At 43.9% G+C, this 72,089-nt stretch overlaps 1 protein-coding gene across 2 annotated transcripts; it reads right to left on the minus strand.

Annotated features, from left to right (window-relative positions):
* Window positions 1-6,993: 6,993 nt before the first annotated feature.
* ARHGAP36 (Rho GTPase activating protein 36) lies at window positions 6,994-36,529 on the minus strand. Of its 2 annotated transcripts, XM_012458717.2 has the most exons (12): window positions 36,472-36,529; window positions 13,341-13,499; window positions 12,028-12,093; window positions 11,304-11,539; window positions 10,870-11,062; window positions 10,598-10,653; window positions 10,220-10,370; window positions 9,555-9,703; window positions 9,207-9,383; window positions 8,869-8,966; window positions 8,630-8,736; window positions 6,994-7,151 (listed from the first exon to the last, which is right to left on the minus strand). In XM_012458717.2, exons 1-12 carry the CDS (start codon window positions 36,527-36,529, stop codon window positions 6,994-6,996), a joined length of 1,608 nt encoding a protein of 535 aa, XP_012314140.2. The 2 variants fall into 2 exon arrangements, with proteins under 2 accessions (XP_012314140.2, XP_012314139.2); XM_012458716.2 differs by lacking the exon at window positions 36,472-36,529 and having other exon boundaries at window positions 13,341-13,593.
* Window positions 36,530-72,089: the final 35,560 nt, after the last annotated feature.

Raw genomic sequence — 72,089 nt, forward strand, 5'->3', positions numbered from 1 at the left:
CAAAATCAATAATAGACATCAAGCCGCATACCCTGGAAGTTCAGGTGACACCACGCAATATAAATACCCAAATGTCATACTTAAGCATATCATATTCAAGCTGAAGAAAACCAAAGGTAATGAGAAAATCATGAAAGAAGCCAGAGGGGAAAATACTTCGCCTATAAAGAAACAAGAATAAGAATTACAGTCGACTTCTCACCAAAAATCATGCAAGGAGTGGCACAAAAGCGATTCAATGGAGAACAAATAGTCTTTTCGACAATTGATGCCAGAGCAATTCGATGTCCACATGAACAGACATTTCACTGAAGACTATGCAGATGGCAAATAAACACATAAAAAGATGTTCAATGTCATTAAGCATCAGAGAAATACTAATTTAAACCACAATGAGATATCACTACACAATTATCACGATGGGCAAGATAAAACAAGATAAAAGGAAATAGTGACAAGACCAAATGCTAGCAAGCACACAGAGTAACTGGATCGCTCATACGCTGCTGCTGTGAATACAAAGTTGTATAACTACTCTGGAAAGTGGTTTGTCAGTTTCTTGTACGACCTAGTAATTGCACAACTGGGCACTCAACCAGAAAACTGAAAACATATGTCCTCTCAAATTCTGTACTCAGATGTTCATGGTGGTCTTATTTATAATAGTCTCAAACTGGAGAAACAGTCAAAATGTCCTTCAGTAGGTGAGTGGTTAAACAAACTATAATACATGTATACCATGAATATTCAGCTATAAAACGAGGTGAAGTACTGCTACACACAACTTGGATGAATCTCAGAGTAGTTATGTTGAATGAACAAAAGCCAATCCCAAAAGCTCACGTATGTATGATTCCATTTATATAATATTCTTGACATGATAAAATTAGGGAAATGGATAACAGATTAGTTGCCAGGCGTTAGGAAGAGGGGGTGGTGGGGATGAAAGGTAGATTTGTCTATTTTGCTATAAAAGGGCAACAGGAGGGATTTTCATGGTGATGGAACTTTGCTTATCTGGACTGTATCAATGTCAGTATCTTAGTTGTGATATTGTACTGTAGCTTTACAAGACAGTACAACTGGAGAAACTGGGTAGAGGATACATAGGACCTCTGTATTGTTTCTTAAAACTGCATGTGAATCTACAATTACCTCAAATAAAAATGTTTAATTTTTAAAATATCAGGAGATGGTGGTGTCACTGAGACTGAGGAAAATAAGTACACCATCAATGTATATTTAATGTAATAATAGGTTATTGGTGGTGAATTTTATTAGAGTAGTGGGAATAGAAGCCTGATTGGTATGGGCTGAAGAATAAAAGGCAAGTGAGAAGGAAGATACAGACCAGGCACAGTGGCTCACGCCTGTAATACCAGCACTTTGGGAGGCCAAGGTGGGTGAATAGCTTGAGCTCAGGAGTTCAAGATCAGCCTGGTCAACATAGCAAAACCCCATCTTTCCAAAAAGTAAAAAAAAAAAAATTAGCCGGGCTTGGAGACATACGCCTGTAGTCCAAACCACTTGGGAGGCTGAGGCAGGAGGATCACATGAGCCCAGGAGGTGGAGGTTGCATTGAGTCACAATTGTGCCACTGCACTTCAGCCTGGGCAACTGAGATGAGACCCTGTCTCAAAAAAAAAAAAAAAAAAGGAAGATACAGAATAGGATAGATTCTCCTTTCAATGAGCTTAGCAAAAAAGTAATATAGCAATTGTTACAGGGTGATGACGGATCAAGGAATTATTTCTAAGGATGGGAGACACTTGATCATGAGAATATCCTGAAGTAAGGGAACTAGTAAAGAAGGAGAGATCTAAAAATCGGGCAAGAGAACTGAGATAATAGTGTAAGCAAGGTTGTAGGGGCGGGGAAAATGGAGAAGGAAAGCAGAGGACAGAGCAAGGGAAAAGAAACTAGAGTAGGAACATGTAAGCTGCAGGAGTGCTATATAATATGAAGCAGTGCGTGCGATATGAAGTGAGAGCTCATGAAGCCAAAAAGACCTTTGTAGGTGTGGGGGTAAAAAGCTGAAGTTAGCCTCAATCTCCTTTATGAAGTAGGAGTCTGAGCCATTGTATGAAGTGTGGTAATGGTAGAATGTAAGGGGCTGTTATTTGAGAGGAGTAATGAAAAGACTTGGGGTACAGATGAGAGGAAAATCGGAGAAAGAGATGACCTGGGGCGTGTGAAAGAATTGCAGAGTGGCCAGAAGGGTCAGCTGAGGGTGGAAATTCTGATTGTTAGGGGCACCAATAGTTGGGGTGCTGCTCCTTTCTCCCACAGTGGTTACTATGGGATCGGAGAAAGCATTTGTTTGGAGAGACCCAAAACTGGGGCTAAATAGTGCAGACATGGTATTTGGAGGGCAAGGGGATGAAGAGGGAGTTAATACTAAATTAATATGCCCCAAGATTTTGGCTGGACAGACAAAAAAGTGAAGAGAAAAGGAAGATCTTGGGCACTGGACCCTTCAGTGAAGCCAAAGAGCAAATGGCATGGACCCAACCTTTATTAGAAGATTTGCTTCTCAGTGGGATATTGGAGTTGAAGCCGTGCCCAGTGATGGCAAGTGACTGGGAGTGGTTGAGGTACTAAGTTAAAGGTCAGAGAGGTGTGAGGCCAGGGTGTACGTGGTAAGACTTCCATGTGTGGATTGTTGGTGGCATCCAGAATAAGGACAGGACTTGCAGTGTCAGGAAGCCTCTGAGCTGGTGCTTACAGTGTGGAGGACAGCAAGGATAATGCCCACATCTATGAACACTCTCAGGCCCAGTCCCTGGTCTAGTTAGGCGTTGGCCCTGGGAAGAAATGTAAGATTAGGAGAAAACTTGGTTTCAGGGAAGGCCAGAAAGTGAAGGGAATGTTTTCAAATAATTTATTTTCCTCTTTGTTATCTGGTTTATTTGTTTGTTTTGAAGCTGAATTGTGAAAGCACACATAAAGTTTTCATGGGACACATTTTACTTTTTTGACCCCATAAAGTCCTGGAATGCAGTCAGAAGGTCTGTCTGAATCTTACTCCCAGATCTCTGAGCTTTCCCAAGTCTGAGCCCTAGTATGACCATACATACAATAACAAGAAGGTTGGAATGGATGAGCTCCTACATTTTCTTCTGCCTCTGGTATCTGTAAGCCCAGGGTATAACTGCTAGAATCTCCCTGAAATATTATAGTTATTGTCTAATAGCCTGTCCTTTCTGGAGAGAAAGGATCTATAAGGAAGAAACCTGAAACTTGCTTGTTGAAAGTCCAAACCCCAATTTTTCAAAATTGCTGCAGACATCACAATGCGTCTTTTTGTCTGAGGCAAAATCCCAAGATGAATGGGCCAGTATAATCTAGTGTTTAAACAAGTTAGCTTTATTTTTCCACTAACCAACTGTGTAATTTGGGCAGGTTATTTAACCTCTCTGTACCTCATTTTCTTCAAGAATAAATTGAAGATGTTAGTAGCACATATCCCAGTGTTGTGAATATTAAATTAAACCATGAACATAAAGTTTTTAACACAGTGTCAGATACTTTGGAAGACCTCGATATGTGTTATCTATCATGATTATTATTATTCAAAAAATATATTAGTATAGGAGGGGACAACACTACATGTTCACAATCTGTAAAGCTCCATGCAAGGAATTATCCTAAAGCGAAGTGTGTAGAAATAAATAACACAACCCATTCCACTTTCTAAGGCCCTGTATGTAACATGGAAAACTTCCAAGTATGTCATGAAGCCGTATGTTTTCAAGAAAAGTTGGAAGTCCCATCAGTCAGACAGCAGTATGTTCTTCCTCTGACCCTTGGAAGTCATGTGTCTGCTCATGTTTCTCAGATTTTATTTTTCACTGATTCAGGGGGAATTTCTCAGTTGAAAATATCCATTGGTCTCCTCATTTATTCCCCTCCCTTCCCCCTTATAGAATCTCTTCTTAAGCTTCCTTCGCTTCCCTTACTTCTCCTTCATCTCCCCTTAACCTTTTCTACTTTAATATTAATAATTACACCCCATTTATTCCATTATAGCCCTTCCCCTTTATTCTATTTTACTTCCCTTTATTCCACCTCAACCCCCATTTACTCCACATCACCCCTCCCCTTTATTCCACATCACCCCTCCCCTTTATTCCACATCATCCCTCCCCTTTATTCCACATCACCCCTCCCCTTTATTCCACATCACCCCTCTCCTTTATTCCACATCACCCCTCCCCTTTATTCCACATCACCCCTCTCCTTTATTCCACATCACCCCTCTCCTTTATTCCACATCACCCCTCCCCTTTATTCCACATCGCCCCTCCCCTTTATTCCACATCACCCCTCCCCTTTATTCCACATCGCCCCTCCCCTTTATTCCATATCACCTCCTCCCCTTTATTCCATATCACCTCCTCCCCTTTATTCTATATCACCTCCTCCTCTTTATTCCATAACATCCCCTCCCCTTTATTCCACATCACTCCTCCCCTTTATTCCATATCACCTCCTCCCCTTTATTCCACATCACCCCTCCCCTTTATTCCATATCACCTCCTCCCCTTTATTCCATATCACCTCCTCCCCTTTATTCCATATCACCTCCTCCCCTTTATTCCATATCACCTCCTCCCCTTTATTCCGTATCACCCCTCCCCTTTATTCCACATCACCCCTCTCCTTTATTCCACATCACCCCTCCCCTTTATTCCACATCACCCCTCCCCTTTATTCCACATCACCCCTCCCCTTTATTCCACATCACTCCTCCCCTTTATTCCATATCACCTCCTCCCCTTTATTCCATATCACCTCCTCCCCTTTATTCCGTATCACCCCTCCCCTTTATTCCACATCACCCCTCCCCTTTATTCCACATCACCCCTCCCCTTTATTCCACATCACTCCTCCCCTTTATTCCATATCACCTCCTCCCCTTTATTCCATATCACCTCCTCCCCTTTATTCCGTATCACCCCTCCCCTTTATTTCACATCACCCCTCCCCTTTATTCCACATCACCTCCTCCCCTTTATTCCACATCACCTCCTCCCCTTTATTCCACATCGCCCCTCCCCTTTATTCCACATCACCCCTCCCCTTTATTCCACATCACCCCTCCCCTTTATTCCACATCACCCCTCTCCTTTATTCCACATCACCCCTCTCCTTTATTCCACATCACCCCTCCCCTTTATTCCACATCGCCCCTCCCCTTTATTCCACATCACCCCTCCCCTTTATTCCACATCGCCCCTCCCCTTTATTCCACATCACCTCCTCCCCTTTATTCCATATCACCTCCTCCTCTTTATTCCATAACACCCCCTCCCCTTTATTCCACATCACCCCTCTCCTTTATTCCACTTCACTCCATTCGTTTATTCCATGTCACCCCCTTCCCTTTATCCCATGTCATTCCCTCTCTATTCCATTTCTCCCCCTCCCATTTATTCCACTCTATTCACTCCCCCTTTATCCCACATCACTGTATCCCCCTTTTTTAACCTCACTCCCTCTCCTTTGTTCCACCTCATTCCATCCTCATTCCTTATCACCCCCTTCCCTTTATCCCAAGTAATTCCTTCTTTATTCCATGTCTTCCCTCCCATTTATTAAACTCTATTCCCTCCCCTTTACCCCATATCACTCTATCCCCCTTTTTTCCACCTCACTCCCTCCCCTTTGTTCCACCTCACTCCACCCCCTCATTCCAAGTCACTCCCTTCCCTTTATCCCATGTCATCCTCTTCTCTTTATTTTATATCACCCTGTCCTGTTTATTTCTGTTCACCTCTCCTTTTCCCCTTCAGCTGTCTAGTCAGAGCTTCCCAGCTCACTCCCCAAGTTAAAAAAAAAAAACAAAACAAAAAACAGTAAGCCATGAATATGCTGCTGTCACAATACAGATGTTTATTAATGATTAAATGCCAGAGAAGTTTTAAGCCAGAGAAGTTTTATGCCAGGGAAGTTTTAACAATCACAAATCTTCGAGTTCAGTGGTTGTTACCCATTATATGATCAATTTCTATCCCTCAGTACAATACATTCTTCATTCTATGGACCTTAGCAGTTGTTACCCATAATATCAGTTGTAATTTTGGATGTCATACATAACCCATATCTGTGTGTTACCAGAGCATGTCCCGAAATTTTGTACTGCCCTGTGTAAAGGAATTACAGAGATGATCGTTAAGAACATTTGTAATCAGATGACTTTAGCTACTTGGAACTATGTGTCCTTACCTAACTAGCTGTTTTGCTGAAAACAGGGTGTGAACACCAATTGTCTCTAAAACAGATCCAGGTAATAAAATCTAATTTTTCCTCTAACTTTGGATATCAGAAATACTAATTAGATCTACACTTGAGGTTTCCCCATTGGTGTGACCTGAGCAAAGCTGCACAGAAATTTGGGAGAGGCCATTTGATGAGCCATTGATCTGAATAATTTGGGGGGCAAAATCCCAAGGGTGGAATTACTGCGGTGACACAGCTATAAGTTGGTGTCACATTATTTCTCATTAATTGTCAGCTGTCAGTAGGATGACCTAACATTCTAGCATGCCTCTTGAGGGCATTCCCAATTGAGCTCTCAGGAGGAGGGTAGGAAAGTCAGGAAAATCATGCAATCCCATTTGGGGGAGGGAAAGCACCTCGAGATTTGTGAGCTTCCCCGGGGGAGGTGTTTACCACAAGTGTCACATCAGTTAAAGGATAGTCTGTAGAGAGAGAAACTCAAGATCAGGGGTAAAAGAGAAAGGCAAGCTAGCACTGGAAGCTTGGGCGCGACACAGAAACGTCTCTGCTTTTACCAGCTGAAAAGACCAAGCATCCCCAGTGAAGGGGCTGGCAATGTGTTTGGAATTCTCATCCTGACCCGAGCATCAGGTGGAACTCCTTCTTGCCTTCAGATCTTTACCCTCCACTCTCTCCTTAACACTAACTGTGACATTCCAGGTCTATCCCCACCCTTTTCCCCTGTCCGGCACCTTATAGAAGGAAAACCACCTAAGGAAAGAAGTAGCCAATGTCAGTTTTGCCCTCCTTCTCCCGGGGCACACGGAGCAATGGGCGGTCTTGCTCTGGAATGGGGAGGTTACCCGCTCCTTCCTCATCGTCATGGGAACCGACAGTGCCGGAAGGCACAGCTGGCTCCTCAGAGGAACCTGGAAAATAGTAACAATGTTAATTCCGTGTATTTCTAGACCTTATACTTTGCACAGCACTCAAGGCACTAAGACCTAATTTTGAGTTTTAAATACAGTATGAGGCAAGAAAGTAGGACAGGAATGATTATCTCCATCTGACATGTAAGAATATTACAGCCTGACAGCAGAATACAGATCTCCAAATCTAGGACCACTGTGGAAACTGGAAGAAGAGCTGAGTTAGGAAAGAGAAAGAGTAAGACAGATACCCTGTGTTCAGAGGGAATGGACAATACCACCAGAGAGACTGGTAAAAGGACGACCTCCTAATAACCACCACCACCCTACGAGTAACCTGACTAATTTTACCAAGCAGATGAGTAACAAAGCTGGAGCCGAAAGCTTGCAGCACTGCATGGAAGAGAGAAAGCAGGTGTTGCTCTTCAACACCTCTGGGGAGGACTTGTCGTCCATGACTTGGCCAGGCTGAGACTTGTGTTTAAGGAGAGTGGTATCTACAGGGAATGCAAGATCTGCATCTTTATGAAACTGAATTGCCTTTGGATTCTGAACTTCGTTAGAGTCAGAATCTTTAGGCATTGGGACTTCTTCCACATTCATGACTTCTTCAAGATTGACAGCCAGGTCTTGTGGAGGGTCTGGAATTGTATTGAGAATGGATACATCTTCAGTTTCTGGAGCCGTAGTGGTTAACTTCTTCTTCCAATGCATTGCTTTGGTCTTTCTGATAATCTTGAATTTTGTTGTGAATTTGGGCATCCTTGGGCTCATGGCTTGGGACCACATGAAGAGCTGGGACTGAAATTCCATTTACCTCTGGGGCTTCATAGTCTGGGATTTCTTCAGCATTTGAGGCTTCATCATTTGGGACTTCGTCAACAACTGGGACCTCTTCAAGACTGGGGTCTTCTTCAGATTCCTGGGTTTCATCATTATCTGAAGCATCTGCATGGTCTGCGATTTCATTGTTTGGGATTACATCAAGATAGGGAATTCGTGCAAGGTTAAGATTTTGGTGGTCCTCAAAATCCGGCCCTTCTTCTAGGTCATGGTTTGGGTTTTCTCCAGGGTTTGGGGTTTCTTGCACATCTGAGGCTCCTTCAGGGTCTGGGACCATATCTACATATGGTATTTCTTCAAAGTCTGGGATCGCAATGAGTTCTGGAATTGCATAATCTGGTTCTAGAGTATCTCCAAGGGGAGGAAGATCATCAAAATTTAAAGTATCATCATCATCATCATCTTCCTCATCAAGCTCTGGTATTCCTTCAAGATGCAGGCCCTGAATCTCAAGGTTATTTGGGATTTCTAGACCTAGAGCTTCCCCAAAGACTACTCCTTAAGATATTCAAATACTAGCTTTTCGTCTTCCTCAGAGGACTCATCTTCCTCGAGGGGCTCATCTTGAGCAAGGACCTGGCCTTCAAGAAGGGCCTGACCTTCAGCAAGGGTCTGACCTGCAGCGGGGAACTGACCTTCATCAAAAGGCTTGCTTTGAGCAAGGACAGCAGCCTGGGCCTCAGCAGAGGTTTCCACTGGATCAGAAAGTAGTGCATCCTCTTCCATCTTTATGCGTGCACTCCTGAATGGGAAGGGTTTTGAAAAAGTCAGTTTGTGTATTTGCATTACTTAATATAAAGATGGGCTGGAGTTGGAAAACCCCATAGAAGAAGGTGCTTCAGGCTAAGCACAAACAAACCCAAAAAACACTCACTGGATCTTCCTCAGGTTCCTGCGTCTGATAAAATCAAGCGCTTCTGGGCTGGACTTCCACACACGCTTTGCAACCTGCTTCTGAATATTGGGAGGCACCTGAGGGTAGAATTAGCAACATTGGCCATTATTACACAGCACCTTTTCACTTATACTCATCTCTTTCAGGTTCCCAGGACTGAAGGTACCAAGGCCAGCTAATGTGGGAGAAATTTCTAGACTGGAAGATTTTGTGGCTGCCTGTTTTGGCTACCCTCAAAGATACAAGGTACAACTGTGCCTTGCCTTGTGAACAGGAGAGGGATGTGTAAAATAAGTCCATCCAAAACTTGCACCTACCTGGAAGAGGACATCCCAGTTATCAATCATGGCACGGACCACATTGACAGAAGCAACATACTGATCAATCCCCAGCTTTGTTTTCCTGGCCTCTCTCTTGCCCAACTTTCCCTTTTTCAGGAGAGCAGATCCAAATACCAAGGCCAAATTGGTAGAAGTCATACGGTTGCCTGGGACCTAGGTAATGGAAGACAGAAAGTGATTGACGTAGTACCGGGAGTTGTACAAATGGATATGTCTCTTTTTATTCTTGTTCCTCTCTCCCCTCTCCATCCACCCTCTTGCTGGTATACTCCCACATATGTCCCCTACTACAGTTCTCACTACTCTTTCCCAGATTTTTTTTACCAGCTGTCCATCAATGCCAATTGAATCCTCGCAGTTCTCAGTGATTTTATGCAGGGCCTTCAGCAGACGTTCCAGGGTATCACTGTGGCAGGGTGGCATCAGGTAGACCAGCAACTGCAGGGCAGAAAGCTGATCCTGGGGCTTTAAAGCTAGAGGAAGGAAAACAGGGGCTGTCTCAGGGGGACAGTCTTGGCAGCAGACTGATACCAGTAGGGGTGGGATTCTGCTTGAAATTTGCTGGCAGTTATGGAAAAAGTACCCAGGCATCCTGCCTTTGCTCATTTCCAAAGCATTTGAGCTCAGGAACCCTGAAAGCAAGAAGTGCTCCCATCAAAATCAGACCTCTTCTACAGAACCCGGGTTCTTTTTTGACCTGAGAGGGAACACACAGCTTCAAGAAGCTCTAGAGAAATTTCCAAACAACAAACTTATAATGGAACATTAAGAGATACAAAGAAAGTAACTCAGAGAAGTTTTTATTAATATTTTATTTTTAATTGACAAATAATAACTGTATGTATTCTGGAGAGGTTTTTTTCTTCATCTTCTTATGTTCATTCTGCCTTAGTTCTTCAAAGTCCTCCAGCCTGACCTCTGTCCCTAGAACTCCTAGACTCCAGTAATATTTCCTTTCCTTGCCCTACTAAGGAGGTCAGTAGACTCACTTGCTGTCAGGAGGAATGACAGATACAGATCATCTGGCAGCAGAGAGTCCTTCATGTCACGGAAAAACTCCTTGAGGAGTGCAGCCACATCATGCACATTCTGATTGTCATCCAGCACTACATCCAGGCCTTGATCAAATGCTTCACGGAGCTAGGAAAAGGAGAAGACATAGATTGTCTACCCCGCCCACCACAGGCTCCATCTTATTCCTTCAATAAGTTTCAGGCTTCAGTGGAGGTAGCTGGCAACATGGTGGGCCTGGGGGCTACAAAGAAGACCTTGCTCCTCCCCCCACCAGGTAGTCAGGTCTATGGGGGAGCCCCACCTCCTCCTACTCTTTCTCCGGAGGAACAAACATGTAAACATAGCCAATTCACCTTACGCACTCTATGCGCCGAGTATTCAAGAGTAAAAATCCCCACTGCGCTTAAGCCTGAAAGAAAAGACCGGAGGGTGGTCAGCATCTCTGAACCCCTTTTCTATGGCATTTCCCTTCTCCTCCCCCACTGCATCCTGACCTCCACTGGTGTCAGGGGAATGTTATCCAAGCCCTTCATTCCCGACCTCCTTTCCCCCCCCATTTCTAGAACATCCCTCCTTTCCCGTTAGTTGCCTCCTTCCTTGATTTACCCATTTGGAGCTCACTTACCATGTTTTTCAATGAATTGGCAGCAAGTCTCAACAACCTGGGGGACTTGTTTCACAATCGGATTGAGGCTCATCTTCCTTTTGGATCCCAGAAGTCTCTGGCCAATTGGAAAGGAAACTTTTGAAAGCTGCAGGGTCTGCAGCAGCAGGTCCCCGCCTTCCAGCTCAGCCAGACTATCCATACACACTGCACCCTGTGGAGAAATCCAGATTCTCTTAAAATGGGAAATAAAGAGAGTCTATTAGGACCTTCCTGAGTACTGTATGACATTCAGACTAAGATACATTCTCTCTGTGGCAAGCCAAGGACATCATTTCAACATACTGTGTTCAGCTCCCCACTCCCTCTGAGGACGCAGGCCTTGACCCTCCGACCTTACATTCCTACATACCTCAGGAAAGACCCTTGCCTAAAACCTGGAGGGTTTAACTCACTCGACGACCACGGCGAGTGAACTCCCGGGGCAAGGTGGGCTCATTCCTCCTGCGACTGAAAAAGCGCCTGATGCGGCCAAACATCCTTTGCACCACATTTCCCCGACGACGGCCCGAACCCTGACGGCTGGCTTCTTCAACCGGCATCGCGGCTGTCAGTTCCAGTTGCTTGCGGCGGGTAAGCTCGTTCACTAGGACCTCTTCCAGGCGAATGCCAAATGTCTTGAGTGATACAACTGGAGAGCCACAGAGAGAAAGAATGACAGACGTCAAAGCCTCGCGGCGCTCAAATCAGGAGGAACTGCAGGGTCTGTAACACTCCTTCCAGCAACCACCCACGGCAAACCCCACCTCTCCAGACCCGCAGCGCCCCTCCCTGGGGAGCTAGCCAAAAAAGACCCCGCGGTGATTTCAGCTCTACTCAACCACCCCGAAGAGGCTCGAAGTCCCTGCCTTAAATTTTCCCTGGGGGTGACTACCTTGAAGCAATGAGGGCGATTTCTTTGGGTTGATCTGTGTGGGGTGAGTCCACCAGGAAGGTCTGAGAGGACTGCCTCAAGCACCTACAGCTACTGCGCCATTTCCTGATATCACCCGCTGTGGGGTTTGGGGGCGGAGGAGAGTGTCTCCCGGGACAGTGGACGCCACCCAGTCTCCAGGGCCACACCACGCAGGGGGCTAGCATTCTATTTTTTTTCTAAAGAAAATACAAGAGCCCCCTCACCCCTCTCTGGTCCTCTCAAAATCACGAACAACTTCTCCAAGGTGTTCGGACGGTCAATAGGCAGAGCTACGGGAAGAGAAAAAGAAAAGATACACTCACAAATAGGACTTGAAAAGTGACTAAAACACCCCAATACACTGATCGGCAGCAGCGGGAGGGGATGGTAGAGACGCGAGCTCTGTCCAGCCTGCAAAAAGTGATTTGCTTTCTCTAAGCCTCAGTTTCCCCACCTGACAACAAGACCAAGCCTCTCATATCAGACTCCAAGAATTTAACCAAGCCAAACAATCTAATGCGCCGCGTGCGCACCGCGCATCTTGCAACGCACCGGTAGTTGCTCAATACACCACTTAAAACAGAAATTCCGGGGCTCCGAAGCACGGATCGCGCAACAGGAGAGGGGAGGGAGGGGCTCTCCTGCAGCGCCACCTCGGGTGAGGGTCGCAAGTTACTGCGGGAGCGCTCGTACCCGGTTGCCGTCCGCCCCCTGAGCTGCCGTAGGAGAGGCGGTGACACCTGGCTGTCCCCGCACTCCGAATCGGGCGTCAGTGGCTGCCAGCGGGGGCTCCTCGCCCTTTGCTTCACCCTATTCTATCTGCGCTCGCCGCGCGCGCAAAGCGAACCTGCCACCCCCAGCACTTTCCAATCCCTATGGGGCGCCCCCGGGTCCGCGCTACCCGCTCCTTCCTCTCCTGGGCTCCCCTGCCAAATCCGCGCGCGTACCCTGAGATTCCCCGGTGCGCTCGAACCTCGTCCCGCGCCGCGTCCTGCTCGCTCCCCGGCAGCAAGCAGAGGTGGGCAGCGCTCGCCGCGCACCTCCCGCCGCCTCCCCCGCGCCCGCACAGCCCTCCCGCTCACCGCCCGGCTTGGAGCATCTCTCTCTCACACACTGTCTCGCTATCTCCCTCTACTCTCTGTCTCTCGATCGCGCTGTCTCTGTCTGTCCCAGGTCTCTCCCAGAGCGTCCCTCTGCGCCCCCGTCTCGCTCTGCCTTATTCTCGCACCGCACTTGGTGCGTCGGTCTCTTCACTGGCTCTCTGTCCACCTGTCTGTCCCTGACATCTGCCCGTCTGTTTTATTGTCCCTCAACCCCCAGGCTTCGTCCAAACTCAACTAATTTTTACCTCTTCCGCAATTCAACAAACAGCCTTCAACTTCGGCTTCTTCAGTTCCCCAGACGCCAAGAGAACTAACCTGGTCCGAGACCAGGCGTGGGCCCCTCCCACCCTTCTAGACCCCCTAATCCGCCCCGTACTGCCCGGAGGGTCCACTCTCCCGAAGGCGAGGATGCCACACTCCGGGGTACAGCTTACCTCTTTCAGGTTTGAATTCGGAGAGGAAATGTCTGGCCACGAGTTCGCGGTAAGCAGTCTCCTGCAGCTTCAGACGCTCCAGCTCGGAGAGGCTGTGTATAGATACCATCTTCGTCCTGCGCTCCTGGTTGTGTACTGGGGCTCCTCCCAAGACACTCACTAAAAAAATGAAGGCGGACAACAACAACAAAAGGGGCATGATTCTGGGGCACAATGCCCTTGCTGCCTTCAGAAAAGGAATGCAGCCACCCATTCTGGAATGGAATGATTATCAAGGCTGCATCATCCAATTGTCACTGGACCTGGTGGACAGAACTATGGGGGTGGGGGCAAAAGGGGAGGGAAAACTGGGAGGCGGCTTCACCCTCAAGCAGAACAGCCTCTGATTGCTTTTGTTAAAAAAGAAAAAAAAAATCCAACTTCAAAAAAATCAGCCCTTAACAGACATCAGCCCTGAACAGACAGTCCAGAAAAGAGAAAACGCAATTAGAAAAAAAGTACAAAGAGAAAAAACAAGAAGAACAAAAATAAAAGACAAAAACATTTTTTAACAAAAACACTTTGAAACAAAAATAAGATAATATTTTCCATTAATTAATTAGAACATTTTTAGTTTTTTTTTTTTTTTCATGATGATACTCAGTGCTGCCCAGGTTGAATAAAAGGGGGACTTTTATCTAAGCTAGGAGAGCTGCAAATTCATACAAGTCTTCCAGAAAGCAAACTGAACACATGGGTCTGGAGCCAAAAATCGTCCCCAGGCCCTTTGACCTAGTAACTCCCCTTCTAGGAATCTATCCTAATAAAATCATCTTACAGACAGGAAAAAGCATATGCACATAAACCAAAATAGTAACAAAAAAAGGGGGAAGAAGAGCTAGCCCAGCAATGATATTAGTTGCATAAACTTTGTAATGGCCACAGTATGGAAAAACTATGCAATCATTAAAGTGATATTTACAAAGAGTTTTTTTGACAACAAAAACAAAACACAGAATTGTATTAATTTCGATTGCAACTACATGAAGAAAAGCATGCATAAAAATAAAAGACTGAAGGAAATGCACTCAGATGCTAACAGCATTTGCATTAACTGGTCAGATTTTGTTTGCCTGTTGCCTTTTCTCTATATACCAAACATTGTACCACTTGATTATATTACTTTTTAAAAAAAATTCATTTGTACCAAAACCAACAAACATCATTTCCAGACCACTTCTAGTAAGACTCCTTAAACAGAATTGGTGATCAAAGTGAAGTTTATCTTAGTGCAACGGTAAAACCTATTTTATATGTGCCTTCTCCATGGTGCCCACTATCTTATAGTACTTCCAGACTACACAGCATCCCCCGCTGGGTATGCCCCTGCGCCTCACACAGCATCCTTTCCAGCACATTCTCTATTATTACTCATTTGTTCATTCATTAAAGAAAAGAAATCCTGTATTAATTGCCTACTTTGTGCCAGGCACTAAAGATTCAAAAGATGAACAAGATAATACTATTTCTTTCTTTAAAGACTTAACAGTGTCGTGAGGGAGATACACAGGTTAGCAACAATTTACAAAATCTTGTGATGTCAGACGTCCAAGATAAAAACAAAGTACTGTGAAAGCAGAAAGGAGAAAACATCTAAGTCTGCCGGGGGCGGGGGGGGCGGGGGGGCAGCGGGGGGCAGCGTCCAGAGAGAGAGAGAGAACAGCTTGTGCAAAGACAAAGAGATGGGAGAGAGGTTGTCATATTCTTGAAACTGCATAAAGGGATTTGAAGGAGATAAAACTGGATGGGCAGGGATGAGATCATGGATGGCCCTATAAGCCAGCTTAAAGAGTTGAACTTCTTCCTGAAGGCAATAGGGAAGTACTGCAGGGTTTTAGTCAGGGAGTGAAAGAGTCAGAGCTGCACCTTTGAAAAACCAAAGAAAGCCACGAAAAAACCCTGTTTTGGGTAGAGAGTGAAAGTAGGTACATCAGCCAAGAGGCAAAGGATATTGGCACAAGTCAGTGTCACTAGGGCTGGAGTAGGGGATGAGTCTCATGGATAAAACTGACGGGATTTAGGGGAAATTTTTAATTGCAATGGAAAGAAAACAATTTATGATAGCTCCCGAGTTTACGGTTTGGGTAAATATGGCTGGTTCCTGATAGAGGAGATAATTCAGGACATAGGAAACTAAACCTTTTGTCAAGAAAGGAAGTAGTTATATACCACTTTTCTGAACTTCTGTTTCCCATGGAGTCTACAGCAACATTCTATATATGATTTGGGGGGTGGGGAGCTTAAATTTCAAAGATCAGGCAATGCAGCTTTGGCAGAGAAAAATTAAGTAAGGGTTTATCATGCAATAATCTAAATAGATGAGCTATCCTCTGTCCAAAAAAACAAACAAATAAACCATACCTTGAATTTTTTCTCCAAAACTCTTTTGCCCACTTTCCTTAATAGCCAGGATCACAGATGTCAGAAATAAGTGCAGTACGAGAAAAGATAAGGAGTCTTCCTATGGCTTTTGAACTAAGCCAAGAGGAAAACACCTAGCATAGATATTAAAGATCCAACTGCAAAGCTCCATGTCCTGGACCCAAAGTGAACACCTTAGTCCAACCACCAAATTGCAACTTGCAAAGTGATCATTTTAACCAAAGGCACATGCATTTAACCTCAGTCCCAGACTAAGCCTCTAGCAACCCCCCATTCAAAATAGCAGGTCCAGAGCCTATTAATCTAGGGTCTCATCCTGAGACACACAGCCTAGCTCTGGCTTAATTTCTCTAACATCATTCCCCTCTCCCCTTTTCCCAATCCAGACATATTTTGTACCTGTTTTGGAGTTTCAGTTATTTCTTCTTATTGAAGCTTACCAGATCTGATCATCCAAAGAGCAGAGCTGATTCTTTCACCCAAAAATAAGATGAAAATCAATGACTTCTCTCCCTCAAATATAAGGTAAGAACAAACAGTAAAATCCCCAATCAACAACAGCCCCAAAAGGAGAGAGACAGAGAGAGAGAAAAGCCTTTGAGAGATGAGTCAGCCTAGATGCTTACAATTCCGAAGGAAATCAAAGGCCTTAGAATAAACCGTTTGTCATTGCCTCCCTGCTCCAGCACACAGGGCTAAACTTAAGAGCAGTTATATGCTGCAGTTCTACCAGAAAAATTGGCATTGCCTTACTTGCCTTCAACCTTCTCGAGGTGCCAGTAGCCTACAATACTGAAGCAGAGTTAGGAAGACCAATGTCCCCCGACAAGAAGCAGATGGGTGGGGTGGGGAGGGGAAATGAGTAGGCAGGCTTTAACACTGTGAGAGAGGCGCATAACAGGTTCTTGAGATTTGAATACTCATTCTCAGGCCTGACATTCCAAGCTGAACAGGAAAGGAGGCTCCCTACAGGAAAGAGGTGCCAAGAGACCTCTCTCGCTGCAGAGTGTTTCCCCTTACCCCTTCAGTATACTATGGCACTAGCCTGAAATGACCATGAGATTCAAAAGAAACTCAAGTAGGAAGATGAAGGTAAACCAATTCAGTTTCAGTCTAGAATTCAAAACATTTGCAGAAACACTATCTTTAGACAAATATCTGTACTGGTGTTACAGCCAAATAGAACTGAGTTCAAATTCAAGCTCTATGATTTCTTAGCTGTGTGATCTTAAGAAAGTCAGTTGAATTATCTGAGCCTCAGTGGCCTTCTCTATAAAATGGTGAAATGACACAGTATCCATTTCAGTGGTTTTCTCAAAGTTCAATGAATAATATTATGTGTGATATTTAGCATTGGCTTTTAATAAACATTATTGAAGGTTCTTTGCAGAGGGCCGGAGTTTACCAAAAAAATCAGGTTTCAAAAGTAATTACATCAAATTAGAATTTGTATCAATGCATCGAACAGTCTACTCTGTTCAGTCTCCAGGAAATCTGAATTATGTAAAGAGATCTTAGACTTTGGGAAATAGATACTTCTTCTTCATTCTCCAATTTCACAGGCTCAAGTATTTAAAAAATCATCTCATAAAATTTAGAAAAACTAACTGCATAGGTTAATATTTTAAATGTTATTATTCGGATTAATAAAGTGCCTGTATATCCCAAAATTTGTTCTCTTTCAAACCATCCAATTCTACATTGTCACTAGCAAAAAAATAAATAAATAAATAAAAATATGATTTTATTTGGATCAGTGAAGGGGCTAGAATATTAGCAGATACCAAGAGGGAGAATTTGAACAAAGAGCAGAGAGGCACAAATCAAGTCCCCATCAATACAAAAAAGGGAAACACACTTGAATGGCAAAAGCCTGTTCCTCACGTCCTCCCAAAATACATGGCACAGATGGAGAAACAAATTAACATCAGAAAGGTCAACCACTTAAACATTGTGAGGACTGAAATGATTTCAGCTAGGCATAAATCCACAGCCTTCATGATTTGGAGGAGTAATTTACTCCATTGCCCCCATCAAATAGGAATGGTGCAGTGCTTACTAGTAAACACCTATGGAAAAAAAAGGGACTGCACTGATGCCATGGTTTAAAACCTTATAAATTAGGTACTTTATGGCATCACGAGAATTTTGTTCCCAGCCTCTGAGAACACCTCAGAGTTTGGGAAATTGATACTGAATGGGGCTGGGTGCCCAGAAGGTATTGCATCTACATTATTCAAATATCTACAGGCGGTGGCAATGGATAAAGACATTCCCATTAATATATCACAATATGGGAAAGAGATATGGGTTTCTATATGAAAACATTTGGGCACCAATTTGGTCTGCTGACACATTAGCTTATTCATTCTGGAGCATTAATGAGTTAGCCTTAAAGTTGTTATCCCATAACCTCCATTTCAGCAAAGGCTGCTGATGCAATGAACAAAATGGCTCATTTTATACAATGTGGTCATGATGCTCCAAGATAATTAAATCTGGGGATAGTGTTCATCAATACACTGAGTCAGCCCATCACGTTATAACAGAAGCTCGTAAACTAGGGGTAGTATTACTTTTAAAATATGTGGAGAAAAGCCCTGGCTTCAAAAAAATAAGAAAGTTTCAGGAACATTAGAATATTAGAATGTTTCAGAAATAGGACCTTAGCCATCCCCTGGTCTCAAATCTCCATTCTACAGGTCAGAAAACGGAGGCTTAGAGAGGGACAGGGGTTTTCCAAAGACCACACAGCTATTTCACAGCAGAGCTTGGACAAGAACCCAGTTCTCTTCAGTTTCAGAGCTCTTGGCATTGACGCACCAATGTTTGCTCTCACTAGCTGCAAGATTCTGCATTGCTAAATAAAGAAATCAAAAGAATACACACATAATCAAAGCCTGATTCCATAAGCCAGGGGAGGTCATATCTGAAGGCGGGCAGCTACCACATATTACAGTATCTTTGTAAAATAAGTACAGTCGTCATTCTATGGAGTCCTGTTTTGAAATTTTATTGACTAAAGAAACAACTCAAGCTCAGGATGCTGAAAGGCCATTTTTATGCTACAGACATCCCAAACAATAGTGTAAACAAGGCACCATGACATAAAATACACCAAGATATAGATATTCTCACTATTATCTGCAATACGTATGAGGGTGCATAATAGTGTCACCATCACAAGCTGTGTCATGTATATCATTTTTTTCCCTTTTGGTTGCGGCTTCTATTAAACTGTGGGGGAAGATGTAAAAAATAAGATGTTCTATCAATAGAAGGTAAAAGTTTTTAATGCCTAATTTGTCTTCTGCTTTTCATTTTCTTAAAAGCTTTCCATACGTCCATTATCTCCAGACCCCAGCACATAGTAGGTGTTCAATAAATGTTTGTCAGGTGAATCATCATAGGATTATAAACTCTTGAGAGTCTTGTGATTAAAACAGCTATTCGTGATTCATGAATAAATGAATCATGCCACTTTATTCTTACAACAGCCCCTAGGATATAGGTAGGTTGGATATTTCCTCCCATTTTACAATAACAACAAACCGGGGCTTTGGAAAAGTTGTGACTTACCTAAAGTAGCACAAAAATGCCATGGAGGAATATGATCTGGGAACCAGCTGTTCCTTCTTATCTCCAGCCCAAGTCTTGCCCTTTCCAACAAACCATAGCAGCTCTTGGTATTCATCACCAACATCTGCTGCCTGGAACTGGGAACGTCTAAACCAAGACTACCTACTTTCCTAAGGATGTGGCTAGATTTTTGAGGTATTATTTTTATACATTGTTCTTTGCCATTTCTTAGGAAGATAGACACATGGATATATATATATACAGGAAGAATGTGTGTGTGTGTGTGTGTGTGTGTGTGTGTGTGTGTGTGTGTGTGAAAAAGACTATTATGAAAGGTAGAGGAGAGGAATGCACAGAGGAGAAAGGCACCAAAAGCCCTACGTATTCATCTCACTATACTTCTCACCCCAGCCCACCTCCAACCTCACAGCAGGGTATCCTGGCAAGGTCCTGAGCTGTAGATGGGAACTTAGCTTCAAATCCCAGCCTCACTCCATGTAAGTTTACACACTCACTAACTATGTGACAGCAAATTATCTTGCTTTTCTGCACCTCAGATCTAAGACCTTACAAAATAAGAATCATGGTATCTATTAAGTGTGGCTGTGAAGATAAAATAAAAGATAGGGTAGAATGAAAGTATTCTCCAAAGGGTACATTGCTATGCCAAGTAAGCAAGCAACATGAGGAATTGCCCTTCAAAATACCTGGGAGCCAAACTTGAGAGGAAGACTTAGCAGAAGTGCTGCTATCTGGAATGAGGCAGATAGTGGCCCCTGCTGAAGAATTGCCTCTGCATCATCCTTTGAAGATGAAAATGGGTACTCACCCACTGTCAGCAGGAAGCACACTTCTAGATGGGATAAGATGAATTGTATCTTCACTGGGTCTTTCATGATCAGAGATGCAAGGCAGCTCACTGTGTGACGTGTGGAGATTAGTCTAGTCTATGAAATGTACAAAAAAGGTAACTGGCCTACAGAAGGGATTTTAGTCCTGAACTTTGGCTTCCTTGGCACAGTGTGGAAGCCGCCATGCTAGGGATGCTGGAGGGAAGAGGAGAGAGCCATCTGCAGTAGAAAGCCCTCATTCCTGGCCTGGTATCTTACAGGCTAGTCGAAGGTCACATTCAGTGTCTGAAGACTGTCAAGAAAGGCCCATGGGTCTAACATCATCCTTCTCTGCACTAATTTAAATATGTTTCCTTTCCTTTGTTCTTTTAAGGACTATTAAGGATTGACTTTTTCTCCAGGCCCACCAGCACTGGACAGATTCCTACTCAGCTATAAGTTTTTAGTTTGCACTCAGTAAATTATGATTTATTTTTTTCATCTTCTCATCTCCCCTGCCTCTCAAACCTTCCCTCTTTGAGACACACTCCCTTTCAGACAGACAAATACACATTCCCACTCAGACATCCATGTACACACACACACATGCACACACACACACAATTCCCTTCTCCAATGTAACCACTATAGGAGAGGGAAAAAGGGAAATGAGACTTAATTAAAAGAAGGATCATCAACATTTGCCTCTCCAGACCACATCTGTGGCTTCTACAGAGTGGGCATAAGAAATAAAGGACTGATTGGGACACTCCCGGAAACCATCTGAACAGAGGCCACATCAAAGCAACCTTCAGAATAAGGAAGTTACCAGAATCGGTGCTGAGAGCTTCTCCTCCATCTTTGTTCCCCTACTCCCACCCTCCCCCCCATTCTCCTTTGATTGTATCTTCCCCAACAAGCATCCAATTATCTGTCAGTTTTCTTTTTCAAAATCCTGTCTGAGTGGCTGTCATAGCGAGCTGGGGCTGTGGGAGATGTTTTTCCCTGTAGTTTTCATCGCAGGAATGGTATTTTAAAACTACATTCAAATAAGCATGTATTTTTAAAAATCAATATCTATCTGTCTATCCATCCATCCATCTATCTATCCCCATTCAAAATTGGACCACTCTCATGACTATGACGCAATGAGAAAAAGCTTTAGACCAGGAGTCAGGAGGCCTCCTCAGTTACTAAGCAGCTGGGTGGCCTTGGGCAAGTCAGAGAGCGTTTCCAAGCCTGAAACATAACTGGCATAATTTATTATCATTCTGTTTATCTAAGGACACTGTAGAGATACAACTTTCACGTCTGCAAAGTCCTTGATTGTTCCACTGGACTTAGCTAACTCCGGGACACAGGGCCACGCGGCTGCTATTGGCAGTTGAAGAGACAGCCCCCCCTCCCAGCCCCTCCGAGGGCCTTGGGCGCCAGAGTGCAGGGGACTGAGCCTGTCTCCACCCCGACCCTCCACCCTAGTACCCATCCCGCTACGTGCCCTTGGCTCTGAGCTAGGGACAGAGGTGAGGGTAGGAGGCTACAGGACTGTGCGCCCTCTGCCTCTCGGGGTTGCCCTGGGTCTCTGGCTACCACTGCGTTGCAGAGCAAGGCCTTTAGGTTGGGTTGGGGACCGGACCGCTGCACGCGTCCTGTCCCTGGGTAGCTCCAGGCAGCGCAGAACCCGTAAAGTTAAACAAAGCCCCGCGGCGCACAGAAACCACTCTGCTGCCTGCCCCGCTGAGAATTCGAAAAATTAAATATTTCTTGCACGCTCTTAGGTTGGCGACTATGAACGCAAAAGCCTGGGCAACTTGGTCCGCACTCTCAGGTCTCCTCTCCCTCCCTCAAGTCGGGCCTTCCAAGTCTGAGTGCCCTCACCTCCCTCTCTCACCCCGCAGTGGGCTGCGCTCAGGCCACTGGTGCCCTGCCCCTGCACTACCTCTTGGCGAGCCTCTTGGTCCTGCCAGGGAATAAAAGGCTGCGTGACCTGCTCGGCAGTCCGGCGGGCGGCCGCGGTTAGTGCTGAGAGGAGCTGCAAGCACTGCTAGCGCTAGGCTCTGCCGCTCAGATTCCCCGACTCTCTGGAAATCTTGGCGCGGTGGGGAGGGGGCTGATTCATAGCAATTTTCTACCCAGCAGCCAGCTCAGTGCCTTACGCATACCTGTTTGCTGAATTCCCTGGGCTACTCCCACTGGTTCTCACTGTACCCCACAATCTTCTCTCCCCTATTCACAGCAGAGCTCTCCTTCAAGATTCAGCCCAAGGGTCCCTTCCCTGTGAGAGCTTTGAATCTTCCCTCCCCTGGCCATGCCACACAACCTCAAAGTACAAGTGAAGGAAGTGCAGAAATGGAGGTTCAGATGGTTAAGAAAGTTACCCAAGGACACAGCTAATTGGTGGCAGAGCCAACATGAATCCAGAACTCCTGGGTCCCAGCTCAGCACACAATTTGCCACAGTACATTGCTTCCCTGCTGCCCTGAGGGGCAGGGGACATTCTTTTTTGGCCCTTTGAACACTCTTTCTGCTCCTTGTTTCCCCTTCTTATCTAGGGCCTCTGGTCTTTCAAACTCAGAGATAGAAAGGTCATTTTGTTCCAAGTTCAGTGATCAGCAAGAGCAAAACAGAAGCTGACTTCACAAAGTCCTCCACAGACCTGGATGGCAATGGTCTCCCAACCCTCTCTCCACTACTATGGTATGGGGGGTGGGAGACCATTGCCATCCAGGTCGGTGGATGTAAAATGTACTGTCTTCTTTGCACATTTAGGCACTAGGAGAAGTCAGAAGGCCATTCACACCTGCCCAAATCATCTTACCTTTTAATACCTCTTCTAAACTGCAGCCCACCAATCATATATACAAATCACCATTCAACCAAGCAAAAATATGTAATTTACAAGAGCCAAATAGTCTTGTCTGATGCAACAAGGGCAATATGGGGTTATAAACACAAGCTCTTAAGAGGGAGAATTTCAAATACACAATTACACCCCCACCCCAGTTGAATTACCTCCTGTCTTGGGGTCTTGAGCCAAGTAAATGCACAAGGGGAGTGTTGTCAACAAAGAGGGACAGAAATGGAGAAGAAAGGGAAGCATCAAGAATATAAGAGACTGTGGGTGAGCCCAGCAAGAGGGACAAAGGGGGAAGCAGGGCCTGGGCAAAGGAGAGAAGGAAGAAAAAGGAGGGGAAAGGATAGAGCAGAGCTGCTGTGGAAGCCCAGGCACACATGGACGCATTCTCCAAAGGCTCAGAGATATGGATCTTAGATGCCTGGATTGGAAATGAGATCCAGAAGCCCAGTGTCAAGTTTCACTTATCCTCCAGTAAAGAGAGAGAGCTTCTGGCTTTAGCAGCAGCACTGGTGGCGCTCTTTTCAATGTAAGTGCCACCTCACTATCATTGCTACCATGATGAGGCCCTCACCCTCCCCCAGAATTAAATAAATCTTACCCAACACAGGAGTACCATTTGAATACTCAGGACAATTTGCCCTTTCATTGAAGGAGAGGAGAGGATCTCTCCCTCTCCTGTTGTAAATGGACTGGGTGCTGCTCCTTTATACATTCTAGAGCACCAGATCAATAGAGGGCGAGAAAGAGAGGGAGCAGCAGTTTGAGGTTGGTCCAATTTGTCCCTGGCATACCCCCCTCTCTGTCTCTGTCCCTCCCTCTGTCTCTCCGTCTCCTCTCTCTCCTTGGATTTTTCTGCAGCCCCTCCTTCTGGCCCTGGCAGCTCTGCTCCCCTTCCTCGCTGCAGCATCCTGCAACCAGCACCCTCCATGATAAAACACAAAACATTGGGGTACTTCTTTCTGGTGACACTCGTTTTTTAATGTGATATTTTAGACCTATATGCCAGGAAAAAAAACTTGAGTTGAGGTGGTGGGAGAGGGTGTCGCAGGAGAGGAAAGGAAAACCTACCCAGGTAGTTAGCAAGATGGGTTGGTATTGGGGGACAGATGGGAGACATTATTTGAACCTGAGTGCATAGGGATCCAATTTAAGCAGAGGACTGGCATACTAGAAGAGGCTTGAATTACAGCGATTGCCTGGTAACATATATACACAAAGACCACATGATATAGAGAGAAGGTAGATAACTGAATATCACTCAGCCTCAGTTTTCTCAACTGCAAAATAGGGAAATCAGTGCTCCATAATACTATGGAGAAGAATGTGTGAAATTATGTAGGTAAAGTACTTAGAACTTACCTTGCCACTGAAGCCCAGAGAGAGGAAAATAACTTGCCAGAGATCACGTAGTAACTAGCAGAGTCAGGATTGGAACCCAGGTCTCTCATACATTCCCCTCCCCAGTAGAGTGCCAGTGCTATCCTTGGAGACCTGGTTATGGAAGTGGGGAGGCAGAATAGGAGCTGACTTTATGCATCTGAATATAGATACTCTATCACTCAGTCCCAGCCTCAAGGGTTCAGGCTTCTGCCTCATTCCCCCTTCTCATCATCACTCAGGTAATCTCATGCCATCTTGGACTGATTTATTGCCACTTTAGCGCCACCTCTGCTACCTAACTGAGGTGATGACTCACCCTGTCGCTGGCCAGGGCCTCTGCCCTCCAGGAAAGAGGTTTTCTTCTTAATTGACTGCAGAAGCCTCAACCACAGTGAAGCAATGCTCTTCCAGGCAGGCTTAGAGGTGGAGGGCTTTGAGGAGGAATGGAATAACTCTTTATCCAAAGCCACTGCCCTCCATCCCTGCAGTGCCTGGGGTCCTCTCTTTAGGTTCCTTATGATAACTCCTCATGTTCCCTCAAGTCCCAATGTTTCCTAGGGATTTCACCCAGGACATCTCTTGCTGACTGTATAGAGCTTGCACTGTGTGTCTGGCACAGTGGTAGATGCTGGAGGGACATAAGGTAACAGGAGACACTCCTGGCACCCAAAGAGTGCTCACAAGAAGTTTAAAAATATTAATATGGCATCTTGGTAAGAAGGAAAAGAATACAAGTGCGGGTGAGTTAGGAAGTCCTTTTAAGGAGGGGAGGTGATAGGCAGAAGGGCCTCATCACAACCCCAAGGATTGGAGTTGTGACCTGGACTCTTTTGCGGACAGTGAATGGCATCACTGACTCATTGGTGCAGGGTTTTCTGTTAAACACAGCATATTGCAAGTTAAGTGAACTTCTGCCCATCCTCTGCATTTCTGGCCTCGTTTGGGGGCATCAGCTGGTGGCCGTGTCCCCCCGCCAGACTCGAATCCCCTTTCTTTTAAACTCCCATATCTTTATATTTTTGAAGAGGGTGGGGGAAAGAGGGAGGGAATGGACATTCTCTGTATGTTAAGTGAAAGAAGTACTTCCCATATGTTACTTCCTCTAAGCCTCACAACTACCTCGCGACCTAAGTCAGCGACTTGCCACGTGAGTTCAATAAGAAGTGGCAGAGCTGGGACTCGAACCTATAAAGAACTGTCAAGCCTGGGCATTTTTGCATGACACTTTAAATAATGAGCCACGGGAAAGTGGGAGGGCGAAGTCCATCTCCCTTTCCCCTGTAGTCCGTCTCCACAGAAAAGAAGCAAGCGGAGGACAGGAGCCAGAAAGTCATCTGGCTGCGGAGCATTCCGGAGGGCTCCCCACCTCCCGCCGTCATCACTCGCGTAGTCCGCTTATGGCGGGAGGGCACCCCAGAGATTCTCACGGGGATTGTGCAACCAGAACCAGAAGGGCAAAGCACCTTTAGCGACTCTATCGCCCCCTGTCGCCGGTGGCGCCCAGTCCGAGGCTGGTGTTCTCAGGAGGGCTAGTGGGCTAAGAAAAAAGCTCCCCGACTGACTGCCCAACAGCTGTCGCTCGCCAGTGCTAGGCTGCAGACAGCTTTGCCAAATTTGTTGACATGAGCGGGAAGGAGGAACATTTATAGCGCCCTACTATGTGTCCAGCGCGGGGTCAGCGATGTCTAATAGCCATTGTCCTTTACGTAACAAACGTGATTCTTTGAGAAAGAGTGAGCTCTCCATTACGGAAAGTCTTCAAGCTAGATTAGAACAGGTTTCGCAAAAAGCTTGTCTGTCAGTCTTAACTCCTTACTTCTTGAAAGCAATAAAGCTGTCCACCCGTAACAGTCGCCAGTTCTCTTCAGTGGAGGGGGGAGTAGTCGGGGGAGAGAGAAGCACGTGGCGTGACTGAGGTGGGGGGGTTGCGGAGGGGGGCAGAGGTCAAGGCAGTGACAGGGCAAGGGGGAGGGTGCGGGGAGGAGGAGCCTCCGGCGGGGTCGACAGTGCGCTGAGTCAGGGTCTCCGTGGAGCCCTCGCGCCCGCTCGATGATTCCCCAGACCTTCTCCTTTTCCTGGGTTCCGCATGGATTTTCCCTGGACCCAACTCACTCACTCCCCTTGCTTGGTAATGGGGAACACGGGGACCACACCCCACGTTAAAAGGAAAAGAGCTTCTGTGCCCCTCCCAGCCTCGCTCGCTCATCCCCCCTCCTTTTTCCCCTCCTCTCCTCCTCGCCCCCTTCTCTTCCGCCCAAAGGGAAGGCGGGGGCGGGCTGTGTGTGTATGTATGTATGCATGTAAGCGTGTGTGCGCGCGCGCCGGTGCAGTAGATCTGTGTGTGCATTCGTTGTGTGGCCGGGTGTGGGGGGTGTGTGCGCGGAGCATGTTTTAGCTGGAGTGCTTGGTGTGGTGTGTATTTGGTTTGCGCTTTGACATAAACCATGTGTTTGTGTGTGCACGCTTATAGGTTGTATGTTTCTGCACGATTATAGCGGGATTATGTGGGTGCGGTTTGAAGGTGGGTGTGTGCTGTTCCTCCCGGGGTTTGTGGTCGTGCTGTGGTGAGCGTATATGTGTGTGTAGTGTGTGGATGTGTGTGCCCATTGAAGCTTGCATGCATATATGTGGTGTGTGTTTATGCATAGATGCGGTGTGTCAATGTGGGTTTACAGGTGGTGTTTGTTGAAGTGTGTAGTGTGTGAATTTGTTCGTGAGCAAGATTCCTCTGTAACTCAGTCTACTTGAGCTGTGTGTTCAAAGGTTTATGCATGTGAGGGTGCGGTGTGTGTCTTTTGGTGTGATGTTCTCATGTGTGGTGTGGACGCATGTGGTCAGCTTATGTGCTTGGATGAAGGGGTTGTGTGTGTTTTGAAGGGAGATTGCCGCGTTAGTGTATGGGTGCGGTGTGTGAGAGTACAGGGTTCCTAAAAGAACCCCAGTGACCGTGTGTGTGGTTGGGGGCGGGGGCGGGAGGGACGTTGGGTTGGGACTGAGAGGAGAAAGGAAGTAGTGGCGGAGACCCCATCAGGGGTGCCCGCTGGTCTGATTTTCACCGTGGGGGTTCGCCTGCCCGCCCACCTTTGTGTCTGCAAGGCCCGCTGGGGCAGGGTGTGAATTTACCTGGCTGCTTAGAGGAAAGAAGAGGAGGGCGCCGCACGTGATTGGCCAGGTAGGGCGCCTAGGGCGCGACACAGGGGCTGGTGGGGGTAAGCTGGAAAGATTATTGGTCTCTGACCTGACACCCCTCCCCCGCCCAGGAGATCCCAGTTGGTGCCCAGCTAAGCCCAACTATTTGCTCAGGGCCTGTCTGTTTCACACCTTTTTGGCTTTGTGTGGGCAGATCCAGTTGCCTGGAAGCCCTTTCCCCTTGGGCCTTGTGACAAACTCCTACTTATTTTTTAAAAAAACCTAACTCCAGAATCACAAAACTTTTTCTGCTCTTCTGTACTTTTCCCTCCCAATTGAGGGCTTGCTTCTTTGAGCCACCACATTTACACCCTTCATACTTCTCATGACATGATCATACATAACTGCAATAATTTCTCTCTCTTTTTAAACTCTGAGCTGCTGTAGAGAATACCTGGTTTGTAGTAAGAATAGTTGTAATCATAATAATAATGTTGCCATTTGTTAGGTACCTACTGTGTGCTGGGCATTGTGCTAAGTGCTCTGACATGCATTATCTCCTTGGGTCCTCACAATGATCCTATGAGGTAGATGGAGCTATGATTATTGCTATTTTTATACTTCACACATCAGGCTCAGAGTAGTTAAGTAATTTCCCCAAGACCCCACAGACCCTAGGAGGCAGAGCTGGTATTTGAACTCAAGTCTGACATATTTCCTAAACCTTTCTTACATACCAGGTGGCTTTACTGAGAGTCGCCTGATTCCTGCTAGACATTGAAGTTTCTATCAAATATTATCATTTCTTTACAAATCTCCCTTTTGAGTTTACTGACAGCACCAAGAGCACTCAGCATAATTACTTTCTTTGTCTCTCAGACAGCTGATACTTTCTCCACCTAATTACTTGCTTTGTTGATACCTCAAAATCTGTAATTACTCTAGGCACATGTGCACCTACTAGCTCCAGTTCTAGGCGCTATCCTTAGGCTGGTGCTGAAAGAAAGAGTTGAGAATGAACATTTTCTAGCCATAGGGTCAGGGGAATTGGGTATGGAGGGAAATGGAGGTGAAGAATCAGGATGGAGTAAGAGAATGATTTCACAGCTCCCCTAGACCCATTTTTACAACATCACTACCAGAAGTTGGTATATGGTGAATTTCAAATAGAGCAAGCATCTCCATACCAAGCTGCATGTAGAAAAACAAGCAAAGCCTTCTCCTCAGAAAAGATTATTGAATGGACCCCATTTTATATTATTCATGAGTTGGGGAGCACTGCACTTGCCTAATGGGGCTCATGCTGCTCTAATGCCTTCCAAGCAGCCTCATCTAAGAAATCCAAATTAAAACAATACATTGCATTTTGGGGAACACATTTATGGGGGGGTGTGGTGTCATCCCAGTCACAGCTAAAGGGCCTCTGGAAGCACTGGCTCCCAGCTCAGCCCCCACGGAACCAGCCTAGACTGCTACAAAGAGGTCAGGAGGTGGATAGAGAGGGACAATTCAACAGTGGTGAGTCACTTCGCCACTTTTCAGGGGGGAAAGTGAGAAGCACGATTTAAATTGCCACTGTTATTATTGTGCCCTTTCATCTGGCACAAATGAGCCTGATGCGTGGATGAAAAGCAGTTGGAACATCCATAAAGCTTCCCCCCAGCTGGGCCAGGGTCAGCACCTCATCCTGGGTGGGCAGGAAAAGCATTGCCAAAAGCATTATGTAGCCAGAAAGTCTCCGTTTAGCGGGGAAAAGGGATCCTAGATACGTCAGTCTCTCAGGCAAGTCACAGACCACCTGAAGCCCCTTGGTTTCATCAAGCTTAAATCCAAACAAGCTGTTCGGGCAAACTTTGGTATCTCCCAGCATCTGGTCTCAGATGCTCAGCTTTCCTGCTGCTGTGGGGCCAATCTGACACCTCCTCACTCTCCTCTCAATATACTAGCTTCACTTCCACCTCCTCACAGCTGTTCATGTGATGCCTCTCTTCCTCAGAGGTTCTGTCCCTGCTTCTCATCCCCAGCACACGCACACGTACGCAGACATGCATAAACACATCACTAGACTACCCATCTAAATCCTGCTGTGTAAGTTCCACTTGGGTTCATGAAGGCCGTCTGGTTCACTCCAGCTCAGTGTTCCTGCCTGTGAAATGGAGGACAAACTTCAAATCTGAAGAAGCCAAATGCTCAAGGCTATGGCTTCAAAGATGCAGTCCTCGGTCAGGGGCTATTAGCATAACGGAAAGCTATCCATCTCTGCTGCCCCCTACCCATATAAATGGGGCAATAAGAGGGGCTATCAGAACCCCAACATGCCACCACCATGGGATGGACACACAGACACACACACAGACACACACACACACACACACTCTTTCATTGGAGCTTAAAATCACCACCATAAGTCTTTCTCTCTCTCTCTTTGGAGTTCAGGAAATGTATTTCCATAACATGAAGATTATATGGGGAATTGTATAGGTAGAAAACGCTTTAATAACTCCCATTACTGTCCAATATAAACAGAGATTTGTTTGATTTCACTCTAAAAATAAGAATGTGAAGGAGCAGGGCACCAAAATGTGGATTTTTGTGGGGACAGGCAGATCATGGTTTCCCCATTAGAACGAAGCCCTTGGAGATCAAGGCTTTGTTTTTTCCATGGGGGAAGGGCAGGGAAAGACCACAGGCTTTGGAATGAGACAGCTTTGTGTTGGTAGCCCAGCTCGAGCACTTACTTGCTATGTGATCTTGGGAAGGTTACTTCATGTCTCTGAGCCTCAGTTTCCACAGCTGTAAAATGGAGGTGTTAACATCTGCCTAGAAATGCTTAGATGACTAAAGGAGGTAAACCATAGAAAACACCAGCCGAGTGCTTAACAGATACAGTAAATGTTTAAGAAAAGGTTAGTTAATTCCCTTCTGCATTTTTTTTCCTTCTCATGTAGCCCAGAGTGTCTCAACCATCGTGTTCAGGGAGTGGAGCCAACTGACTAAACTGCCAATTTTCCTCATTACTGGCTTGTCTGACACTCTTGAAATAGTCCTTCTTCTTTTAGGACGATTTTTGATCAGCCTAATGCAGCCCCGGAAGAATTGGACCTTAAGTCCAATTCTCACTCTGCAGTTTCTCCGTGCAGTGTTAATGAGACCAAGGTTTCAGATGTAATACTCCACAGGGCAAAGTTTCAAACTTTCTGCTCACTGTCCGGACTTCCCTCTGCCCCAATTGCTGACCCAGCCCCAACCTGTCTCCTAAATATGTCCCATTACGCCCCAGAAAATAAGAGCACGACTATTTCCTGACTAAGATTGCCCTATGACTCCTAATTTGTTTTCCCTCACTTTCACTCTAGAAATAATAGTGCCTAAGGCGATCCAGTTTCTAGCAGCCACCTATGTTGAGGGGTAGATGGGATGATGGAGAAAGATATGATGGTTCTCTGAGATATGCTATACAGCACCTGAAATACATCTCTGATTAGTTTTTATTCATTTGTTCCCAATTAAAGGAAAATAAATTCTACCCTTTGCCAAAACTAGTGAAGTGGAAGAAGACACGAATCCGAACCCCTTCCTCCCTGGTGCTTTTGCCTCCCTCTAGAGACAAAAGCAAGTCACTGCAAGCTAAAGCTACATTTAAGCAGGGAGTGGTGGAGGAAGATCAAGAAATTGGGGGCGGGGGCGGGGTGGTGATGGTGGATATAATCCTAGGGAAGGATAAAGAGACTACAGAGTAGAGAAGTATTGAGATTCGTGGCAGGAAAAGCTCTGAGAGGTCCTCCCTTGAATATTCCCAGACTCCAGAAGGTGTCTTCAACTCCTCCCTCTCCTTCACCCCTTCTCTTTATCCTGCATACTACCCTGACTGACGTCAGATTCCGTCTTGAAAGTGAGTCCCTCTGAGGATTTAAGAATTTTGAAAAATTTCTCCAGCTCCTACCCCTGTCTGCTTCTACGGAAGTCCTAGAGCCTCAGCTTTGAGAAGGGAAATAGGAGGGGTAACAATTAGGTGTCAGCCATATCAGACAGATAATAGTTACAGCAGGGGTTCCAGACATGGCCACGCCACTTAGTGAGTTTCCTTAATAAGCAGGGACCTACTGGCTGCTGAGTATTGGCTGCCCATCCCGAGGAAGGCTCGTGGTTTCTTGAGAAGTGTATCTGAGACGTGACAGAAGCTGCCAAGGCTCATCAAACATGCCATCTACCTACTTCTGCTGATACATGTGAGAACAAATGATACTGCCAGAAAGAAACAGAAATTGTTTCCTAGTGACTCAGAGCCCCATCAATGAGGACACAGGTGGTGTGTGTGTATTGCATCTTGCAGTTGAAATTCTTTTTCACAGAAAAAGATTTATAGATAATTAAATAAGTCAAAGACCAGCATCTGGGTCCTGGGGAAAAGATCACCAACATCATGTTGACCACCTAGTACATGCCTGCTATATGTCAGCATAGAAGCTTTGCAAATGTTTCTCTCTTTTAATTTTACTCAAGCTTTGAAGTCAGATCGAAAAGGATTGTAGTCCTTGCTCAGCCACTGTGTGACAGTGAGCAAGTTACTAAACTTCTCTGGGCTTTTGTCCTTAAAATCGAGACAATAATACTAACCTCAGAGAGTTGTTATGGTTAGAGATAGTTTATGTAGACTGGCTGGTATCTACAAATAGTAAATATTTGTAAAAAATAAAACTTCTTTTGATAACTGAGTATTTAATATAATCACATTTACAACAGCAGTAATAATAACTATTATTATTATTTACATCCTCAAAATATAGACATTATTATGTCATTTTAAGAGACGTTAAGTAACTCTCTCACAGCAACCTTTTAAGAGAGGTTGAATCCCAACCTTTGCCTGGGATTCAAACCAGTTGTGCCTCTTCCCACTCAGAGTTAGTGGAAATTTCATGATCATTGGGAAGATCACGTTTGGCTGGCCTGATCTAGTCATTACGTTTAAACTAAAATTTAAAGAAAAAAATTTCCTTAAACTATGTATAGTGGGATTCTAGATCACTGTATAGATTATTTGCATATCACAGGTCCTAAATTTGCCTTTTTATGCCTTTTTAAATTATAACAGTAATTTAAGAAAAAAACTTAATAGACTGTAGAAAACAGAGAGAAAAAAACTATTATTCCACCACCTTAATAGACTCTATCTCGACAAAAATGCATATTTGACAGTTACAATCATACCATTTTCCATGTTATTACATATTCTTCACAAAAACAATTTTTATGATTCTATGCAATCTAATAAGTGGATATGTCATATGATTTATTTAACCATTCCACTATTGTTGGACATTTAGGTTGTCATAGTAGGTAAGCGTGAAAACAAAAAGGAATGACGTTACTTTCACCATTGCCGTAATCACCCTCGGGGACCTGGTGTCTTGCTCTATCAATGCTCAATGCTTTCTGCCATTTGATATTTAAGCTTGATAAATGTCAACTCCACTGCTGAAGCCTGAGATACATTTGCAAAAGTATTATTTTCTGCTGGTTTTCATCACACAGATTCTGTATTTCACCCTCATGATGGGTAAAGTGTGGGCTAAGCTCTAGAGCATCACGTTTTTTTTTCCTAGAGAGAAATGTCTTCTGAGGTACAAACAAGTAATAAAGAAATTTGGGGAAGTCCTGCCATTGGTGAATGGGGGTGCTTATCTGACGACCGACCTAGGGAATGGGGTGTCTCATTGGCAGTCACGCCCCAGCTCTGGAAACTGCTCCTGCTGCAGCACAACCAGGCCTGGCCTCAGCAAATCAATTTGGTCCCATCTCCAAGAAAAGACCAAATTTGTATGTAAAGTGGGCCCCAGGGTCCCTTCAGCTTTAGAGCTTTGGCTGCTTTACAGAAGTCCAATTGTTTGAGGCCAAATCCAATGCCAAGAGTGAACTGGGAAGAGAATTTCAAGTGGGTCAATTGTGCTGTCGCTTTCCCTGGGAAAGAAGGCCTTTCTGGGCCCCCGTTCCTCCCAGACCTACCTCAATGATGCCTCTCCCAAGTACCTTCATATGGTTGCCCATTGCCCATTGTCACCCTCAAAAAATTGCAGTGATGCAAACCAACATGACATATGTATGCCTATGTAACAAGTGTGCACATTCTGCACATGCATCCCAGAACTTAAACTAAAATTTTAAAGAAGAGTTGAGCCAAAAAAATAGCAAACATCAACAAAAGAGTGATGATATTCTAATGAAGACAAAATAAACCTGCCCCTCGGAAAAAAAAAAAAATTGCTGTGACATACCATCTCTTTGGCAAGGAGAACAGGGGTGAAGGAACATTTAGATACTGCCCCAATTCTGCCCAGTCAGCAGACAGCTTCCTCCCCCAACCCCATCTCTGACTCCCGAAGAGTTCTGAAAGACATTAGAAGGGAGGCATCAAGGCAATTATAGCCCCATAGAATATCAATAGTTACCCACAAAGTTACCCTTCACGTTGTTCAACATTTCTCAGGGAGAGTGCAATGAAGTGAGCTCTTGCCCAGTCAAAAAACTACCCAAAGATTATTTATTTCCAAGTGATGCCCTGTGACTTAAATGAGCCATACATGTAATGAACTGAGCCTAAGGGCCCAGCATTTGAGAAGTACTTCACATATATCAGTTGCTGTTGTATGAGTGACGGAGCTGATGTAGGCAGTGGTGTGCTGCAGGAGTGTGTTGGAAGACAGGTCCCACCAGACTAGAAATGCACCAGCAAATACAAGGTCTTACGCTTGAGTTCAAACACCAAATACAGAATAGAGACTCCAAAAAGAACTTGGGTTTACTTAAGGAAAAAGAGTAGCTTTAGTTGAAAGTAATTCAATATAAATAAAGTCTGTGTAAACTGTGTGGCTGTGCATGGGATTTGTGAATGGTGCATATACGAGTGATGTGAGTATATTGTGTTGTTTGTGAAAAGTATGTGATGCATGTGAAGCGTGTGTGTGTGTTCATGGCTTTGTACGTGGGCATGCATAGGTGTGGTAATGTGTATGTTATGGGTGTGTTTATGACTACTAATGTATGTACCTTGGGTGTGGCATAGGCTTCCAAAATAGGGAAAGTCAGCCATCCAGGACTGTATTTATAGGGGCACAGCTGGAAAGCCTCTTTTGGCCTGGTCATTGGACATTTATAACTTGGAGTATGTTCAAAGAAAAGCAGCTAGACGTGGGTAGGGGCCTTGAAACTATGTCACATGTTAAACAGATGAAGACACTGGGAAAGTTTGACCTAGGTAAGAGCAGGGTGAGTAGGGGGTGGGATAATGGGGAGAGCTGGCACTATTTCTTAGGAAGGAGGACTATGAAAGTCAATGCCAGGGCCAGAAGGCAGAAGTGCCTAGGAGAGAGATTGGGGTTCGATTTAAGGAAAAGCCTTCTAATTCTAATAGACATTGCTGTTTTTAGATGGGAGTGGGCTTCCTGGTGTAATATGGACTCCCTCCCATGTGTTTATTCATAAAGGAATCTTCATGTCCTTGATCTCATTGGAGTCACATGACAACCTTCTAGTCCAAGCAAGGGTGAAATGGTTCACCCCACTCCCTTTTTCAGGGTAGAGTGTTAGAGCAGTGAGGCCTCAAAAGACATCTTATAAAACTCCCTTATGTTTTTGATTCACCGGGATCATATAAACCTTAAAAATATGCAAAAGAAAAAACCAAACTCTGTGTGTATGCAGACCTCTTTCCTCCTCAGAGATCTTGCTGCTGGCCAGAGGCTGTACTTGAACTGGCTAAGTATGCTGTAGTCTGTTAGCAGGAGGTCAAACTCCTGGGATGGTTCTCAGCAGGGCATTGGGGCTGGCAAGAACTAAAAACAGGTCTCTGCTGAATTAAGTTTCTGAGGCGCCTCCTCTGCCTGCCTCCCCTCCCTGGCCTGTGAGGCGGCAGAGGAAAGAGGAGACAACCCCAGGTTTGGTCTATGGCTGGTGCCCAATGACGCACTCTCACCAATATAGATATTGGAGGTGGAGACTATGGAAAAACAGGTGGCCATGGGGGCAGGTGGCAGCCTGAAGGGGGTAGGGCTTATCAAGGGGGAGTGAAGGACAGTGTGGGTGGGGGTCCTGGGGTATGTCAAAAAGAAAATACCAATCTCCTGAAACTTGAAGGACAAAAATATAATCCATTGTCAAAATGTACTTTGTAGAAGCAGTTCTAGAAAAGGGGTGAAATGTGACCCACAAACGCCGGTGCTGTGATCTTTGCACACTTATGTCCTCAATTCCATAGAAATAGGGGAACCAAGCACTGATCTCAAGTACCCAAGGAAAGAATCCCACTAAAGAACCCAGGTGTCCACCACTGGGCAGTCTGGGGCAGTGGGCAGCCGGCAGAGCCTAAGCTGACCCAGATAAGCTGCCAACCTGTTGGGTGACCTTGGGCAGGCTTTTCCTATCTTCAGTGTCATCATCTCTTAAACTAAGGGGTTAAATTCGACGACTCTAAGGGACCCATTGCTGATATTCTGTGTTTGAGATTGAGACAAAGGGACAAATTTCAAGGCAAAATGAACCCCCACCTCCTTCAGGGTCCCTGGGGCCTGGCTTGCCCCGTCAGGGACATTCATCTTGGGCCTTTAGGGTCCTTGATTTGCGGGACGCCGCTCCTGCGCGTCTGGCCCCAAGGATCTGGCAGTCCCTGCAGGCGGCTGAGCCAGCGACTCCGCCCCCGCGCTCGTCCCGCGTCCCGCCGAGCCATTAGCGCGATTGCTCGCGGTTCCCGGCAAAGCTGGTGATTTATGCGGGGCCTCGACGGGGCAGTCCCTTGAGCCAGGAACAATTAGCTAAAAAGCCAGCAGGAAGAGAGGCAAGGGGGCGACCAGCCAAGCCCCAGGGTGCCCAGTCGAGGCTGCAGCCGCCGGCGGCCCCGGGCCGAGCACCCCAGCCCCCCGACTCGGTGGGCCCCACTCACCACGACGGGGGCGGGGCTCAAAGGCCGAGGCGAAAAGGCAGTCCAGTATCCACGCCATGACCCGCGCTGAGTGCCCGGCAGCTCGCGTTAACCTTCGCGTCGTGTCCCGCACCGGCCGCCCTAAGTAGCCCCCGGTGACCACGCCCTGAGCCGCACCCTGCACCCAGCTAAGAGTGTCTTGGTCACCGGATACCTCGAGCGTGTCACGAAGGGGGCAGGGCCTCAGGGGAACCCCCCCTCCCCGCCAGAAGAGAGGCCGCTGGTCAGCAGCCCCTTACCCCACGCGAAGGGAGGCCAAGACTCACAGCTCCTGTCCTGGAAGCTCTGACTCCGAGGGCGGGGCCCTGCCCCTACCCTTGGGAGCCCAGAGTCTGAGGGGAGACGCCATCTCAGCCCTGGTGAGCCCCAAATCTGAGAGGGAAGGAAGGTCTCCGTCCCCCACCCCCACCCCACGCGCCCTTGATCCGTCACACAAAAGCAGGCCTGTCCCCAAAGGCTGGAATTTGAAGGCGAGGTTGCGCACCTGTCCCAGGGAGCCTCAGATCTGAAGGGCGAGACTGTATCCCAGGCTCTAGAAAACTCCACGGTTTAGCGGAGAGTTATCTCAGTCCTCAAGAGGCCTAGTCTAAACGGGAAGCAGTGTGTGTCCCAGGATATCTGAATCTAAAGGGGAGATGCTGTCGCAGCCCTTGGGGACCCTCCTACGCCCGCCCTTAAACCCTCCCTTAGGGCAGGCATCGCCTCAGCCCCCAGTAGCTCCAAGTCTGATTTAAATCACTGCTCCATTCTAGAGGACCAGGAATGTGAGTAGGAAAAATGATTTTTGCCCCCTCAAGAAGACCAGTATCTGAGAGTAATCTTATTTCCCTTGTCCTGGGAATTTGCAGAGAAGACGGAGATGCTCTCCGGCCTGGGAACCTTTGTATGGAGCTGGTTGATCATCAACTGAGATAAAAGAACCCAGTGTCAAGTATGCATAAATGTGGGGTGTCCCCAGTTGCTGCCGACTTACAGATTCCACTGCCAATGGTTTTGCTTGGGGCACTGATATGGGAGGGGGACCAACATTTATTTTTAGAAAGAATTTGATATTTGATATTTCAATGGGGGGTGGTACTGTGTAGGATTTTCTTACACTTCTTTTACGGCTTTGTATTTTTACATTTTAAATATATATGAGGGCACAAGCCACAATGGGCTCCATGTTTGGGACCCCTGGTGGTGTTAAAACAGCCCTGCCCCCCAAATCCTGGGGTAGAATCACCCACCAGAGGTGGATCACATTGGGCAGGAAGGGCTTCTAAACAAAATTCCTTTTTACTTCAAGCTCAGGGGCCCAAACTAATTTATCTCCCAATTCACCATTGGTAGCTGTTCAGACGTGACTCTGTGCCTTGTTTTTCTCCACTGGGAGAATGGTGCTCTGTCGATCAAAATGCTACTGAGGAGGTAGAAAGAAATACGGAAAATCTTCCAACAGCTCAATTGCAGGCAAGAGGAGTGGAAGCCTCAATCACGGGGTCCGTTGGGGAGAGCAGTTATTATATTTGCTTTGCTAACCACTGATATTAGCATTAATGCTGCAAAAGGGGTGCATAAAATGGAAAAATTGCCTGTACTTTGCTGTACAATTCTTCGTGAAGCGGAGCTATCCTCAGAGTTTAAAGGCCTTCCACTCATTTTCCTTTCTTTCTGGGAAACATGGTACCTCTCTGCCTTTGTACCAATTTCTAAATCATTTCCGATTTTCTCTGTTTTCTAAAAGCAATCACAGACAACAAACACTTACCAGACCTGCTCCTTTACCAATTTCTGCTTTACGAATACTTAACCAAGCCAAACAAGCCTGACATCTAGAAATGTCCAGTTTCAGGCCCTAGATATTGAAATCTCAGCCTAACCTCTTCCCATGAACTTATCCAGCACCAGCTTTTGAAATGGTCTCAATGGGTTCCTTTTTTTCTAACTGAATGAGCTGTTTTTGGGCTCCCTCATGGCACAAAATCTGCCTGCCTGGTCCAATCCAAGGGTCCTCGGAAACAGAAAGTGCTCTGCTTCCAGGGCAGTTCTACATGCGGTACAAACCCATGACAGCTATCCTTCTTTGTTGCCTTTTTTCTCAAGAGGTGTAATGTAATAAAGGAACAAAGCTACAGAAACTCACAAACCTAGACTGGAAGTGCAATTCTGTTATGTTCTAGCCATGTAATCTTGGTAGGGTTATTTAATCCCTCTGAAGCTTGGTTTCCTCACCTGTAAAATGGGGATATTAATAGCTATGAAAAAGCTCCAGGTAGACCAAAGCATCTACTCTTTTGGGAAAAAAGAGAAGAGGAAATAAAGAGATCAGAATTCTTTAAAAAATTGATTAAGTAAGTAAGTTAGCAGTTCTGCGCTGTCCCTTTTCTTTGACCTGCCTATTCTGCCACTTAATTACTTAGTGTTACATTCCTTTTGCAAATCTTTATCCTTAACTAAATGTCCTGGGGTAGAAGGACATAATAGACATAATAAGGAAATGCATTCATCCATCAATCCATTAATTCATACAACAAATATTTACCAAATGTCCTCTAGGTGCCAAATATTGAGCTATGCAAATAATGTTGATTCACTCAATGAATTATTATGCAATTATTTTTAAGTGTATAATTTAGAAGCTTCTATGATAATCTGAAAATACGCTTATGATACTTTTAGATGAAAAAAAGGCAGGATGCAAAATGTGCAAACACTGTAATATAAACAGTGCAAATAAATAATAAACTTATATCCAGAAAAAAAGGCTAAAAGGAAACACACCAGAATCTTAGTCATGATTGTATTTAGGTAATGCAATTATGGGCAATTTTTAACTGTTTTGTTATTTTCATATCTTAGTATTCTCCAATTTTTCTTTAATAAACATATATTATCTTCTGGAGTTAGAAAATCCTACTTATAGAAAAAAAACTACAACTTTGTCTCTGCTGAATAAAGGACTAGGCTAGATAGGGGAATGACTGAGGCCTTTAGGTTGGCATTGTGCTAGTGGCACAGGGCACTTGGGCTGGCTTTGGTGACCCAGAAAAGGCTGAGAAAGTTGACCTGTGAGTAAAATGCAGAATTCCCTTCCTGTGCCCCCACGTAACAAGTGCCCCCATCGAGCAGCCACGAACCTGCTAGCCTGGACCTGTAGTCCCTCATCCCACAGTATGTGCTCACAAGGGACACATAGGACATCTTTGTCCTGACAGTGCAAGACCCAGAGCTCTACAGCTTGCTGCTTCTTAAGCATCTCCTATTGTAATTCCAGTGAAGAGCCAAACATCCTGTTCCTAGCTTGGGTCACTGTCTTCCCAGAGATCTTTAGCCACAATGATAAAGTGATTCTGGGGGCTTGTTGACTTTCAGAAGATGGGCTTCGTACCTTCTTAACCTTTTTGCTGAAGCCCAAAAGTACTTGGCACCCAGGCATGTAATTTCTAATTAAATAGGACTCTAAGAATTAAAGGCCCTTAAACCTTGTCGTGGATCAATGTTTCCCAAAGTACGGTCCATTGACCAGATGCATCAGAATCACTTGAAATATCATATAACAATGCAGGTTCCTGCTCCCAGTCCGGTCCTACTAAACAAGAATTTCTGGGCATGGGGACTAGAAAATTGTATTTCTAACAGGCCTTCCATGGGGACTTTTATGCCTACTAAAGTTAGAGACACTCTAATGTAGAGGAAAGAAGTCTTTCTCTGCAAACCTTCCCATTGCACCCTAGCTACAGGGAATTCTGCGGCACCCTAGCCACAAGAAACACTGGGGCAACCAAATGGGGAAACTGATCACTTTAACCCCACTCTACTTCTTTTGGGTGTATGGGGAAATATGTACCATGGAAAATTGACCAAATCTTGTAACTTAACTCCTCATAGGGTCTCTAGGTGTATTCAAAATGAGCATACTCCATACACGTCATTCATTTGGATTTTCTAAGAATTCTTGTGTATATGTCTATATAGCACTTCCCAGTCTGGTTATTTCATTTGAACTTTCTACTTGTTAGGTTTCTTGCATCAGGCAAGAGAGCACAGTGGAAAGGGTAGTCAAAATACCAAGAGTGAGGTTGGACTTACCGGCTGACTGGCTGGGTGAATGTATGTCTGCTTCCCAACATAAGCCTCGGGCTCCTCCTCTATGTAATGGGAATCTCAGTCCTGCCGCCCACCTCCCTCTACAACAGGCTTGTCCAACCCACGGCCCCGTGGGCCACATGAGACCCAGGACAGCTTTGAATGCAGCCCAACACAAATTTGTAAACTTTCTTAAAACATTATAAGATTCTTTTGCCATTTGTTTTACCTTATCAGCTATCATTAGTCTTAGTGTATTTTATGTATGTCCCAACAATTCTTCCAGTGTGGCCCAGGGAAGCCAAAGAATTGGACTCCCCTGCTCTACAGATTGTTAGGAAGGTCTATGCATTTTCAGGAGTGAGATAACAAAGTACTTATCTCCGGGCCCATGAAGGAATTGGCAGATTACCACCTTGCCTTCCAGCATCTCCTTTTGAGAAGTCCTATCAGAAGGTCCACACAGAGCGCACAGGGACCATATTTGCTTTCTAAAGGGGACTCCGAGCCCCAGGACCTCAAGACTCTGCCTCCCTGATTTTCTATTTGTGAAAGACTTAGCTGGGCAAATGGTGAACATGTCAGTGAAATCATGGGGGACTTTGGGGGACCGCTTTGAACTTCAGAAGGGCCTCAGTTTCCTCATTTCTCAAATGGGGTTATACAGAGAAATCTTCAAGTTCCTTTCCAGCTACTTAACAGCATTTCTAGGGGTATACTGCTTCCATAGCACTTTTTCCCCATAGTTCTATTAATTCTAAACATTTTCGTGTCACAGAAACCTGACAAAGTCCTGGCACCATCTTTATGAGGTAGAAATGAGAGAGAATTATTCCCATTTTTTAAGATTTAGAAAAGTGAGGCAAAGTAAGCGACTAGCCCAAAGTCACCCAGGGGAGGAAAGACGAGCCGATACCAGCCTCCACATCTCTCGCCCCCTGCCCATTCTTTTCCAGTACTCCTTGCTAGATCCCAGGAGCTGTCTGTCAGTGTGCTGACACCACTCAGGAAAATGTAAGTTTCATCCTGACACCAGAAAGACAGAGCAACGATTACGCTTCAGTCCCCAAGGAGGCAGAGAAATTGCTTTTAGTTGACAAGTGCATCTCCTACACACATACCCCTCTGGTTGAATGAAAAGATAAAATCAAGTTAAAAATCCCAAATGCTCACTTAATTTTGTAAAGCATTTTGCTCTTTGAGCTAGGGGGAGGCAGGATGAGGGAATTTTCCAACTCCAGAAGTCTCGACAGGGTGGGGCAGGGAGAACAGTGGGAAATAAGAGGGGCACAGAAAAAAAAGTCACAAAGAACAAAAAGCACGGGGAGGTTCTCTTTGAGTTTTGTGCCACAATCAATAAGAACATGGAGTTATCTGAAAAAAGAGCTAGAAAAAAAACTCAGTTGTGTGTTTATACCTTTGAAAAACTACAAGAGAGGCAAGCCACTGATATTTCCATTCTAGATGAAAATTCTGTGGCTTCCAGTAAGAAGAGTTTAGGGGCTCAACAGGGGGACCGTCCACTTCTATGTGTTACCATAGACTCCTAGGCTTTACTACCTCTGAAGTTCATCTCTGCAAAGCACTTGCCCTTATATGTTTAAGTGTAGCTGCTCCCGACTCACTCATATATATTTTTAACCCGAATTGCATACAGCTTTGGGAGGTTGGCAGGACAGAGATTAGCACAACCTTCATTTTATAGAGGAAGAAACTGAAGTTTGAGGAAGGGGAGTGACTTGCCCAAAGTCACTGCCTTTTTTGTTTGTTTGAAACCTGTTCTTGAACCACTTTTTGGGCTTCCTTCTTTTGTGCATGGCTTCCTTGTACACTACCCATATCCAGCCTAAAATCTGCTCTTTAGATCATTGTGTCTTTTGACCCCTCCCTTGGACTCTAAAACCTGGAGACTTTCACCTTGCTGAGAATTCCAAAGCCCTTAGAAAGCCTAAGAATCTCCCCAGCTAAGAACATTTCATTCTTAGGAGATGTGTTCTGAAGTATTTAGGAGTGAAATATCATGATATCTGCAACGTATTTTCAATGTTTCTCTCTCTCTCTCTCTCTCTACATATATATATATATATATATGTTGCAGATATCATGACATGATCTCTCTCTTGTTCTATATACAGAGAGAACAAGAGAGAGATCAGGTCATGATATCTGCAACATACTTTCAAGTATATATATAGAGAGAGATTGCATAAATGTGGCAAATTGTCAGTGAGAGTATTTACAAGTATTTATCGTGCTATTCTTTCAAATTTACAATATGTTTAAAAGTTTGAAAATACAAAATTAAGAGGAATCTCCTCCCAGGCAGCCACTCTACCGGTCTACTCTAAACTCTGTCTGAGAGTCAGTGGTGCATCCCTCCCACAGGGCTCTGCCTCGGGACTCTATCAGGATGACCTAGCCCCAAACATAGAACTAGCTCAGCAGGAGGGGAAGGCTACACCTGTGAGTGGTCGTGACGTCTTAGATGGAGCTTGGATGCTGATAAGTTGCTACCTGTACTGCATGGGAGTTTAGGGTGAAGAATTTAATGGCAAAGCAGCTAAAATAGAGCCCGAGAGAAAAAGTCCTTAAACAAATTCTAATTAGAGCTGGCAATTTTCCAAAAACCATTTTTTCTTTAATTTCAAAACTTCCTTATCAGGGTTGAAAGTGCCATTAGAGATAATCTAGTCCAACCTTCTCACATCACAGGGGCCGGTGGGAAGGGGGTACTGAGATCCAGAAAGGGAAAGTGACTTACCCAACATCGCCTAGCAAGTTAGTGGCTGAAAAGGGACTAAAAGCCAGGTGTCCAGCATCCTAGTCCAGGGCTCGGTCCATTACATCACACTGCTATCCCACTTGAGTTTCCTGGGTTCTTGAAAGGTCATCTGCCCACCCCAAGGCTTGCTTTCTTCAAACCAGCGTGGCACCTGGGGGATTTGCAGTCAGCGACAGTCCCTGCTGCTGGTAGCAAAGCCAGGCACCTGAAGATGGCACCTGTCATATCCCATTGGAATGAATTACCTCCCTCTGAAACTGAGAGGGCCAGGCAGAATCTGGGAGCGGCACCTTGAGAACATAGTCAGTCCTGGCCCGCACGGCTAGTGTGCCACGGACATTCAAGGCAGAGAAGGTCATGGAGAATGTCCTGAGCACTGTTTGCTGGGGAGTTTTCCACCTCTCTTGGACCCCAAGTGATTTATTGATTATTTTAGGGGCAGCCACTCTGGTTTATTGGTTTATGTGCCATTACCCGTGAAGGGGCGGGGTGGGGGAGCTGCCTGCCTCCTGCTTCCCTTGATCTATCTACTCACAGGATTGGTTCATGGGACAGCTTAGCTGGACCCTCGTGAGCCTGTCGGGATTAATGGCATTTGACTGTAGATCATGAGAAATCACATCAGTCTCTGTGGGTGGAGGTGGATGGAGCAAGCAGGAGGAGGGCAGAGAAGGAAGATGAGCATAAGGGGAGGGAAGAAAAAGGATGCGGGAGAAAAGGGAGAGGAAAATGCAATAAAGGAATTCTCTTGTACAACATCCGCTGACATTTCTGAGCCTGTAGTTTCCCTCACTTTTAATCATTTCCTTCATTAAGTGCCATTTGTCAATGCAAATAGGTCTTTCTCCACTATAACTCAATCCTGAGACAACCCACGCCTTAAACAGAGATGCAAGTGTAGCTCAAGAGCCCTAGGTTCCCCTAACTAAGGGGTTGTTTGCCCTTCCCTCCCTATATTCCTCCATCTCGGGCACCATAAGATTGGTATGGAACACCAAAATTGGACCCGGAATAAAAGATACCAAGGACTGACTTTATCTTCTGAGCTACTCTGGGTCTGGCCCCTACCCAAGGACCCTCTCTCCTGACTTCTGTGGCTCAACACCCTCTCCTGCTTTCAAGCACCCAGGGCTCATAACTGTCCTGCTGTTCCACCCTCCAGATCCCAGGAGAGTTATGAAATTGAAAATGAAGGGGTAAGGCAGGAAGGTGCCATCAGAGATGCATCTGTCTAGGACCAGAGAGCAGCCATGCTGGAGAAGAAAGGCTGTAGCTGAGGCTGGGTCAAGTGGCAGGATGGCCATTTGACACATTCGGCAGGCTGTGTGCACATGTTGAAGAGCTGAAGACCAGGATATATTCAGAAAGCCCTTTCTTTCACTCCTAATAAGGAAACTTCTGGCCAGATCACAGGACTCTAGGCCCCTAGTGCCTTAGCAAATAACGGGAACACTTAAGTCTCTGAGTGACTGTGGATCCTGACTTCATTTTTAAGAGTGAAATTGGTGGCGATTTCAGTGACAGGGAAGGAAGAGGCTGTGTAACATGGGTATAGGTCATGGACTGTAGGCCCTTCTCACAGGGCCAGGCTCTGGAACCCGGTGTCCTGGGACTAGGGCTACAGCTCTCTGCCATCTCCCTAAGGAAAGAGCTCCCAATATATTCTCCAAATCACACACCTTGCTGTCCTCAGAGACGGTCCCTCAAATCTCCTCAGTGATCATGACATGCCCTGAAAATTATAGGGTCAACAGTGGTGATATTAGTGCCCAAGGTCAGGTTCAAGGACCAAGTGCAGAATGTTGCCTCCTCTGGCTTTTTTGTCCTTTCCTCCCACCTCAAAGGAGAAAAGGATCCTCTCTGGGGTCCTCTTCACTAGTGTTCTGAAGCTCGGCCCCTTCTGCTGCTGTCGCCTCAGCCACCAAGAAACCTCTGACCCTCTTGTACTTTCAGCTTCTTCTCTTCCACTGACTCTTCCCTTCCTACATACATCTCAAACCTCCTCATAAAGCATAATCTCTCCCTTAGCCTTGTTCTACTTGCTCCTGGATCTGCAAAACTTCTCAAATGTGTAGTGCCTATCATCAACTCACTATTTTACCTCTTCCTACTCCACTTCCACTCTTGAGGCCTTCCTAATTCTAGATGCAGTGGCTCCTTGTCAGCTCTCAGCCCTCTTGGCCACTTGACAGCCATTTGTTACCCCATGATCTCTTTCTCCTTATTAATTGAAAACTCCTCTTGTCTCAGCCAAACCTCCCAGGTCTCATCTCTCAGAATTCTTCTGCCTGTTTAGTAATCCTCTCTTTCTCTCTCTCTCATCTACTTATTCATCTTTTCTTTCCCCATGGGCTTTCTCTTCCCCATAGCCCACAACAACATTGAAATGCTCCTATATGGAAACAATCTTCCCCTAACCCTGCATCCCCTTCTAGCTTCATCCTTCCTTTCTCAGCCTTAGTCTTTAACACTTTGAAAGAGTATTCTAGACACACTTGCCTTACTTTTCCCCAAATACTCCTGCCATCCACAGCAAGATGGCTCCTACCCCCTCCATACATGTGCACGTGCACGTGCGTGCACACACACACGCACACAGCCCCTCTCAATTTTGCTTTTCATACTTTGCAGAATCCTACATTGTAAATCTCTATTTATTGAAACTCACTCTTCACTTGGCTCTGAGGACACTGTACTGTACTGGTGTTCTTACCTCTGATTTCTCCTTCTAACTCTGCAATGTCCTTTGGTACCCTAAATGGGAGCATTGCTCAGGTCCTGTCCTTAATACTCTATTCTTATGTGGAGGGGCTCATCTACTCTGATGGCCTTTATCTCTCTGGATCACTCACAATACCTAAAATAGTGTGTCCTCCATATAGTAGACACTTAAGTAATGTTTACCTAATTGATTAACATTTGTTAATTGCACAGTGCCTGGTAGACTTCAAATGCTCTGTAAAGACTATCATGGCGGTTTTACAGTTCACAAGCATTTCCTGTATATTTGCCAGTCTTCATCCTCATCATAACCCATGTGTGAGGATGATTCTTTCTTATTCCCATTTTTATAGATGAGAGTAGAGGAAGGAGCTAAGGTTTGTTTTCTGCCTATTCTGTGCCAAGTGCTTTATACACATTTTAATTTAATTTTCACAACAGCACTGTGAAGTAGGTGTTCTTAGCCACATTCTACAGATGGGAAAACTGAAGCTCAGAAAGGAATCCAAGATCACAAGGAGCATATAATTTACCTCCTCTGCTATTTCATTGTTCTGTAAATTAGATCATACTAAATTTAGTAAGCAATACTGGGGAGGCATATAAAAGGTATCATAGAGTGATATTATAATTATTATTTACATATAAGTATTTTCTGGTTTGCATTCACATGAAATTTAATGTCACACATATCAAGAACTGAAGAAAAAAATAAAACCCTCCTCTTTCCAAACATTCTCTGCCTTTCCCTCTGCATATTATAAAAGTAAGAACTGATTATTAAGTGTTTACCACGTGCCAGGCATTATCTTTAGCATTTTACATGTGTGTTTTCATTTATTTCTCACCACAACACTATGAGGTAGGGGCTATTGTTATATCTCAATTTATACATAAGGTAATTGTGCCTCATAGGAGTTAAGTAACTGGTTCAAGGACCCCAAGTTAGTCTGTGAGGTAATTGAAATTTTGAGTCAGGTTGGTCTGACTCCAAAGTGAATATTCTTTCAGTGATACCAGGCTGCCTTTCTAAGAGGTTAGGGAAACCAAGCCTCAGAGAGATTGTGATGTCAAGTCTCCTGACTCCACATTTTTTTCCACTTTGCTCCAGCTGCTAGCATCTCATTGTTGATGGGACTGCTTTTATTGTCAATAATTTTTATATGTCTGTGGTCTGTCTCCTCAACCACATTGTCAGCGCTGCCAAACCTCTTTAGATCCCCCACTGAGGGTTCTCACTAAATACTTGTCAATTGATAAGCATGAGGCTCTCTTCAGTTGAGAGAATTATTAATAAACCATCAGGCTTTGACAAAGCCCTTCTCATCTCCAAAGGAGTTGAGCCCTTGGTGCTTAGGAGATGTATCAATTCCTCGCCTTCCCGCAGCTTGAAGTCAGGAGCCTACACTGCCCGCCTCCACACAGCATCCATTCTCCAGGGAGCCTCTATAGCGTCAGAATCATTTCACCAAAGGCTAAATTATGTGTGTGACTCTGGGAGGGTGAGGTCTCCGTAAAGGGGAAGAAGGATGTGGGCTGTGATTCTGCATGCAGATGGACCCTGGGGATGTTTTGCACCATCTGAGATGATGTGTCAACCTCTAGCAGTGGCACTCTATAGAACAAGCTTTAAAGATTGATCGTTACTGTTATTATTGGGAATATTAATAATCTTTCTTACATTTGTACAGTGAACTCCCATTTACCCAAAAGGCTCCTGCACAAGAGTTCATTATTTTTCATTTGTGCTGGCCTTCCACAAAACCTTTTGGGCTTCAATGGTTCCCCCAAAGAAATATTCCTCTGTCCAGTTTTTGGCAAAGAGAACCACCCCAGGGAAACAGAAACAGCTGAGATCCGGAGAAGGGGAACCTTAGCAGGCTGGAACTGAAGGCCAACAATTGATCCTGCTGAGCAATGAAATAATGTTTGGAGCCTGAACACAAATCCCCAACCTCCTTCCTTCTCTTTGCCTGTTCCCAGAGCTGGCAGGACCTCCCAGCCCAAGCAGAATCCTTAGTTCCCCCCACAGTCAGAATTCACTCTTCCTTATCCCTTCCCCCATCAGTGGCCTCAGGGACACTTATGTGGAAGCCATCGATTATCTCTTCCCCTCCTGCAGACCAATTTTCTCATGCATTTGTATGAGTTCACTTAGCGTCCTGCAAAGAGACAGGCAGTAGTAATAATCATAGCTAACATTCATGGAGCTTTTACTATAAGGAAGTCACTACAATAAGCACTTTGCATGCATAATTTCTCTTCATCCTCATAATAGTCCTATGAGGAAGGTTTATTTGGATCCCCATTTTAAAGAGGAAGATGTAGAGTTTCTGAGTGAGTAAGCAACCTGCCCAAAGCCACACAGCTAGCTAATGCAGAGCCGGGATTCAAAGCCAGATCTATGAACTCCTCCAATATACTGTCTCTTAGTATCAGCTTCCATTTCTTGGATACAAATAGTGAGACCCAGAGATTGGAAGGCCATGTAGCACTCAGAAGAAAGAGTCTCAGGAAGTGGGAAATAGTTTTCCTCCCATTTCTGCCAGTAACAGGCTAGATGACTCTGGGTGAGTCACTAAAAGTCCCCTGCTTCTGAATTTGCAATCAGGGTCCACAGTGTGTGAGATGCAGAAGAGATGAGCCAAGGAAGGTTAATCTCCTCCAAATCTATAGAGTTTAAAAGCGCCATGCAAATGCAAAGTGTTCCTTATCATAATCCTTAACATTATTATTCCAGCTTATTCATCTACCAATGAACCTGGGATAGAATCCTAGCTCTGCCCCTGGATTCTGGTGCCATTTAAGTGCCAAGACAAACGGTCTCAGGGAGTCAGGGGTGATCCATTATCCGGATATGGATTATTTCTCAGGAGTAAATTGTTAGCCCTGTCAGGTGGCTGATGAATTCTCCCACTGCACCTGGGGGCTCATCACTCTACATGGGACGTGCAGGGAATGCAAGCAGCGCAGCAGCTGGAGTCGCAGTGTGACTCGGCAGATGGGGTCCTGGGGGCGGGGAACGAGGATGTGTTGGTTAGGTTCCAGGGAGCAGCAAACAACCCCACCCATCTTTGAGTGAAAAGACAGATAATGAACCCCACCCACCCACAGCCCAGCCCAGGGCAGAAAAGGGTAACTCCTTCCCCCTCCTAATGCTTGAAGCCTCTTTGGGGAGAACAAAGCACAAGAAGAGGCTGACAGATTCATACACAAGGAGCTACTGACAGAGAGATGAGAAAAATGGGCAAGAGAAAGAGAAATAAAAAGAAAAGACATGGAGAAAGATAGGGATACAAAGGACAGGGCAAGAATATGAATAAAATTAAGGATCGCAGAAAAGAGACACATGAAGGAAGAGGAATAGAGTTAAAAGAGAAACGCAGAAATAGGAGCTAAGAGGAAAAGAAGAGAAAGAAATAGCTGGGTGCGGTGGCTCACACCTATAATCCCAGCACTTTGGAAGGCAGAGGTGGGTGGATCATTTGAGCCCAAGAGTTCAAACCAGGCTGGGCGACATACAAAGACCCCATTAATATATATATATATTTTTAATTAGCAGGGCATGATGGCATGCACCTATAGTTCCAGCTACTCAGTAGGCTAAGGCAAGAGGATTGCTTGAGCCCAGAAGGTCAAGGCTGCAGTGAGCTATGAATATGCCACTGTGCTCCAGCCTGGGTGACAAAGTGAAACCCTGTCTCAAGAAAAAACAAAGAAAAATAAATAAAAACATACTCAGAAAGAATCCCAAAAAATGAGAAAAGGTAAATAGAGGGAAAAAATAAGAAAAAAGGAAAATATATGGGGAAAGATAAATCTAGAATGAAAACAAATAGAAAAGAAAGAGGAAGAAATAAATAAAATAGAAAAGAAAAGGATGCAGAGAAATAGAAAAATAGGACAACCAGAGACAAAGGAACACAGTGAAAGAAAAAAGGATGAGAGAGATAAGATTACTAGGGAATAAATAGGTGAAAAAAGTTAGGAAACCTAGAAGAGGAGACTTCAGGAAGACCAGAAATGTTTTATTTTCTCTCTCCCTCCCACTTTCACTGTTAGCCGTTTTTGTGGGGTAAAACACTGAAGGCAGAAACAGAAAGGTTAAAACAATCACTGAAATAAAGATAGATGAGTTCTGAGCACATAGAACACATGCACACCCATGCACACGCACTCGGGAGCAAAATCATTCAGACACAGACACACATTATGAGGCAAATAAGCACATGAAAAGTCCATCTGGACACACAGGAGCTGAAAGACTTGAGATGTAGGCACTGATAGACCCACAGCAGAAAGAAGAGCCAACCTGAACACAAGGATGGTCCTGAGGCAGAAACTGACAAGGAACTAGATATACCGCTGCAGAAGGTGACACAAAGCCACCTCAAAAGTTGGACACATGAGTAGACGGGTACAGAAGCAGACATCCGCAGGGTGGGAGGAGGAGATTTGTCTCCGCTCCTAGGAACAGATGTCTCTCACCAGTTCAAATGGTCATCAAAAGACCCCTACAGGCATGAGTGTAAATGGCTGAATATCAGGCCCTTGGCTAAGACAGATTTGGAGTCTGTCTTGATGCTTACTCCAAGACTAGAACCTTTTGCCTCCAGTATGCCATGATCCTCTTTAACTTCACTGGACTTCCCTTTTCACTTCTGCAGTTCAAAGCAGATGAGAGAGGGAGGCTATGCCTCAGGATCTGCACCCCTACTTGAATAAGAGGAGTGTCATGAGATTTCCTTGGTTACAAAGTGTTTCTTGCAAAAGCGAAGTTTGAAAACCTTGGCGTTATACAGGGCCAGATGAATTCTAAGGGTCCTTCCAGCTCTGACATTCTGAAATTCTATGACTAAGAGCTAATTCGTTCAAATCTAAACCCGAAGTAATTGGACAGAGCTTGATTGAATTTTCTGAGCAAACATGGCGTCACTGTCTGCCCCAATAAATATTTAGCTGTGGCCCCAGTTTATTGATTTTGTGCAGTATCAATATTTCTTGGTGCAGTTTCCAGCACTGGCTCGTAGGCCCATGAGATGTGAAACATGTGGGCTCAAGATGTCCACCCAGGAAAGCCACAGATGGTTGTTGGTGCATCCGTCTGGCTTGGGCTAACGCACAGATGGCACCAGCCCCTCTGGCTAGTGCTGAGCACATGGAGGGGTAGGACAACTGCCTTTGAAAGGGCATGCTGGTTGGGTGGGTGGATCAGTTTGGCCTAAAAGCTCAGGGATGCCGTGGCCAATGGGTCACAAAAAGAATATCACTGAATGGGGCTTGCTGTACAACTTTACTTTGATACAAATCATCTCTGAGGGCTACTTCCTCACTTAGTATTCCATTCATTCATTCGTTCATTCATTCTATGGAGAGTGCATGCTCTGTGCCAAGCTCTGTGCTAGAACTAAGGATGTAGACATGAACAAGATACAGTCCAGTATCTCCCAAGTATCTCATTTGTAAATCAGAATTGTACAGTCAAGGGGGCAGTATGTGAACCAAAGTCAAGAAATATTGATGCCGTTCAGCATCAACAAACTTAGGCTATGGATAAATATTTATGAGAAGAAATAATTTCATAGGAATATTACTGTATATACACACTTTTAATTATTCCCACAGGCAAAACTGATGAATCAGAGACCTTTTTTGGTATGCAGTATTCAAATGCAAAGAAGTCTTGTAATTAGTTCAGGTAAAATAACTTGATTGTTTCCTAAGTACGACTCTGAAAAAGTACAAGTTAATTTAATACTTTTTGTGTATCTTTTAGTTACACATTCTCCATGATAGGGTTTTATTTGTTGGCGATGGTTTGAGAACCTTGTGTTTTGGAGAGAATTAAAACATTTACTGGAAAAGAAAGGAAGATTGGTTCCTCTCTTTGATGCTGCCATGACACTAAGCCTGTCATTCCCAAACAGAGATACATTTGTGTATGTTTGTGAGTTTGTTCTCTTGATAATTTGTCTTTTATATATTTAACCTTTCATACATGAACCAACCATAAACAAAGCACCTTCTCGGACTCATGCACCTGGCCACGTGTGGAAACACTGGAAAGATTAGGGCATAGCCCCTGCCCTTGAAGGGCTTATGCTCCAGAAGGGGAGTCAACAGATAAATTGAGCACTTTATGATGAGTGCCATAACAGATGTGTGGACAAAGGGAAGATGAGAAGAACAGGCACTAAGAGATGAGGGCATGTGGAGAAACTTTAAGAGACGAGGTGACCTACGATGGGGCGTGGTGGAGAAGATCTGAAGGTTGACCCTATTCATCGTTGTGTGGCTAGACGGAGCCATCCTCTTTCTTCAAACTCTGTTTTGTTTTGTTTCGTTTTGATCAGTAGAATGTATTTGTGAGAACCACAGAAATACACAGCAAGCAGATCAGTCTGTAGCTGGGATTAGCCAAGTAGCCTACATCAGTTTAACTGCTTCAATTTAGGATGAAATATAGCCACTCCTTTTGAAAAACACAATACGGAGAGGGGGTTGCTTAGAGACTGGTTCCTATCCCCTAGCCTTAGCTTTTTGAAAATCAGACTTTCCTTGCCCACCCAGCACTCCTGTCTAGCAGAGTTGTTCTTTCATGGGGGCAAAGTAGTTTGAGTAGCACTGGGTATCATGGTGGCCTTCAAATTATTCACATTCCAAAGGAGGTTTAATGATTTCCAAGATAATTGGTTGTAGAAATAAGTCCTTCTAAAAACCCAGCAATAGAATGTTCATGATGCCACAGGATGATTCAGAACATTTGGCCTTAATTACTTTGATTGTCCGCCAGGATTTAATATATGAATATTACATTGCAATCTTCAATTTAATTTCTTGTGTAAATGGATTGTGGCAGAATCCTGTAGTCCTGAACTGGCACATAATTCAGCGTGGGAGACACTATCTTAACTCATCTCATTACTCAAGCCATTTGTTGTCCTTCAGGCTTTGACAGCCAGGAGATGGGAAAGAAGCAGAGGTGATGTGATCTCTCAACCTGGGTCCAGACAGACATGAGCCATAGTCTCTACTGATTACGTTGTTAAACAGACACAGACAGCACTTTTTTTCAGAAGAAAAAAAATGCCCCAGTCAATGTGCAGCTGTGTGCTTTGGTCTTTCTTAGCGTAATGGAGTGGAAAAAGCTTGGGCGTGCATGCAAGAGACCTGAGTTCTAGTCTTAAGTTGGCCACTAACTTGTAGTATGATCTTGGACAAGCCACTTAATTTCTCTGAGATTTCAATTCTTTATCATTAGAACTATATGATCTCCAAGTGCTTTCCAGAGTGAAGGTTTTCTGACTTATTAATGACACATGGTAAAATCTGACAGTTTTGGCACCGTGGCCAAAAGAAGGTTGTTTCTACCCATCCTGTGAATAATAAGCAGCCTCCCAAGAATGGGCAAGGTTTGAAGGAATGGAGAGAGAGGTTGGGGGGGCGACAAATAAGTAGGACGGACGAAAGAAGGGAAGGTGAAGAGAGCAGTCTGGCAGCCTTAGTGAGCTATCCCTCAGGCCCCAGGTGAACTTGTTAAAACCTTAGCAAAATGGGGGACATTTGGGCCTGGGAAGCTTGATGGAAATTAGAGAAAGAAAACGAGACTCAAAAGCATTAAATGGGAAGCCACAGTGCTAGAGAATTTGTACCAAACATAACAGAGAGCTTGCATCTAGAATGTTGAAAGAACTTCTAGAAATGAATATGAAAAGGACAATCTAGTAGGATAAAATGGACAAAAGACTTTAATGGGAATTGTACAAAAGAGTATATCCAAAAGGCCATGATGCTCAACCTCATTAGTCACCAGAGAATTGCAAATCAAACAATGAGATACCACTGACACCCACCAGAGTGATTAAATTGTAAAAGTCTGACAATACTTAGTGTGAATAATGATTTGATGCAATGGAAGAGTGCAAATTGGTACAAATGGTACACACTTGGGAAAACTGGCAGCATCTAGCAAAGTGTAACGTGTGTTTATGACTCAATGATTCCACTACTAACAGAAATGCAGGCACATGTGCACCAAAAGTCAAGCAAAAATAAAAAACCATAGCAATACTATTCAGACAGCCCCAAACTGGAAGTGCCCATCTGCAGTAGAATGGTTAACTCAATTGTAGCATATTCACAAAAGGGAATATTATACAGCAATGAGAAGGAACAATATCAGTTTTATGCAACAATATGGATGAATCTCACAAATATAATACTGAACAAAAGAAACCAGAAACAAAAGCATACATACTGAATTATTACATAAAAGTCAGTAACTGGCAAAACTATAATATTTAGGGATGGATGCTAAGGTGTACAATTATAAATAAAGGAAGGAAGTGATTTTTTGAAAAGCCAGAAAAGTTGTTACCTTTTAGTAGGGGAGAAAGGAATTATGATTAGGGAAGGGACACCAGTTGGGCACCAGGGGTGCTGATAATATTCTATTTTTAACTGGGTAACAATTAACATGGGTGTTTCATTGAATATGTTGTGCATTTATGATTTATGCACTTTTCTTTATGTGTTGTATATTTTACAATCTAAAAAATAAAGCTTTAAAAATACTGAGATTGAAAAAACTCAAAGTCAAATCTTTGCCTCAGACTAATGTGACTCCAATTTCTAACCATTCTCTCAGGACCATGGCTTCTGGCTAATGATATTCTAGACTCTCAGAAAATAGAGGACAGAGGTTGTGTCTCATTTCTCTCAGTATCTGCCTGCCACAATCTTCCAGCTTTAAAGCTAACCTGACCCCAATTCGTACCTAACAGCCATCAGCCAATTGACTGGAAGCAAAGACACCTTGTTCCTGCTGCTTTCTAGTTCCTTCTCATTTCCCCATTCTCAAACTATTCTTGTTCCATTTCAGTTCTGTCTTTCTCCTGAGTCTTTATTCTGTCTTTTGTTTGCAGCCCTGTTCATTCCCTTTGGACTAATGGCTGAGTGACCCAACTCAGTTTGGCTTGACTTAAGCAAGCCCTCTCTCTCTGAAGACTTGAATGCCTACTCCCTTCACTGAGTGGTTTTCTCTGTTCCTGGACAACTCAGGTAGGGTATTTACCACCTCCCCATCCCTAGATCTTACACGTTAAAGTGCCTTATCTCAAACGTTGGGATATTTGGGGCCAGATGTTTCAAAATTCGGAATTTGCGGAATTTGATCAAGGTAATCATGCACATTTGCCAATATCACATAACACCTCTAGCAGGATGCAGAGTAGCTCCCCATAATCAAATACATAAATATTTTTGTCATGAAATGTATGAATATTCACACTAAGTGGAATAAAGAAAGACTATCATAATATAAGTTAAAATGGGTTTTAACGCCAAACTTATGAGAAAGTTTTTGGTTTTCAGAGCTTTGTGGTTTGGAAAGTGAAAACAAGAAATAGGAGCCCAATGCTTGTTTGGTGGATGGACGGAAGGATGAAAGCATAGATGAACACAACAAGTTAAATGTGTTTATCATCCTAAGTGACAAATGTGCATTTAACAAGAGTCTTCATCACTTTAACCAATTGTAGGCACATCAGATTTCACTGCTGGCAAGAGGAAAACTAGTAGAAAAATCCACCACATACGTCTTCTACCAGATCATGGATGGCCTTACTGGGGTCCAGTGGCCATTCCTGGGCCACTCTTTTGCCCTTTTTCCTGGGTATGAGTGAGGTAGGCCTAACTAGAAAGGAAATTTACAGGCAAGGCAGGTACCTGGCACTAGTCTGTTGGGTCCAGTGGGAAGGGAATGGATGGGCTTCAAGCACCAATTTCAGGTGGCCCTCCTTAAATAGTATTGCTCTCAGCAAGCCTTTGCAAAGGTATGGAGTGGAATTAGTTCAAGATCACCCTTCCCAGCAAGTACTCAGAATGCAGTAAGTATATATGACTAGGAAAGGGTAGAGCTAGGTGTTTTTTACTTTCAGCCATCTGGGAGGGTGGATACTATAGCCTACTGTGGGAATTCCAGGAGAGGCTAGCAAGGGACTAGAGTATGAGTCAAAGCCAACCCTTCAGGATCCCCTACCCAGGAGACACGAAGGAATCATGGGAAACCTCATCAGGAGAAAACCACGCTGCCACTTCCAGGACCGATACCTAGAGGAGAAGCCCAGGGGAAGGTGAATTTGAGGAGAGGTTAGGAGGCCCAGTCTTAGAGCTCCAGAAAACTGAGCTGTTTGCTCCTAGAGGATGGAAACTGAGTTACCAGCTAGGCACCTCCCATAGCTCTGCCCCAGGCTTTTCAATCTTAAAACAATAAGACAGGACCTACATGAGCTCTTCAGTCTTTTCCTGCTCTGCCTTCCAGAGCTCATGAATCTATGATTCTCTTTTAAATAATCTTTTTTTCTCATAAGCCTAATATATGCTCCTTGTTGAAACTTCGAAAAGTCAGGTAAATATATAAATGTTTAGACTCACCTATCATCCCACTCACCTCTCACATATTTCAGTGTATCACCTTTCTGCTTGCTTGCTTTTATTTTCCATGTCTTTATAAAATTGTAATCATAGACTTTTGTGTTTGAGTTAGACACTTCAGTATATTGTGAGCATTTCCCATGTCACCACAAAAGTCTAATTTGGACATCCACCAGACATTGTGGGGCACACATAGCAAGGATAAAATGTGTACCCTGCCCTTATGAAACTTATATTCTTGTTGAGAAGATGAGGCTGATATACCTCAAACCAATAGTGATAAATACAAATGGAATATAATGAAATGTCACTTTGAGGGATAGGCTGGAAGGATAGTAAGAATCCAAAAGAGGGAAAGACTGATGTGGGCAATACTAGTAAGGGGAGGTGCCTGGAGAAGGCAGGACTTAAATTGGCCTTTAAAGGATAAGAAAAAGGGGAATGAGAAAGGCAGAAGCATGAAGGAAACAGACATAATGGGGAAAAGCTGGACTGAGTAATACCAATCCCTTTATCCTTATCATTGTTGTTGATGATTCAGAGTTACCCATGAACAGGATTTCAGGACTGTTCAGAGTCCCACCTACTATATGAACAAATAAAGCCAGGTCTCTAACCTAAAGGGGATTTGGAGGCTAAATGCATGAAAATTAAGCACTGGTATTAATATGGCAGTAGCTTAGGCTCAGACCTTTTTCCATTTAGTAATTGACTTGCTTCTTTGTTGTGTCTTCAACAGCGATGGCTCAAACATCATGGTGCTAGTGGCCAGAGTTACCAGTTGGACAACTTCCTAGCTAGATAGCTGATTACATGACTCCAGAGCCCTGGTCACAGTCAATTCACTACTGTGGGTTGGTAATCACAAAAGAGGGTAAACAGAGAGAAAGCCCATGTCACAAGCCTCCTTCTTCATCCACTGAAGGCACAGCTAAAAACTTGTTGTAAATGTTAATTAAGCCATTAATTTGCGATCTGAAGATATCCCCAGTGGGACTAAGAGTTTCCTAAGGACAGAAAACCTGTGGTTTGAAGAACAGGAGAAATGTACATGAAATACCACAGTTTAAGATTCATTTGTGATTCATCCGAACTGCCCTTGCTTATGTTCAGGAGACTTGCCACTAACTAGCTAAATGATTTTGACCAAATTCCATTACCTCTTGGAGTTCACCTAAGTTTTCTTCCTCATCTGTAAAATGGGAACTATTTCAAAGTTCCCTTTTGGCACCAAAATTCTATGAATCTAAGATTTCTTTGGACCACCACCACTTTTCAGATTTCAGGATCCCCTACAACAATGCAAATAACCGTGAGAAAAGTCTACGTCTTACCCTGTGTTGCCAGTCACCACCATACCTGGGAATCGAAGTCCTTTGGGAAATGGGACCAGGAGAGTGAGCAGGCCCAGTACAAGGGGAGAGGCACAAAAAGGAGAAGTGGGTGGACCCCAAGATGTCACCAGTTAAGCAGAGAGAGGATCTTGATACCTCCTCCTCTATCTGCCTGTCCCCTGAGTGCCCAGCAGCAGGCTGTGCCTTACTGCATGCCTACGTAGGTGCCTGCTCACCACAGGGTGCCCTAGCTGCCAGCATGCCATTCCAGGCCAATAGGAGAACCGTGAGGTGAAGTACCCTGGGGCCAATCATAGGTGGAAATATCTCTTTAATGGCCGGAGAGACTGTATCTTTGGCTCCTTTTCATTGGTTCAGACCAGCTGAAGGTTCTCTCATCTCTCAGCCAATGCTGAGCCATCAGCCAGCAGGAATGGGCTTTGCTGCTGGATCTTGTTTTCCTCTGGTGCTGACGAGTAGCCCTGCCCCAAAGGCTGCCTTATCTCCTCACTGTCATCCCTGACTGAAAACTTTTGCCATGAACACAGAAGGCATGAGCAGTGGGACCTAATCGAGGCAGCTCAAAGAGAGGTAGGCATGCTGGGAGCCAGGGGCCATGCCTGGTCCCAGCCCCTGCAGGTGAGTGCAGGTGAACTAGCAAAGGGAGAGAATAAGCAAGTAGAATTGGTGGGCATGGCTACTGTGGGATTAAAGCTAAGGGCAGACCCTGACAGATCAAATTCTTCCTTTCTTCCCACAAGCCATGAGTATCTGAGTAGCTTGTCCACAACCCTATGGTGCCATCTTTATTCTTTCCTGTAGCCCCAACTGCAACCAGGGAAGGATTCCTCCCAATAAAGTAAGAGAAGCTTATTGGAGAAGGTGTGTCAGCTCCCAGTTGCAAGCTGCATTCCCTGACTTAGGATGCCCACAACAACCAGAGATATAGATTTGGTGACTCTGGCCTTCAGAGATACATGGATTCCATAATATTTGCTCTAACATCTCAGACTATAGTCTGACTACCTCCTCATATGCTTTAAGGAAGGCTAGAATTGTGGGTTCACTCCTGGGTAAACCGGATAGCCTTCTTCATTCTGGTCTCTGACCATTGACACCACAATTATTAGTCCCACCCAAAGGAAAAATCCCTAACCTGAACAGCTATTTAAGCAATCTGTACAGAGGAGGCAGAATGAGAGAGTATGGAGGGTTCAGTGAAAAGCCTTCCCTGTTTCTGGAAACATTCAGTCTTATATCAAACACTCACTGAATGCCTTTTATGAGGCAGACACTCTGCTAGATGCTAAGAGAACAAAAAGGAATAAGACACATGAACTTCTGGTGAATCCCACCAGGGCAGAGCCAAGGGGAAGGGTGTGTTTTAAGCACTGGTGATAGACTATCTTTAATTCCTTTACAAATTGACCTGAGGTTTTACTTGGCTTTGGAATGCCCCAGAACTAGCCCTTGGTAAAACTGGTCACAAATGTCTGTTTACAATCCCCTTAAGGTGCTCTGCTATTAAAACTTTCTTTCAGAAAAAAAAAATGTGCTTCAAATTTTATGTAAGGCCTTGGCCAAGTCAATTCTCAGTCCTCTCCTCCTTAAAATAAGTTTAGGCTTGGGGCTGTGAAGCCCTTTCCAAATCTAATAGAGACCATCTAGAAGTCTGTAGTAGCAGTCATTTACTCATTAGTATAAATTTAAGTAGCTATGTTCCTTCTCCCTGGATTAGCTATACTTTAAGCTTTGTCTCCAATTGTGGAATGAAAGACTTTGTCACTTAAAGATATTGCAGGGATCTGACCACAAGAGGGAAAACTTTGTGTGGAAGGGAAATGAAGATTAAAGAGGTTATAATATACCTCCCCAATATGCTGGCATACTCTTCCCTTGGGCTCTAGGGCTCTGCACTCTGTTGAGGTTAATCCCAACAGATTACTTAGTTACTAATAAAAAGAATATTAAAAATTAAAAATTAAGCCCTCTTGGGGGCTTACAATGCTCTAACACCAAGAAAACTGTTGCAACAATGAACCTGAAAAGCCTAGTGAAAAGTTCTGAGCACATATCATACAGGCTCAGGATGCAGGGATTGCAATAACACTTTGCCCCTTGCTCTTCCCTCCTGCCTGTTTTGGCTTCCTTTGGAGCCTGGATCTTAGTCCTACTGGCCACAGATATTTTGAATGAGTCAAGGTCAGGAAAAGGGACAATGATTCAGAAATGCACATCATTCCTTAAGTACCTTTAATTGTAAAAGACATATAATCAATCTGATCCCCTGACTAAGTATAGCAGCTGGGAGAAGCAAAGCAAAGCTTTTGCATTTCACTCCAAACCAAAATAAGAAGCCAAAGGCAGAAGGGGAGGGGACGGGATCAATGAATTCAATCAATGGTCTATATTAATGTTTCTTATATGATAGTGCTGATTTGCAGCTTTCCAGGTGCCAAATGGCATCTGGGAAACATTACTCCATCCCCCAATTGACGTAATAATTAGATTGCATAAATGGTTCCTCTGCGCTCACTGCCAGCCCAAGAGACAAATGTTATTGGTGAGCCAATCAATCTTTCCCCCTGTTAAAGTTTCAACCTGCGTCAGCGATTATGCTGTAGAGGTCGAAAGCCACCCAAATAAGTGAAAACTGGCAAAGATGAATTTCAGGACTGGATTATACCGCACTATTTCCCAGCAGAGTGTGTATGGTCAGAACCTGGACAAGTACATGTACAGATCTGCAACTGGATATATCACCAGGGGCCGGAAGAGGAAAGAAAATCTAGTGGCATCTTCTGCAAAATTTTGCTTTTCTCTATTCCGGTTGTCTTCTTCACACTTAAATAAACCAAGGGGCTGAGGAGAGCATGGCAAAGGAAGGCATTAGTAATTTGGTATTAGTCTCTGTGATATGCTGAATAATGCTACCCCTTCTATAAAATCCATGTTTTAGTCTCCAGAATGTGTGAATGTTATCTTCTATGAGACTTTGCAGATGTGATTAAATTAAGGATCTTGATACAGAGAGGTTATCTTGGACTAGCCAGATGGGCCCTAAATGCGATCACAAGTGCCCGTTTAAGTGTGTCAGAGGGAGATTGCAGACAGACTAAGAAGAGAAGGCAATGTGACCATGGGGGCAGAGATTGGAGTGGCACGGCCACCAGTCGAAGAATGCCAGCAACCACCAGAAGCGGGAAGGGGCAAAGGACGCATTCTCCCCTAGAGTCTCCAAAGGGAGCTCAGCCCTGCCAGCACCTTGATCTTGGCTCAGGAAACCGATATTGGACTTCTGGCCTCCAGACTTTGAGATAATAAATTTCTATTGTGTTAAGCCACAAAATTTGTGGTCCTTTGTTACAGTAGCCTTAGGAAACTAATATAGACCTCCATTACTAAGCCCAGGTCACAGGTAGAATGGTAAACAACCTTCCTGTCATATTGTAAAGAGCATCAAAACCCTCCTCTAGCTAAAGTAACCCCCCCAATCTATTACGATGCAATGTCAAGGACTAGGAATCCAAAATTCACACATATATGTTAACATTTCTACTTTCTGAGCAATTCTTTCTTGCTACTACATTGCAAGCAGTACACATAAGCCCTTGTTTTCCATTAGTCGTTTTGCATGAATTTATGCATCCAATTAACTCCAGCCACCAGGCAGGCCTTGGGGGGACAGGTAGGGACACTGAGCAGGTAGGAAAATACAGTAAATATATCTAAATTGAAACCGCAATTGGGCTCAAATCAAATCTTTTTTAGTAATAACACTAAGTAGGGCCTTTAGGAAAACAAGTCATGGCAGAACTAACTTAATTTACTCTTCTGATAAGGTTACAAGGCTTGTAGATCAGGAGAATGTTGTAGACAGGATGCATCTGGATTTTAACAAGGCTTTTGACTTGGGCTCTCATGAGCCCTTTATAGATAAAGTGAAGAAATACAGACTGCAGGGGAGACTCCAGAGGTAGCAGGTGGCTGCTGATATGTGGATAAGGGTCTCTAGTGACAGGTCACAGATCTTTACATAAGTGCCAGTGAAGGCACCATTCTTATCCAACAGCTCATATGTAAGTCAAGACAGATGGTGTGCTCTCTGAGAGTGAGGATGCTGGGAAGCTATAGGATCTAGCTAGCAGATTGTACGGGACACTCAAGATCCAAAACAATCTCAGTAGGCTGGAGCATGGGCTGACCTCTGTGAAATTCAATGTCCAGCATTAGGAATTCAAAATCCACATGTACAAAAACAGGCTTGTATACAGAGCAGCCATCAGCATACAGAAGGCAGAGGAGATCAGTAGGCAGACAGTTGGATGAGTCAGAAGAACGGTGAGGCAAAAAAAAAAAAAAAAAAAAAAATTAAACAATAAAAGCTAAATGTAGCTGAATGTGCCTCTCTGGAAACAAGAGAGAACTGTGCTAACACTTGATTATTTCCCATTATCCAGGCCATACTGGGTTCAGCTCCGGGCAAGATTCTTTTTATCTCCCAGATGTGTGTTATCTTTAAAAAAATAAATTAAAACAAGAGGTGGAGGGGAAATGGAGAGATGTTGGTCAAAGGATATAAAGTTTCAGTTAGGAAGAAGAAATTCTGGAGATCTGTTGTACAGCATAGTGACTACAGTTAATAATAATATATACTTGAAATTTGCTAAGTGAGTATATCTTAAATATTCTCACCACACACACTAACTATATGGTGATGGATATGTTAAATAGCTTGATTCAATCATTTCAAAATGTATACATATATCAAAATGTCACATTGTACATTGTAAATATATACAATTTTTGTCAATTATATCTTAATAAAGCTGGGGAGAAAAATACAAAAAAACTTACCAAAGTACACAAGTGAAAATGACAGTGTTCCTCCCTCCCAGTCCCTAACCCCAAAGGTAATCACTATTAACAGAGTACTGAGTATCCTTCCACACTTACCTATGAAATTATTTATGATGTACAATTTATTAACACAAATGAAAGCACACTATATATATTGTTCTTGGCCTTACTTTTTATTTAACAATATCTCATGGGCCAATAATTACTGTACATTTTCCATGTACTAAATACAATTCTATAAATATTTCATATTTTCATTCATTTAAAACTCACAATCACTTCCATGAGATGAAGACTATTATCATTGTCCCTACTGTAGAGAAAAGAAAACCATTCAGAGGACTTTCCTAAGATTACACAGTTATTTAATGGCAGAGGTTGGATTTGAATTCAGGTCTGTCTGGTTCCAGAACCCATGCTCTTAATGCAGATGCACACCAAAATGCCTCTTAGTTCTTTGTAAAAAAAGAACTAAGCTGCCTCTTAGTTCTTTGAGGGCTACCTCATTTTAAAAAATACAGCATAGGAGTTTATTGTATCTGTATCATAATTTAATTAATCTTATGTTAGTGGACACAACATTATTTCCTTATTGAAAGATTTTTTTGGAGCTAATGTGCATTATGAACCTCTTAAGAGGTGGATATAGTATGCAACATGTTCAAAACTTCCTTAACCATGGCATCCTTGTTTTTCTCACAGAGTATTTGAGAGACTGAAGCATTGGGATCAGATTTTGGTGTGCATCTGCATCATCTGGGATGCTTTTCAAATGCAGATCCCCAGGCCTCAACTAAAGTGCTTCTGATATGGATAATTTATAGACCACACATTGAAAAATACTGCTGTGTGCTATAGGATTAATATTTGATGTGTAAAGTGAATATAAGTGGCTACATAATCACAGTTTTAGATAGACCAAACACATGAGTAGTGGAGAGACAGAAACACTCTTTCCCTTTCCCTCCTCAGGTCACCTAATCATCAGAACCTTATTCACTCCAATGCCAGAAACCCACATCAAGGATGCATTAATCTGGAGTTCCCAGTGAGCTAAGTTCCCAGAAAACTAAGCCACCTGTGACCATGACACCACTCCACCTCCCTCAATGAAGAACTCTGCCACTACTGAAAGTATAAGATGATAATAAATTAAAATCTATTAATCAATAGATTAATATTTCATGCATATTCTAACTGTTACTATTGGGACCTCTTCTTTTCAGTTTCTATCGTCTACAGATAGATTAAGAATAGTCAGTTTCTAACACAAATATCTGCAGAGCAAGAATTAACCCAATAGAAAGAAAAATAAATACAAAAAAATAAATGTTATAATTATGTGTTTTTTAACGTAAGTTTGGGCAAGTACAAAATGTCCTGCTCGTGCTCTCAAGTTATACTTAATATCATCAAATCCCATTCACCCTTGCAGGTTATTGCTTAAGGGTCACCTGAGGTTGAAGTGTAGACAGGAGAGAAAGGACAGAGTGGGAAAGGATGAGAGGGTGAATACATAGCCAGACTGCTCAAAGGAGTGCTTAGCAGGGAGGCTTCTGGAAACATTCATCTCCAGTAAGTGGACAGAGGGGCTTACTTGAGAAGGAGCCAGAGTAGCCTATCGCTGTTCAACCCTAAATCCTGCATTTGAGACCCTCTCCACAAATCACATGCTGAGATTTCCAAAATACCCTTGCCCTTAGTATCTCAAAGGATTCCCACTTCAGCTTCAAGAGGCCAAGGGGGCATTACTACACACCCTATTTGACAAGTGGGGCTTTGGAGGCTACAGAGGTTTGGAAGAGGTAATGCCTAGTGTAGAAAAGGAAACTACACAGATCGTGATGCAGTGGACAGTATGCTGGAATTTATAAATTTACATTTAGCAGAAACTCAAGCATGTCAAATTGCATAGAAAAAAAGCTAGAAGGAAATATGGATCCAATATTGACCGTTATGGATGAATGACGTTTTCTTCTTCACACTTCTCTGGGTTTTCCTCTCCCCTCAAACGTTTTACAATGGGCGTTGTTATTTTTATACAAAAATACTAAAGAAAAATAGGGCATCAGCCTGAAATTCAAGTTCCATCTCTGCTCCTCTCACTCTCTGAGACTCAGTTTCTACAACCGTCTTCAGGGAACTAAGGTTGGATGGAGATATTGACTGAGAGAAAGGAAAGGAATAGAGAAAGAAAAGAAAGAGAAGGTAAAGAGACAGAAAAAAGAAAGGGAAGAGAAGAGACAGGAAGGGAAGGAAAGGTTAAGACTAAGATGGTGGTCTAGTTGAGGTTATCTTCAAAAATGGAGATACTGTTTGTTCTCTGACCTTAGAGATGGTGGCTATGATAATGCTTTGCAAATTGTCAAGAGCTATTATGCAAATGACAAGACTCATTGCTCTTAAAGACCCCTGCTCCCCATCAGACATATGTGTGCATGCACACGTGCACATATACACACACACACACCATTCCCTAAACTGATCGAACATTTACACTTTGGCTCAATTTTCTCTTCAATCTTTTTGCAATATTGCCCTGGTGACCTCTTCACCAATTCCAGGCAGAGTCTGTTCTCTGCTTGTCACAAGCCAATCTAGCTATCTTGGATCCCCCAGCATATCTGAGCTTTTTCTCCCTATAGGTTGTTCTGTCATTAACAAGTGTCATCTACATAACCCAAAGCCATGTACCAGATCTCTGCAACAGCTAGCGTAGTGATTAAAAAAGTAGCCTGGTTCAACCAGGACAGGATCTACGTTTCCTTATTTCATGGCAGATTAATTATCTCATTAATGATAATTCCTCAACTATGCCCAGAGTCTATTATTTGCAAAGAACCTGTATATTCCGTGTCTTTCTGGGGCCTTACAGCAGTATTGGAAGGGAGGCAGGAAAGAGATGGACACTTCTGTTTACAGAACACAGCAAGAGCAAGTGGCCTGTTCTAGAACCACAGAGCGTGAGTAAAAGACAGTATCAGGATTCAACTCCAACTTTATGCCATACCCAAGCCAGGCTCTTCTATACCATAGCGTTAGCTTACAGTTGGGTGTGGAGAAAGGAAAACACAGAAAATGAGTAACTATGCACATGACCACTGAGAGATTTAACATGACATGGTTGCAAAACCTTTTTCTTACTGGAATAAGAAAACATCCATGATTTATAATAAGACTCCATTTGGAATCTGGAAGCCAGAAAAGAGAAAGTTCTGTCCCTGAGATTAGCACTGGGCTCTTTCACAATCATTTCTTCCTTCGTTTGTTCATGCACTTATTCTATTCATTATCTAAGCATGTATTAAATATTTCATATGTGCCAGGCACTGTGCTTAGTGCTGGTGGATAAGATATAAAGAAAGGCAGGATATGATCCAGGGCCTCAAGGAATTCATTATGGTCTAGAGGGAGAAATTTAAAACAGACATGGCTAATTCCAAATACATAACAAAGTAGGATTCGTGCCGTGAAAGAGTAAAATGCTCTGGTAGCCTAGAAAAAAGATTCAGATCTGTCTGTTGTTTGGGGGTTGTGGGATGACTTCATGGTATATGAAACTGACCAATGAACAATGAGTAGAATTTGAAGAAATAGGAAATAGGTGGGTGTAGGGACTGCCAGGAAGAGAACAGCATGAGGTAGCCACTGCAGTAAGAAACCAGATGGATTAGATAGGAATCAGTGAATAATTCTGTTTTGATGGAGCTGGGATTGGATACAAGAAACAGAAAGATAAGATGGGAATATATGCTTGGGCCAGATCATGGTAAGTTTTGAATACTATGGGCCCAGCATCAGTTTCCATCCTTCTCAGAGGCTAGCAGCACTGGCTGTGCGGGCAGGATTTGAGGAAGGCACAAAGGATGGACGCTGCTCCCTGGATCCAGAGGCCAAGGGAAAAAATAGTGATGCCTACATTGGCTCCAAAAGAGGGAAAGCCACACTAAGTCTTCTTGGCAGGGTAGCAAATAATGGCAAGTTGCTTTCAGAGAAAACATGCTCAATTTTTTTTAATTATGTTTATATATTTAGGGGGTACGAGTCCAGATTTCTTACATGTATATATTGCCTAGTGGTGAAGTCTGGGCTTTTAGTGTACTCATCCCCCAAAGAGTGGAAATTGTAGCCAATATGTGATTTTTCAATCCTCATCTGTCTCCTACTCTCTCACATTTTGGAGTCTCCAATGTCTGTTATTTTCCTCTGTATGTTCATGTGTACCCATTATTTGGCTCCCACTTTTTTTTTTTTTTTGAGATGGAGTCTTGCTCTGTCACCCAGGCTGGAGTGCAGTGGCGTGATCTCTGCACACTGCAACCTCTGTCTCCCAGGATCAAGCAATTCTCCTGCTTCAGCCTCCTCAGTACCTGGGATTACAGATATGCACCACCTTGCCCAGCTAATTTTTGTATTTTTAGTAGAGATGGGGTTTCACCATGTTGGTCAGGCTGGTCTTGAACTCTTGACCTCAGGTGATCCCCCCTACCTTGGCCTCCTAAAGTGCTGGGATTACAGGCGTGAGCCACCGCGCCCGGCCAGCTCCCACTTCTAAGTGAGAACATGTGGTATTTGTCTTTCTGATACTGAGCTATTTCACTTAAGATAATAGCTCCCAGTTCCATCCATCTTCCTGCAAAAACATGACTTCATTCTTTTTATGATTGAGTAGTATACAATGGTGTATATATACTCCACATTTTCTTTATCCAGTCATCCGTTGATGGGCATGTAGGGTGATTCTGTGACTTTGCTATTGTAACTAGTGCTGTGATAAACACGTGAGTGCAGGCATTTAAAAAATATATTATGATTTATTTTCCTTTCAGGAGAAACCCAGTAGCAGGATTGCTGAATCAAATGGTAGTTCTATTTTTAGTTCTTTGAGAAATCTCCATACTGAAAAATGCTCAATTCTGTTCACTGAAATTTTTGCCTTGGCACCTTCCCCAGTTCACCTTCTATGCCTTTACTTGTGCTAAACGTTAAACCTGTAGTGTCATCCTCAGCCTATCTCCCATGAATTCCACTTGTTGAGGATACAGATTCTTTTTTTTTTTTTCTTGTTTTCAAGATATTTTTCCTGCCCTTTGCTTCAGTGGTCCTCAGATCCCCATAGTTAAAGCCACTGATACCTGTTTCTGCTCAGCCTCCTTCCTGCATCCTCCTTGGCTTACTCCTTTGCAGTTAGTGTTTTTTAGTTTAGTCCCTGGTCCTCTTTTCATAGTCTAATTTGAAGATGCCATTCCTGAGCAACATGGTTCACAATCATGGTTGCAACCACTTCACCAATAACCTCTAAATATGTATCTTTTCTTTTCTGAGTCCAAGTCTCACAAATCTAGTTGCCCATTATACATCTCTACTTTGATGTACCACAGTTAACTCCAACTTGAAATCTCTTCCATCATTCCAGAAAAAATAAACACAAACATGATTTTCCACCGAATCTATCATCACACGCTTCATCGTGCAAATTAGGCACCTAGATCTTTTTCTTAAGACTCTCCACTCACTGTCCCCTAAATATCCTATCAACCAGCAAGTCTTGAAATTTCTATTACTTTAATATTGGCTGAATTTGTCTGCTTCTCTTTATCTCCCTGATGATATCTCAATTGGATTCCTAAAATAACCTTCTAACTGATGTCCTTGACGCCAAATAATGCACCCCAATTCTCACACAAGCCATGAATCAGTGCTTTTTTCAAATATCACTTCTAGGAAGTATTTCCAAATCCCTCCCAACCAGTCCTCTCTTCACATAGGTCTTGCTCAGGGAATCATGGAATTAAATAGCATCCCATAGCCAAATAACCTCAGAAATGCTGATGTTATGTCTTGTTTCTGTAAGAAGGAATTTGGACAAGGGAGATTTATGCTTCCAAAAGTTGTCTTGAGGTATATTCTGCTGTGGAGAATCCTGAGGTACATATGTGTCCAAGAGAACAGGAGCTCAGGAATTCTTACTAATCTGCCTCCAAACACTCCAAATTGTCTAATTTTACCCTTTTTCTTTGGCTTTCTCATCAAAGATGTGACCCACTGCTGCAGGGATTTGGGAAATAAAATGCATCATTAATAAAAAATTACTATTCCCTAAAATAAAATATTAGCTCTGTTGGGTAGTTAATTGCATTATCAGAATGAACAGCTCATCCTCTTTTACAAGGGCTTTAAACACTGATCGCCTAATAAGTGCAGGAATTATAGTTAATCTAGCTCAAAATTTAATTATGATGAGTCATACATCAAAAAGCAAGCACACAGGGGCAAAACTCTGATGAAGTCATGTCCAACTAACCTTGACCCCAGGCCTGCTGGTTCTTTCTAAGTGGGAAATGGGAAATCCTTCCTGTTTGTGAGATAGCAGGGAAATCCAAACAAGACCTACCCCAGTCTACTTCAGAAGTCTTACGGGAAAGCCTGCCTTAAAGCCCAGAAGTAATTCTCCCTCTGGGCTCTGCCTTTCCGGATCCCGTTAGAGTATTATGCAGTTAGATTTGAGGAACACCACCACAGTGGATCCAGGCTGGGACTAGGTATTAAGGAATTGCATGAGAGGTTCAGAATTTCAAGAATGCATCTAAATATAAAGTTTCGAAGACTTTACAGGTTGACACAGACCTAAAAAGTCAACAGTCCCTTCACGTGGTGTGGCTTTGTGTCCTCGAATTCTCCCAATTGCTCACATAACTGAGGACAATCTTCCAGGTTTTTTTCTGAGTAAAAAAAGCTGATCAGCCTTCTTCATTTGGAATTTTCCACTTCTAATAATGTGGTTTAAGAAGTTATTATCTCTGAGCAGTTACTGGCACCTAAATTATTTTCTCACTGGTCATTCTAATTATTTGTATATATATGCAGGTTGAACTCAATTGCATCACTTTTCATTAATAACTACTAAATTCTTCTATATTTAACCCATTGTTCAAGCTAGTCATGACTTTGGGGAATACTTTATCTGCCCTCCAAAATAGCTGCAGCTTCTTCTTGCTCTTTGCCATCTGTGCTATTGAAAAACAACCCTTTTTTTTCCCCCGCTGTTTGGAAGTCAGTTATATTTTCTTCACCATTTCAAGGGTGTATCAAGCTCTATGTATTTATTTCTTGATGAGGGTATTAAGAAAGCCTCTTATATGTCCTCATTCAACCTTCCTAGCCTCTAGGTTGACTTCCTTCTCTTGGTACTTTGAGGCTTAGGAGAAAAAGATTTTTCTGTAAACCTTCCATGATCATAGACATGTTAGTCATATTTCCGTCTCCTCCATTTTGCTTATCTGTTGTTGTATAACAAACCATTTGAAATTTAGTGGCCTTAAGCAACAATTTTGTGTTATTCATTATTTCATGGATCAGGAATTTGAGATGGCATTGCCTAGTGGTTTGTTTCTCATTTATGTGGAGTTGGCTGGATAGCTGGGACTGGACACTCCAATTTCAAGATAGCTTCTGCACCTACATGTCTGTTCCCTCAAGGTCTGGCACCTTGTGCCCCACCTCAATATGAAATCTCATCCTCCAGGCCCACTCCTTATGGCTTGAGCTTTTCATAGCATTGATGGTCTTAAGGTAGTCACATATTGGCTGGCTTTCAAGAAATCAGTGAAAATATTCAGAGCAGTTAAGAGCTATTCCAAGTATTGTAACAGCATTACTTCTATTGTATTTTATTGGCCAAAGCAGTCATAGGTCCCACCCAGACTCAAAAAAAAAATAGAAAAATAGACTCTACTTAACAATGGGGTAGTGACATTGCTAAACAGCATATGGAATATGATATATTGTTGTAGCTATGTTTGGAAAATACAAACTTCCATACTTTTTATACATTTCCAAACTTAAAAATCTCATACTTTAAAATGCACATGGAAAGACTGGACAATAATAGAGAAATTTTAAGAAATAAAAATTTAACCAAAAGAGAGCCCTCATAGCCAAGTCAATACTAAGCAAAAAGAACAAAGCGGGAGGCATCACACTACCAGACATCAAACTATACTACAAGGCTACAGTAATCAAAACAGCATGGTACTGGTACCAAAACAGAGATATAGACCAATGGAATAGGACAGAGGCCTTGGAGGCAACACAACATATCTACAACGATCTGATCTTTGACAAACCTGACAAAAACAAGCAATGGGGAAAGGATTCCCTGTTTAATAAATGGTGTTGGGAAAACTGGCTAGTCATATGCAGAAAACAGAAACTGGACCCATTCCTGACACCTTACACTAAAATTAACTCCAGATGGACTAAAGACTTAAACATAAGACATAACACCATAAAAACCATAGAAGAAAAACTTGGCAAAACCATTCAGGACATAGGCGTAGGCAAGGACTTCATGACCAAAACACCAAAAGCATTGGAAACAAAAGCCAAAATAGACAAATGGGACCTAATCAAACTCCACAGCTTCCACACGGCAAAAGAAACAGCCATTAGAGTGAATCGGCAACCAACAGAATGGGAAAAAATTTTTGCAGCGTACCCATCTGACAAAGGGCTGATATCCAGAATTTGCAAAGAACTAAAACAGATTTACAAGAAAAAAACAAACAAGCCCATTCAAAAGTGGGCGAAGGATATGAACAGATACTTTACAAAAGAAGACATACATGAGGCCAACAAACATATGAAAAAATGCTCATCATCACTGGTCATTAGAGAAATGCAAATCAAAATTACATTGAGATACCATCTCACACCAGTTAGAATGGCGATCATTAAAAAATCTGGAGACAACAGATGCTGGAGAGGATGTGGAGAAATAGGAACACTATTACACTGTTGGTGGGAGTGTAAATTAGTTCAACCATTGTGGAAGACAGTGTGGCGATTCCTCAAGGACCTAGAAATAGAAATTCCATTTGACCCAGCAATCCCATTACTGGGCATATATCCAAAGGATTATAAATTGTTCTACTATAAGGACATATGCTCATGAATGTTCATTGCAGCACAGTTTACAATAGCAAAGACCTGGAACCAACCCAAATGCCCATCGATGATAGACTGGACAGGGAAAATGTGGCACATATACACCATGGAATACTATGCAGCCATCAAAAACGATGAGTTCGCATCCTTTGTAGGGACATGGATGAACCTGGAAACCATCATTCTCAGCAAACTGACACAAGAACACAAAATCAAACACCACATGTTCTCACTCATAGGCGAGTGTCGAATAATAAGAACACATGGACACAGGGAGAGGAGCACTACACACTGGGGTCTGTTGGGGGAAAATAGGGGAGGGACAGCAGGGGGTGGGGAGTTAGGGAGAGATAGCATGGGGAAAAATGCCAGATATAGGTGAAGGGGAGGAAGGCAGCAAATCACACTGCCATGTATGCACCTATGCAACAATC

Source organism: Aotus nancymaae, unplaced genomic scaffold, assembly GCF_030222135.1.
Source record: "Aotus nancymaae isolate 86718 unplaced genomic scaffold, 86718_ANA_hifiasm-v0.15.2.pri h1tg000004l, whole genome shotgun sequence".
NCBI lineage: Eukaryota > Metazoa > Chordata > Mammalia > Primates > Aotidae > Aotus > Aotus nancymaae.

What these genes read in the sequence shown, in the direction of transcription:
- ARHGAP36 (XM_012458716.2), bottom strand. Translation starts at nt 13,593, where the DNA reads ATGGGTGGCTGCATTCCTTTTCTGAAGGCAGCAAGGGCATTGTGCCCC. An exon ending in CCAATTCATTGAAAAACATG is followed by an intron (nt 10,654 to 10,869) that starts GTAAGTGAGCTC and finishes CTTTTCTTTCAG; the next exon opens with GCTTAAGCGCAGTGGGGATT. An exon ending in AGGAACCTGAGGAAGATCCA is followed by an intron (nt 8,737 to 8,868) that starts GTGAGTGTTTTT and finishes CTTCCCATTCAG; the next exon opens with GAGTGCACGCATAAAGATGG.